The 60470-nt window shown below is 34.8% G+C and overlaps 2 protein-coding genes across 8 annotated transcripts in view; one reads left to right on the top strand and one right to left on the bottom strand.

Moving 5' to 3' along the window:
* Positions 1–5567, top strand: part of LOC144975116 (mitochondrial intermembrane space import and assembly protein 40-B-like) — a 5763-nt gene extending 196 nt beyond the window's left edge. The window contains exons 2-3 of the mRNA XM_078918867.1: positions 1490–1585; positions 2850–5567. Coding sequence (XP_078774993.1) covers positions 1490–1585; positions 2850–3214 — 461 coding nt within the window. The 3' untranslated portion in view covers positions 3215–5567. The remainder of the gene's footprint in view (positions 1–1489; positions 1586–2849) is intronic.
* A 5657-nt stretch (positions 5568–11224) lies between these two features.
* On the bottom strand, positions 11225–57207 carry LOC144975115 (protein polybromo-1-like). 7 transcript variants are annotated; one of them, XM_078918860.1, is made up of 38 exons: positions 57037–57207; positions 54682–54806; positions 53634–53879; positions 52248–52415; positions 50874–51089; positions 49951–50118; positions 49325–49416; positions 48320–48556; positions 47112–47181; positions 46319–46417; positions 45917–45979; positions 45494–45589; positions 43702–43914; positions 43149–43280; positions 41684–41856; positions 40709–40838; positions 39432–39599; positions 38363–38500; positions 37207–37292; positions 36779–36821; positions 36171–36257; positions 35486–35698; positions 34846–34925; positions 32998–33133; positions 32503–32604; positions 32022–32096; positions 31364–31513; positions 30730–30811; positions 29809–29884; positions 28073–28245; positions 27498–27637; positions 26352–26423; positions 24844–24993; positions 23522–23647; positions 22831–22975; positions 21008–21100; positions 17370–17466; positions 11225–16278 (listed from the first exon to the last, which is right to left on the bottom strand). In XM_078918860.1, the coding sequence occupies exons 2-38, from the start codon at positions 54781–54783 to the stop codon at positions 16047–16049; spliced, it is 4869 nt and encodes a 1622-aa protein (XP_078774986.1). In that variant the 5' UTR covers positions 54784–54806; positions 57037–57207; the 3' UTR covers positions 11225–16046. The 7 variants fall into 7 exon arrangements, with proteins under 7 accessions (XP_078774986.1, XP_078774988.1, XP_078774989.1 ...); XM_078918862.1 differs by having other exon boundaries at positions 21008–21097; XM_078918863.1 differs by having other exon boundaries at positions 27543–27637.
* Between the last annotated feature and the right edge of the window lie 3263 nt (positions 57208–60470).

The following is a 60470-nucleotide window of genomic DNA, read 5'->3' as shown; positions in this document are numbered from 1 at the left end:
TTGTGAGTGAAGTGAAGGCGAAGGCTGAGGATCATCATTGCATACATAATCATGTCACGGGAGGCCTTTCGAAAGCTCCTACATCCCCAGTATTAATGTTCTAGTTCTAGAAGGGGGTTTGGGAGGGGGAAAACTTTCTAACTTATTTTTTAAAAGTCTCCCAAACCCCCTATAAGAACATTAATTTTAATACTGGGGCTATAGGAGCTTTCGGAAGGCCTCCCCATGTCACTCGGCACTGCTGTCACAGACTCATTATTGTAATATTACGAAGTGATTATTATGGAGGCTTTCCGAAAGCTCCTACATCCCCAGTATTCTTTTTTATATACATATATAGAATGTTCTAGTAGGGGGGTTTGGGAGGGAGGGGGGGGGGGGTGAAACTGTTTTTTTAATTATTTAAAAAGTCTCCCCCTCCCATACCCCCAACTAGAATATTATAAAAAAAAGTTTTCCCCCTCCCAAACCTCCTACTAAAACATTATATTAAAAAAAAAAAAAGAATACTGGGGATGTAGGAGAAGGAGCCTTTGGAAGGCCTCCCAATTATTCGACATAGGCTGCGATAATGCTGGACATTGTATGATCATATTGTTATTTTTTTTAGAACACAGAATGAGAGAGGATATAGGAGTCAAAATGGCACTGAAGAAGTAGAAGGCACATGACTATGAGTATGATGAGGAGAAGGGACGTTCGTTTTCTTCTCTTGAGGTTGAAGATGTCAATAAGATGGGTTTTATATTTTTTTAAATATTTTTTTTGGGGGGGGGGGGGGTACCGAAAGCTCCTACAAGGGAAACAACTCAAATAATATTCCCTCAACTAACCCTGAGAAAAAATATTACCTAGTACCTTTAACTAACCCTAATAGGAAAACCAAACACCCTAGCACCTAAGACTTATGACTAACCCTAATAGAAAAAAAAATCCTCCGATATCGAGCTAACCCTAATTGAAAAAAAAACAACCTCAGACTGCTTTGCACTACCTTTCATTACTTCACAGATCAAAATGGCGGCCGAGAATCAAAACAATGGTCAAATTAGGAAACTTTAAACTTTCACAAATCTATCAAGGTTTGTTCTAGAGTTTTTTAAATGCTTCTATATGATGACAAATTGAATAAATAAACACATGACAAAAGATCAACGGTGAAAATACAAATTGAAAGAAGACTGGGGATGTATGAGCTTTCGGTAGGCCTACCTTTTTTTCATACGGGGCCAAAAAAAAAGAAAAACTCACTAAACGATGAGTTAACTGAAACGGCCTAAAGGGAAGGTACAAAATAAAGGAAACATTGTTTGTTGGTGTTTATGATCAGAGAGGGGGAGGGGGTGGTGTGTGAAAGAGAGAGAGAGAAAGCTTTATCTGTTTTATTTTTATAACAAAGATTGGAAAAATCCATTAATACTGTCCCTGGTGACGTCATAAACTTTGTATTAATTAATGACATAATTATGTGTACATTACTTCTTTCCAGGGAAAGACACAGTTATATTTGCCACAGAGGAAGATCTTTCCGAGCCCAGCAAAGCCATCATATATGACGAGGAAGACGTTGAAGATCAACCCCCTGGTAAATGTTCAATTATGCCACAATTTCAGTCTTCTGTCAAATTCCTGTGTTAAAGCAGAGTTTCTACGAATTTGTTTAAAGTCAAATATCCCCAGAATCCGACTCATATACTAAGCATCAGCCTAGGAACGTTATTATACTAACTGTTTATTGTGTCCAGATATTTTCCCCTTATTATTCTTTTTTTTAAAGTATATTTTGTTAACTGTAATTACCTTTTTAATTTTAAGCTAAATGTGCCAATTTCAACAAAGTTATTTTAAACCAAATGAATCCAACCAGAGGAAAACAGTCACCTCTACAACTATTTAAAGCTCATCTTTCTTGCCTCTGTCACCAATCTGCACGATCTGTGAAAGATAAGAGACGGACTCACCCTCCATTCATGAAAAATTTACTACAATGGACTGCATTCATGTGTATTAAAAGGACAGAATTTTTTTTTTTTTAAACTTGAGCTTTTAGATTGTGCAATATCCACTAAACATGTTCAAATTCAAAATGCTTTACAAGGGGTTCCTGGCCAACAGCAATGCTTAACATGTAGAACGAGATATGACGCCTGTTAGGCGATATTACAATTTTTTCTGACAAGAGACAATGGTGTTAACGGTCAGGTACTCATTTTACACATGAGTACGGTGAGGGACTGTGAGTAAAGATCCATCTTCAAGACTCAACTATGCACCGAGTGAGGCTCGAACCCAGGACCTTCTGAGTGTCATACGACAAGACCACATAGCCGCACAATCTATTTAGCCGGTCTGATCAAGTGCATGAAATGCATATTGGACTGTGTTGGATTCAAATGAATGATGGATATTTTCAGTAGTAGTGCATTATAATGATTAATATATTATGTTTAATGGATCTTGAAAAGTTTAAAATTATTTCTGATATCTTGAAATATAATTATACTAAATCTGGTCTTTCAAGTTTAACTCACTCAGCCCTAACACCGACTATATCCGTAGTTTACCTGGGTTACTTTTACCCCATGCCTATTTATTACATTTTTCTGAGACAAATTATAGGCGTACTATCAAAGCTAATGTTTTTAGTTTATACATGTTAATGGTAGTTGATTATAACTATCTATGTACATGCTCATTTTAATACATTTTTTTCCAATTTTGAAAAGTAGCAAAAATCTCTAGGATTGAGTGAGTTAATAGATCGCATACAACCTTTACAACGATTTTGTTTCCCCAATTTTATCTCACTGATTTTAATTATTATAACTCCTGTTTTGCCCATCACTAAGGTTTGATTCTACCAAACGGCGACATTAACTGGGATTGTCCTTGCCTTGGTGGAATGGCCACGGGGCCGTGTGGGGTTGAGTTCAGAGAAGCCTTTTCCTGTTTCCATTACAGCGAGGCTGAGCCCAAAGGCTCCGACTGTTACGAGGCTTTCCTGACGATGCAGAACTGTATGGGAAATTATCCAGAAGTTTATCCCCCCTCCAAACCTGACATGGAAGAGGAGTCCAGCATTCCTGCAGAAATGGGCATTGCGGGTGACGAGGACCTCAACAGCAATAACGAGGATAGTCCGGGGTTGATATCAGTGTTGACATCAAACAGCGAGGAGGAAGGAAATGTGGATGGTGTTGAATCTAAGTCTTGAAATTTTTAATGTTTTCTATGTTAGTCTGTAAGAGAATTAGGTTTGATATAGTAAATGATATTATATATGACGTATTTGGAGTGTGTGTGTGTGTGTGTGTGCTTGTGTGGGTTATGATTTTTAAGATTGAAATTTTGAAAGATGTACTTTGAATGAGCGGAGATTGTGAGCATGATTAATTATGTGATTACTGTCAAATCTCAAGTAGATATCTACACACATTGATGACAAAGGTGATGTGTTAATCAAAAGTTCTGATCGCTTGGATTGTCTGGTTGAGAATAACGTTATAGAAGGAATGAAGTTGACATCGCTCAGCTCTTTATTATTTTTAGACAGCCTGTTAGTGATTAGTTTTCACCAGAATATACCATCAGACTATAAACGTTAAAGGTTACACACAGTTTTGTGTGATGGGATATTTAGTATAATTTGGCTAGTAAATGTTATGAGTACCTATTACATCTAAATGCATAGCATCAATAAAGTGATCATTTTAATTTTTTCTAAACTTTCTTTTTGGATATTAAATCATTTTAAATCAACACAAAATGTCACATCAACATTATCCAGATATGGCTCTGTCTCAATAGTCTAAATATTTTACTTTATAGTCATATAGACTATATTAAATAGTAGCAATTTCAACAGTCAGGGAGGGCAGGGAGGTACATACTGTGTCTTCTATCCCCTTATATATCTATTTTCCAACATGCTTTCTGTCTTTGTCTTGGAATGAGATTACTTGGTTTTGTCCTGGCCCTGGCTGGGTGGGAAACAGTCAAATGTATAGTTATTGTTTTGGGAGATGATATTTTTTTCCTTGTAAATCATCTCTCTGTTATGTATTATTATTTTTATTTTTAATGTATAATGTAAGCATTTGAGTGTATTCCTCCTTGTTGGATTTTGTGCTTGTTTCCGGATGAGACTTATAGGTGATCTCAAGCTAAGTACATTGGTGGTGTGCTCTTGGAATCTACATCTGATCCCTATTTGTTCCCAGTTCACCTTTGTCTTACTTTTTCTTGGGTGCTTTAATTGTAATTCTAGAACTTTTTACTATCCCATTTTCTTCCTTTTTACTGGCGCTGATATAACCTAAATGTGTTGCAAGCGCCGTAAAACCCTTAAAAACAAAACAAAAACAATCAACAGTCAGGGAGCATTTGTATCCTTTTGCTTTTAAGTAGTTGATGTCAGTTTAACCTATTATAATGTCACAATCCATGAGGCAAGGAGTATCGAGGAAAATTCAAATTGTTTTGTTTTTTTAAATTTTGTTGTTGGTTTGTTTGTTTTTTCAAGGTTTTATTGTATTTGATCAGCAGGGAAAAGTCTCTATTGTTGTACATATATCATATATATAGAATGTGAGATTAGCTTGAAATGGATTAAGAAGCAAATGAGAAGGGGGCCAATGATGGAGAGTGGTGGTATTGGGGGGGGGGGGTTGCTATGTAAGGGGTGATGTTGTGTGCTTTGTAAAAATGCTGTGTAAATATTTATCAAGACCATTTTGTTCTGTCATCAGATATAATTCATTAATTTACAAGATACAGCAAACCCGAATCTGTAAGAAATGTTTTCTTGTCATAAGACAGATTTTATCATCAGTTTGTTGAAGTCTTACAGACCATATCTTTTTATCTAACACAATGAGAGATACATTTCTGATCACCTGGCTGACATAATTTTCAATGCTGTAGGTTAAAGTTTTTGAAACTGTTTTCTACTAATTCTACAGTGGAAGGAAAAGGAAATGGTTTACAAACAATTAGGGAATGGTGCAAGACTTTTTCTCCTTTTTTGTTTTCTTCTCTCCAAAAAGGTTTTCCATTTCAAGAGTGCTCTTGTACATTAAGACTTTCGTGACATTTTGTTGTTTTTTGGGTTTTTTTTTTTTTTTTGGTTTTAAAAATATTTTTTTAAATTTTAGATATTTACGATAGTTCATGTTCCAGCTAAAAAGAAAGCAGGTGGGGCTTACATTTTCTTCCTTTTTGCTGGCACTGATATAACCTAAATGTGTAGTAAGCGCCATAAAACGCTTAAAAACAAACAAAAACAACAGCAAACACGAAATTTAAGGTCTGTTTTGTTCGAGATCTCCATGTAAGCCTACGATAGTGTTCCAGATTTTTGTGCTTCATTGTATTTTAAAATGGCTGAGTTGTATACGGGTTAATAATGATAATGATAATATACTGTCTTATTATTTGTAATGTGTGTTTAAAAAAAATTAAGCTATTTGCAGTTTATTGTTGCATTATGAAAAAAACCTTTTCTTTTGCTGTTTTTAACTCCTGAAAATAATTACGGCTATTAAAACTTTTATTACATTACAATTAGATATGACGTGTTGAAAGCTCTTGTTACCTCATATCATCATATTTGGCCAATGACTATCACTTCATAAATTTGATCTTCGTTTCAAGTCCTGAATGACAAGTTACTGATGTAGTGAACACAAATAGATGTAGGTATGGGTTTTAATGACAAACAAGTTTTTTGTGACAAAGAATTTCTCAGACTCAGCCTCTTGTCCAGCCGACAACAAAAGTTAATAGTAATAGTGAATGGCTAGGCATTACATTTTAACCGGTTTATGTGGTCTTGTGGTATGACACTCACTTTCAGATCTGAAGGTCCTGGGTTCGAGCCTCGTTCAGCGCATAGTTGAGTCCCTGGAAAAGGCTCTTTACTCACATTCTCTCACCGAACTCAGGTGTAAAATGAGTACAGCGTTTCTGTCCCAAAAAAAATTTTTAATATCGCCTAACAGGCGTCATGTTATGTTCTACATGTTAAGTGTTGCTGTTGGTCAGGGATCCCTTGTAAAGCGCTTTGAGCACTTTTAGTGGATATTGCGCTATATAAAAGCTCAAGTTTTTGGGGTTTTTTTATGGAAATGTGAGCAAAGGTTTTCACTTGTCTTGTCCAAATCGAGGAAGAAGTTGTTCCATTTATCTATTTCATAATCATAGAATATTCCATTCTCTATCAGGGGTTTTTTTTTTTCATTTTTGATTATTCCATACATTCAACCACTTCCTTGCTATAAGTATTGTATAGTCCTTCAGAAGGTGAGGCCCGTGGAGCCGGAGTTTATCCCATTTTCAATAGCGTCAAACAGATAACAATTGCTTGCTACCCTTTGGATAGGATGCTAGTCTACAGCAAAGTACTTTCCACCAGATCTAACAAGCCCATTTCCCCCAATCAACCCTAGGTGGACAGGGTCAATCTCCTCAGTCCCTTTGCATGTGAAGCAAGTGTTCTACCAGACACTCTTTCCTTGATATGGAAATTTATAAGTAAACTGATGGGTTATCTTTTTTTGTTGGAGACAATATTTTTGTTCCCTTTATGAACCATCTCGTTAAAAATGTACTCGTATGTCACGGTGTATTATGTTTTATCCATTTTGATGATCACTCTGTCTAGATGGGATATTTTAGATGGACATACAGATAGATCACTCTCAGATTTGATTTTACTCCCTGTTTTAGCCGGTACCTCTTTGTCTTATTCTTTCTTGGGAATGGGTTGCTGAATTAGTGCTCACTCACCGGGTGGGGTTCTTGTTTTTTTGTTTTTAAGGGGTTTATGGCGCTTGCAACACATTTAGGTCATATCAGCGCCAGTAAAAAGGAAGAAAATTGGATAGTAAAGACATTCTTGATGTACAATGAAAAGGGCTTGAAGAAAAAGTAAGACAAAGGGGAATCGGTTCAAATAGTGAATAGATTTAGATTCCAAGAGCACACTATCAGTGTACTTAGTTTGAGGATACTGTGTGGGGTTCCTGACCTCCCATAGTGGGCAGGGAAGTACTTTCTGGGTCTTTATCCCCCTCATCTATTTTCCAATTGCTTTCTGTCTTAGAACGAGATTACTTAATTTTGTCCTGATCCTGGCCATACTCTTTGACCTGGAGGGAAATAGTCGAATGTATAATTATAGTTTTGAGATTTATTTTTTTTCGTTATGAATCATCTCCCTGTAATGTGTTGTAATTTAATTAAAATTTTTATTTTTGAGCATATGATTTGTAAACAGTTAGTGTATTCCTCTAAGTGGGGACCGGTACTTGTGTCAGGATGAGACTTTTAGGTGCACATTGATAGTATGCTCTTGGAATCTACATCTGTTCCCTACTTGAACCAATTCCCCTTTGTATTACTTTGCTTGTGTGCTTTCAATTGTAAATCTATAACCTTTTTGATTATCCCAGTTTCTTCCTTTTTACTGGCGCTGAAATGACCTAAATTTGTCGCAAGTGTCGTGTAAAACCATTAAAAACAAAACAGAAACAGTGCTCATCACGTTTTTATTCTACTGTAATATTTGTTTTATGTTTTTGTTTTTGTTTTTAAGGATTTTACGGCGCTTGCAACACATTAAGGTCATATCAGCGCCAGTAAAAAGGAAGAAAATGGGATAGTAAAAAGCTCTAGAATTACAATTAAAGTGCCCAAGGAAATGGAAGACAAGGGGGAACTGGTTCAAATAGGGAACAGATGTAGATTCCAAAAATCATTGTACTTAGTTTGAGATCACCTAAAAGTATCATCCAGGCACAAGCACAGGTCCCCACTAAGAGGAATACACTCAAATGTTTACAAATCATATATAATATGTAAACAAATCATAATACAGCGCATAACAGAGAGATGATTTACAAGGAAAAATATATCATCTCCTAAAACAAAAACTATACGTTTGACTGTCTCCCTCTCCCTCCAGAAAGCAAGTTGGAAAACAGATATAAGGGGATAGAAGACACAGTATGTACCTCCCTGCCCATTATGGGAGGTCAGGAACCCCACCCAGTAATATTTGTTTTAAATTTCACTATGAGGCCATATTAATATAATGGGATTGTTTTCTTACTATACCTACTTGTGGCCAGCAATAGCAGGGTGGGATGGTCTTTTACTTTAGTTCATCTTAACGTACACAGAGTCTATCTTATGGTGATTCTCTCTCTTCGAAAGACAAATTTTCACTCTTACTTAGAGCTGGGAGAATTTACAAGAAAAACGATGATAAGATCTTTAGTTTTATGTTAGTGTTAGGCATAATTTTGGAAATCTGTTTTAGGTCTTTAACTTAGTTATTGCATTATTTTACAATTTGCTTTTCATGTTCATTATTCAAATTATTGTTATCATAATGATTTAAATTTATTTGAATGACTTTGGTATTAAATAGTTGAATTGTTGACAGAATTTCGACTCATTTCACAAATTTTTTTTTACAACGATTCTCATGTGCAGATCTAGATCTGCCTGCTGGTATGAGAGAATTATTTACATTCATTGAAACTTGCTTTGATTACAAATTGATCCTTTTCATGCAGGGTTAACTCACTCAATCGTAGAATTTTTTGCTACTTTTCAAAATTGGAAAAACATTATTAAAAATGAGCATGTACATAGTTTTATTCAACTACCATTAACTCACTCAATCCTAGAGATTTTGATACTTTTCAAAATTGAAAAAAATTATTTAAAATGAGCATGTACATAGATAGTTTTATTGAATACCATTGACTATTTATTGACTACCATTAACATGTAAAAACCAAAAACATTAGCTTTGATACTACGCCTATAATTTGTCTCAGAAAAAAAAAAAATATAATAAATAGGCATGGGGTAAAAGTAACCTGGGTAAACTACGGATATAGTCGGTGTTAGGGTTGAGTGAGTTAACATGTAAAAATTAAGAACATTAGCTTTGATACTACGCCTATAATTTTTCTCAGAAAAGTGTAATAAATAGGCACAGGGTAAAAGTAACCCGGGTAAACTACAGATATAGCCGGTGTCAGGTTAAGCGAGTTCATTTTACTCTTTCCCTACTGATCTTCTTACCATTTTCACCCAGAAACCAAACCACACCATGAGGCCCTGGTCACAATCACATCAGATCTTGACTGGGAGTTTTTACATCCCGTAGTGGGCAGATGCGTATCAACTACATTTAAACAAGAATACAGAGATTGTTTGTTTTTAAGGGTTTTACGGCGTTTGCAACACATTTAGATCATATCAGCGCCAGTATAAAGGAAGAAAATTGGATAGTAAAAACATTCTAGGTGTACAATTAAAAGGACTTGAGGAAAAAGTAAGACGAAGGGGGAAATGGTTCAAATAGGGAACAGATGTAGAGTCCAAGAACACACTATCAGTGTACTTCGTTTGAGATCATCTAAAAGTCTCACCCAGACAGCAGCACAAGATCCCACTAAAAGGAATACACTCAAATGTTTACAAATCATGTTAAAAATGAAAAAAATAACACTACATAGAGAGATGATTTATAAAACAAAAGATATTATCTCCCAAAACTATAACTATACATCTGTCTGTTTCTCAGTAAAGGACTCTGGCCAGGGTCAGGACAAAACTTAGTATTCTCATTCCAAGACAAAGACAGAAAGCATATTGGAAAACATATACAGTGCAGTCCTGATAATTCGAATTGGGTAGGAAAAGCAAATGACTTCTATTTATCAGAATTCGATTTGTCACCCACCCTTGGTTATGTATACACACACGTGTGTGTTCGAGACACAACGCGATGTGGTGTGTATGATCACACAGACACATACACACACACAGGCACAGCCAATCAAAACCTCTTGTGGTTATCACTGTGTGTTAGATCTATTTATAGCCAACCCCCTTTGTTAGCCAGCGGCCAGCAGACCACAAGTTAGTCTTAGTGATGAGAGCGCGAGAAGGAGAGAGGGATGACGTGAGACAGCTGGTCAATTTGGAGAAAGAAGAGAGAGGGCGGGTGGGACAGAGAGGGAACAACACGCCATTACATGCCTCAGGGGTCTAATTATTATTATTAGTCAGCTCAGTCATTAAAACGCGTGGGAGGGTGGATACGGAGAACAGGCAGTTCGTTATGACCTTCCAGAGTTTTTTTTTTAGTGATGGGCAAGCACTTGCACTTCGAATAAAGAGAATAACGACTGTTCGAATTCGAATTAACCATGAATATTTTATATAGAAAAAGAAGAAAATAATTCATTACATCGTATTTTCTTCGATTTAAAAGAAATTCGGTTAATCAGATTTCGAATTATCTGGACTGGATTGTAGGGGCGGGGGGATAGAGGACACAGTAAGTGCCTTCCTGCCTACTATGGGAGGTCTAAACTCAGCAAGTGGTTTTTCTGCCACCATAGGAGGTCAGAAGACCACACCAAGGAAAAGGGTGAGGTGGGAATGCAAAATAAAATAAACAAAAAAAGGACATTTATATAATATGTGATTAATGTAAAAAAATGTTTCCATTTATTTTTCATTGGAAATAAATTATGACTGAACTGTTTATAATGAGTGAAGACAACATCCACTGTTTTAAAGTATACACCAAAAATAGAAAGGATAAATCATCAATGACAAGCCATGGCCAAACACCGTGATAATCTACTTCCCCTCCCATCCTACTCCCATCAAAAATATTTTGCACATGCAATCAAGGGGAATTACTCTCCGTTTTAACACCCATTGCATCAGAAGAGAAAATGTTTGGAATCTCATTTTGCCTGCATTGTTTGAAACGACAATTAAGTTTAGAATTAGAACCACAATCTACTGCTACTGATTCATTGATTTATCTACAATCTTGCAACTCTCCCATAATCCTTGAGGACAGGCAACTCAAGCTATGGTTCGTTTTTTGTTTTGCTTCATTTTTTTGTTCCAATTTCTTTCTTTTTTTTTTAATTATTAAGGGGGGGGGGGGGGTGTTTCAATAAGAGACGGGTTGGATTAATTCACTTCCTGGCTGTGCTTAATATAAACAACAAATAGTGTGTGGATATTTTTTATTTTACCTGTGACTCCACTACCCGCTTATTACTTCAAATTAAAAAACATTTGTAGTTCTGAGAGAGAAAAATTAGTAGTCACACAATGGTCAATTTTATAATTAAACAAGTTACCCACAACAAAATTAAATAACACTTCAAAGTCAGTGACATTTGTGTACTGGCACTTTAAGTTTCCATATCCATGATACATACATAGTGAGACATGCCTCGAGCAACAAAGAAAAAAAATCAGTAGATTTATGGGGGTGAAAACCCCCAGTTTAAAGAGGGGGAAAATCGGTACCATCCAAAATGCATAATTTTCACTCTTATTTGTATGAGTTATCAATTTACAATGCTTTATGAGTGATGTAGTGTGGTTATATTTGATCGTATAGACTACCCATCTCTGAACAAAAGTACAATATTAAATATCACTTTTTTTTTTTTAATCCAAATTTTATTCCATTTAGTCAAAAAAAAAATCTGTATCTACCGATTCAATCTCTTTACGTATTTTTCATGGAGGTTGACAGGTCTGTAACAGTGAAAAGTTTGAATGATATACGATGAAAACATGAAGAAAAGAAAGAAAAAAGAGATGTCCAAGTGTTTTTATGTACAACGATATTGTTAAGTTTTACGCAATGGTGTGAAAATTGGATTATTAAATGCTTGGGAATTGGGGGAAAATCTCACAAGAATGGAAGATAAAAAATTATTTTAAAAAACAACATTGCTGCCTTGATTTAGAATTGCGAAGATTCATTTTCATCATTTACGAGTAACCAACTTGTTATCAAGATTTCATCAGAAATCTTATTTCTGGTGATTATCCCAGATCTGCCAACCCTTCATATTCCAAAAGTGGAATCAGAACGTCGGAAAATAGGAATTTGGGACAAAAAAATAGGAATCTTTTAACAATGGATCAAAATTATCACCAACTTTGCCACCACTTCTTACCATTATCATCATTATTGAAAATCGGAATTTTAGAGACAATGACGGAATAGTGGAAAAAGAAGAGTGAAAATAGGAATGATTCCGCCAAAAGCAGAAGAGTTGGCAGGTATGTTATCCCATTATATATTTTTTAAAATATTAATAGTAAAATAAAATAAATCGAAATTCACATTCATATATAAAGATAGATCATTTCCTTTCCATGTAGGTACTATGTTAAGTGAACATCACAAAATAACATTCAAATTTCCCCACAGGGGTACAGATTTCCATTTCATACAATATAAACTGCCTGTAAGCAATATTAAAATTTTTATTTTTAAAAAAACAAACAGTGAACAACAAATAATTGAGGTAATAACAATTATAAATTTTAAAATATGTTTTTTTGTCTTCCTTTTGTCTGACTCGGGATAAACAGATTGTAATATCATTCAAAATTTACAAATGAGGCAAACACTTTTACTCTTAGTTTATAAAATTATTAACCACAGAGGGGACCAATTTTAATAGATAACCTAATTGAAAATTAACTGATCCCGAGTCCACTGTATTCGATCTGAATTATATTATAAAATATTCAATCCATCTTCACCCGATTTAGGGGAAGGCAAGTAACTGTTCATACCTCTGCTCGTTCTACTTTATCAAAATAATGTAATTATGCTAGAGAATCAAGAAATATTTTGTATTCTTCTTTCCATTTTGGTATAATATCGAGCACAACTTTTCTAAATTTTATATAGAAGATCAAATGAATCTACAAAAAATTTAGAAGAGTGACCAATGACTGGTATTTGATCTGTATAATCCGATAGAGGCAACATCATCATTTTAATCCTTAGATAAAATAAATAATTATGCCCTTCCGCCACAACATTATAGGATATCGTTGCCTAGGCATTCCACGAAGGAATATAGATAATTAATCAAACAAAATGTTTGATGTCAACAGAAAAATCACCCATGTTGTCCGAGTGAGCAAATTGGAAGTTAATAAACAAAAATGCCTGAGCTGGGGCTCAAACCCGGGTCATAGTGCAACCACTTGGCCACTTTGCCCACTTAGTCCTTAAGATATAATGCCCTTAATTCAAATTAAATGCAATGTTAAACACATTCATTTGATTCATGCCATGAAGAGATCTTACAACAATATCCAGGATAACCTTTGATCTCCAAATTTAAATAATGGATAATCCTGTCGTGACTTCATTATATCCTTTGTTATGTCAATGATGAAAATACAAATGTACTGCTAAATTATAGACAATGGATTGTTTATCACGATACTATATAAAAACCACTTTATTTAAAAAGAGTACAAAATATCGGACAAATAAGATTACACATATCAATAAATATTCTTTATTTACAACTACGTATACATATTAACCTTTATCCGGCTTATTCTGTAAAAAGACCTTTTCATGATAATGAACTATGGAAAATTTAACACAACTATATACAACGCAGCACAAATATCTCAGAGCACATTGGGACTGATCTATGTGTTGAAATGTCTTTTGACTTGAGATTTTTGTTAAGACCAACTCATTATAACACATCTACCGACACCCCTACACACACAATCACAACAACCCATATTCATTATAGCACATTTACCAACACCCCTAAATATATAAACACGCCAGCATGACTCAATCTACCCTCGTCACCAAGAGAGGTGTGTACCAGTTAACACTAGTTCATTTGCCTGTGAGTTGTGAGTTGAAAAACCATTGTTCAGTATTTGATACAAATGGGTTGAAACCAAACCAGTCACCAAAGTATACCAGTACTTCTAAGCCCATAGACATTATAATATATAATGAATTATACAAGGCAACAACAATAAAAGTATTAAAAACAGGATATCAAAATTTTATAACAGATATATGGAGGGAATTGAATAGGTGTAACCTTCTGGTTAAGATTTTTTTTAAAAACGACAAGTGTTTTTGAAAAAGTTAAAATGGATGATTACATTATTTAAAAATCATTTCACAGACAGAATTTGTTAACTGTAAACTTAAAATCCAAATCATTAATGTGTACAGTACATACATCGATACAGTGGAATCCAGATAAAGCCAACTCACCGCCGGACCAGAAAGATTGGTTGACTTTATCCATTATCAATGGACACACTTAGATAAAGAACAGAACATTTGGGACCAACAAGAGGTGATGACATTAAGCAGAAGTGTTGATTTTATGCACATTCCTTTGTATTTATTTTATACAACAGATCTAAATCAATAGGATACAATATCAGAATACAGAAAACACTTATTGTAGCTTTTTATACCATTGCACATAATCAAAAATAAAAAGCATCTAAGTTTTCAGCTTAATGCGCTTTTCACACAATTTAGAACTGAAAAAAAAAAAAAAAATAATAATCATATTTCCTTTTCTCTCCCCCCGCCTCCCTAAATCAGCATATCAAGCCCTGATTTTAGAGGCAATCTCTGACCAAAATTAATTGGACAGAGCCTAACAATTCAGCAGTCTCAGAAGGAGCAACAAAAAAAAAATTTTTTTAACCCCATAAAACGAGAAAAGCAAACCCTTGTCGCGACTCAGGTTTGTACCCTGTGGAACAAGTGACAGAGTGATTTCAAGAGAGTATGCCATTTATCGGTTCTCAAATATTAAAAAAATATCCTACAACAAACCTGCTACTAACAATTATCAAAATCCGAATTTGATCAAACTTGGCTCAAAAACATATATGAATACACCAAACAAATTTGTATTAAGAGGCAGGTTTGTACAAATCAAAGCCGACATAAATTTTATATATTATCAATTTGTTCAAAGCAGTATATTCATCAGTTTATTTTTGTTGGGTTTATTTTTTAAACCATTAACTTAATCAAAATAAAAGTTGTGAGATGGGAAAATGTACGTACCAGGTCACATGAAAATTTACATAACATAGTAGAAAAAAAATATTATGCAACAAATAGTCATTCTGACTCATAAAGAATAATAACCAAAAAAAAAACCTGAATAACTGTACAAATATTTCCCCACCCTCATTTAATGAGATTCATATATACAACAGCGCTACTGTTTGTATTTCCATAATAAAATGTCTTTATCTTTCCGCAATCCGTATAGAAAAAAAATATATAAGCCCCCTTTTTCTGCCATTCTGTAAACCCAGCAATAACGACATCATTTCCCATTTCATTATTCAGGGATTTCACAGTATACAATATATCAACAAAAATGAATATAACAGCTTCAAAAAAGAACAAAATACCAAAGAGGCAGGTCTTTGGTATTTTGTTGTACCAAAGAGGCAGGTCTTTGGTATTTTGTTGTACCAAAGAGGCAGGTCTTTGGTATTTTGTTGTACCAAAGAGGCAGGTCTTTGGTATTTTGTTGTACCAAAGAGGCAGGTCTTTGGTATTTTGTTGTACCAAAGAGGCAGGTCTTTGGTATTTTGTTGTACCAAAGAGGCAGGTCTTTGGTATTTTGTTGTACCAAAGAGGCAGGTCTTGTTTGGTACGAGCAGGTCTTGTTTTGTTGTACCAAAGAGGCAGGTCTTTGGTATTTTGTTGTACCAAAGAGGCAGGTCTTTGGTATTTTGTTGTACCAAAGAGGCAGGTCTTTGGTATTTTGTTGTACCAAAGAGGCAGGTCTTTGGTATTTTGTTGTACCAAAGAGGCAGGTCTTTGGTATTTTGTTGTACCAAAGAGGCAGGTCTTTGGTATTTTGTTGTACCAAAGAGGCAGGTCTTTGGTATTTTGTTGTACCAAAGAGGCAGGTCTTTGGTATTTTGTTGTACCAAAGAGGCAGGTCTTTGGTATTTTGTTGTACCAAAGAGGCAGGTCTTTGGTATTTTGTTGTACCAAAGAGGCAGGTCTTTGGTATTTTGTTGTACCAAAGAGGCAGGTCTTTGGTATTTTGTTCTTTTTTAAAGCTGTTATATTCAGTTTTGTTTATTACTTTTTACAGTCCATAGCTTCTAGCAGCTTAGTATCACTATAAAATACATCAACAATTCTTTCATCATAATTCTTCAAACGACACAGTACGGGAGATATTGTAAGCATCTTTCATCATAAAGTCCCTTAGAGCCCAGAGGGCATTTGTGACACTGCCGTGGCACCCGGCACCCTGCGATAACCAATGGCCAGGCAGACTGGTCTCCACTGGGACTGGTGTGTTTTCTGGAGTGGCGTTGAATGACTTGTCCCAGTTATAAATTGGTCGATTATCTTCTGTCAGATTCTCAATGTATCTGGGAGGGTAAAAAGAGTAAGAGGGTATAGAATAAAATGGTTCACTTTAATGTATGAGAAATTATCACAGAAACAAAAAAATCATTTTCAGGGGCAAACCTGCCGACTTGAAAATTTCAAAATCAGTAACCCAACATAAAATTCATCATTAATAAATGGTGAAATTCTAGTAATACTAAACTAAAACACAGCGACTATGTGGTCTTGTGGCTCAAAGTGCTTTACAAAGGGTCCCTGACCAACAAAACAAGTAACATGTAGAACAAGACATGACGCCTGATAGGCAATATTACAATTTTTTCCAACACAAGACTATGCTGTTAACAGCCAGGTACTCATTTTACACATTTTGCGCACAACACATTTTCCTCATACTGTCTAAGATGGAATTATAATTCAAAGGTCCCCTTGGACTAAGGCAGTGTTGCCTATCTCAGGAAATTGCACATGCCTAAGGCTGAAAATCTTATTCCATTGATTAAATGTAATAAATAACAATATGAAATTGAATGTAAGCTTCAATTTAATACACGAAAACAGATAAAAAGGACGTTTTGGGTTTCCCCTTTATCAACAAAACAGGATGAATGAAACACTACAGACGAATGAGATAATGTGGTAGTGGTGTTGTTAAGATGAATAAACAAAAAACATTAATGGGCATGAAATAGTAAGCTCTTTTGTAAGGAAGCACAAATTAAAATAGAACAATAGATATTTATAAAAGGTGCGCAATTAATTAAGTCAAAAGAGGGGAGGCCACTACCACATTATCTCATTCGTCTGTAGTGTTTCATTCATCCTGTTTTGTTAATAAAGGGGAAATCCGAAAAGTCCATTTTAACTGTTTTTGTATATTAAATTGAAGTTTACATTCAATTTCACATTGCTATTTATTTCTTCGAGCTTCAAGCAGCAACATTTACATTGATTAAATGTAAGCTGTTTCATCATTAGATTTTTATTTTTAGTTATAAAGCACTGAAAAAATGCCATGGATATTCCTTATATTAAAAAAAAAAACCAAAAAACTGTCCCAAGTGACAAAAAAGTTTTTTGGTATTCTGCTCTGAAGAAATTGAGTACTCACCTCATGTATGCTTCAGAGTGCATGAGCCTCTGTGAATTAGGGGGAAGCGAGACAAACACTGGCGAGGGAGGGCACGGTTGTGGTACGGGAGGATGACCTAGGGAGAAGGAAGATGAAATGAAAAGGAATAGATGAGTTGTCATTGAAGTCATAGTTATACTGGGAAGATAGTGCTAATTTCTTCGTATTTTTTATTTTGCACTGAAGTCTATTCCTTCTAATCCATTGACTGTTCCTCTCTCTTAAATTTTCACAAATATATAGGCACTAAAACTAAAATAAAGCAGGAAATGTGTAGGTAGAGAGAGAGAGTACGATGAAGAGAGAGAGGAGGGATGGAGAGAGAAACAACTTTTAGTCTTTCAGATACTTTTTAATTAATTATGAAGACGCAAGTTATTTAGTATTAAAAGTAGAATGCAAAACCCTGAAAATGAAGAGGTTGCTAAATAAAGGCCCCACTGCTATTTTCTATACAAATAGATCTCTTTTATTTTAAAGTGCAGCTTAAATATGGAAAAAAAAAAAAAAAAGAGTCCTTTCCTAAGAAAACACAAAACAAAACAAACTAGATGTTTCTCCCAGGATTCAAAATGGCCACCTTAAAGGCGAATTAATAGCAGGTGCACCATCGACTCATTTATTATTCCAAAGCTTTCGATTCAGTACAGCACGATACGCTATTCAAAATCTTAGAAAAGATCGGTATAGACAGTAAGGACCTTCGACTTGTGAAAAACTTATATAGGAATCAAACAGCATGTGTTAAACTGGATAATGAAACATCGGACTTCTTTAACATCGAGAAGGGAGTAAGACAAGGCTGCGTCTTATCACCGGACCTATTTAACATATATAGTGAAATAATATTCAAAGAAATTGAAGATATGAAAGACGTCGTCGTTGGAGGGCAGAATATGAATAGCATAAGATACGCAGACGATGGTACTCTGATGGCCTACTCTCCAGAACATGTGCAGAAAATTTTAGATATACTGGTGTGCAAAAGTGAAGAGATGGGCCTAGAACAAATATTAAGAAAACCGAATGCATGGTGGTCTCAAAGAATGACAACAACATGACCTTCCACTTGTCAAGCAAAGGAGAGACCATCAAACAAGTAAAGAAATTTAAATATTTAGGCACTATCATCACCCATGACGCACGTGACATAGAGGATATAAAACAAAGAATAGCAATAGCAAAAAACGTGTTCCATAAAATGCGACCAGTTGTGTCAAACAACAACCTAAACTTGAAGACCAGAATGAAAGTAGTAGAAACATATGTCATAAGTACCCTTTTATACGGTTGTGAAACGTGGACGCTTGACAAAGAATGTACGAGGAGGTTAGAGGCATTTGAGATGTGGGTATATATAAGAATGTTGAGGGTATCATGGACAGACAGGTGTACGAACGAGGAAGTGTTGGAGAAGGTGAGAAAGGGAAGAATATTGATCGATAACATCAGAAAGAGGCAGTTACGGTTTCTGGGACATGTGTGGAGAAGAGACGGAATAGAAAAGTTGGTAAAATCTGGGATGATCGAAGGAAAGAGAGCTAGAGGAAGACAAAGAATGACTTATCTAAATAACCTAAGAATGGCCAAATGTGACTGTAAAGTAACACAGATTTCATGCGCACCGCAGAGGATCGTGAATCGTGGAGACAGTTGACCGGCAACGTGCTCAAGAGAGCAAGCCACGATGGATGATGACCATCGACTCCTCTGTCCACTAAATATACAATGCAAAGTTAAAATCAAATTAACTAGATAGCTTTTTGTTGATCAAAATTAAGTTCTTGGCTACACATCTTTTAATAATGTTGCCTTATATAAATACATTACATTCCCTAGAATTTCATTTTTTTAAATTTTGGATTGTTCTGTTGTTATTTTTTTCTACCATTTAATATATACTTTGTCATCATAAAACGTATTTTACAAATAAGTGGCAATGAATGACAAAGTGTCTGCCATTCATTCACAAAATAGAAAATGTAAAGTAAAGTAAGTAAATTGATCTCTTATATAGCGCAATATCCACTAATAGTGCTCAAATGTATTTCAATATCTATTTCAACAAATGGTAAAAGCTTTCAATAATTGAAAAATCAGTTGGTGAGGATATCATCATTTAAAAACAATGTTTAATAAAACAATAAAGATTTTGAATCAGTTATATTATATATGAAACAGTTCAAAATTACAATAACGAGCAATAATAATTCCATGATGCTAATTAACATCAAAGGACAAAATAGTAGACGCCACTTCAATGCAACAACCATCAAACAAATAAATATCACCACAAAACAATCAACTTTTTAAAAACAAGGTATAATTTAAAATTTTTAAAAATTAATAAAATTCCCACAAAAATCTTTGTTAATATCAAATCAAATTTCAAAGTACATGAATAAAAATAAAAAGTAAAAAGGAGTCGTTTGTAAATTATAAACAACAGCATTCATCATCTTTCTCTTTGCGCATAAAGGTATGTGTGAACATGCATATATGTATGAATGGGTTTGGGTGTGTGTATGTGTGTGTGTGTGTGTTAGAGAGAGAGAGAGAGAGAGAGAGAGAGAGAGAGAGAGAGAGAGAGAAATACAGAGAGAGAGAGAGAGAGAGAGAGAGAGTGAGTCTGTGAATTCAATCTCTATGTGAGATGTATTACTCGTAATTTATACATTACTTTATACATAGAATTTCATATAGCTTGTCAATGAGTACTACAAAATACAGAATAATTCAGTGAAGTTCTACAATGTACCTAAGCAGCAGCCTCTGATCATTGCACTGCTTTGAAAAATAGACACTGGGGCCTGTCACACACACCCAACTTGTACAGTCTAAATGTGAGGGTGGTCTTGTGGTATGACGCTCGTGAGTCACGCTTTGAGCGGCTCATTGAGTCCTTGGAAAAGGCTCTTTACTCACATTTCTTACAATACTCAGGTTTAAAATGAGGACCTGGCCATTAATTAACAGCATTATCTTTGTGAAAATAAAAAAAGAATTGCAATATCGCCAACCAGTATATAACAGGGTTGCCAATTCAGGAGGCAAAAATTTACTGAACTTTTATGCAAACACATTGAGTGACCCCTTTCCAGTAAAAAAAAAATGATGTACTTAATTTTTCCTCATTTAGCAGGTGATTGGAAAATATACTGAAGGTTTACAACATACTGAATTCCGTACAAATACGAAAAATTGGCAACCTTGATATATTGAAATATGAGAAATCATACTGACTGACAAGTCTGGTATTGAGTGGCACAGAGTATTTCCTTGTGATGTGCATTCTGACATGTGGAAGGTCACACATTATACACACCTGCTAGTGCTACGAAAAATTTGTAAAATTACGAATTTTTGTCTCCAGCTAGAGAACTGCATTCGTCTCTTTAACTCAATAAATCTCATTGAAAAGGAGAGTTTGGTTACCTAGAAACTGTATTTAGGACTGTGGAGCATATTTTGATTATGCCGAGGGCAAATAATAGATTTGTAATGCTATTCATAGTGTCTTTTTCATTTTTTTTCCCCTTGGAAACTACGAATTTTCTGACATTTCAAGTAGGCAGCTCTGTATTGTATTGTATGTAAAATCTAAACAAAACACTCACCAGGAGGCGTGGCAGCCATTGGGTAGGCAGGATGACCCATATGGAAAGGGGACATGGGGTGTTGGGGCATGGGGGGTGGGGGGTGCGGTACTACTGACGGGGATACAGGGACAAAATGAGGGGATGGGGGGTGCATTCAGAAACACATGAAATTGTGATATATATAAATATATAAAACAGCCAAACAACAGCATGTTTCATGCAAAAAACAAACAAAAAATGTCTGACAAATGAATCATAAACACAATGGGCGAATATGAGGAGTGCTTTTTGCTCTGCAGTCGAAAAAAAAATTTTTTTTTTTTTTTAAATCTTTAAAAAATTTCAGAATCATTCTTTTCAATCAAAATAGAAATAGACCATCTATATAATTTTGGTTTTCAATTTTCCTTTCTTTTTTTTTTTTTATTTAAATGGGTAGGGGATAAAAAAAAAAAAGAAAAAAGAAAAAGCTTCCCCTCAAATAAATACTAAGTGTGAAATGTAAATAATAAACAACAATAACTAAACTAAATAATAGGATGGGATAGGAAATAAGAATATCAAAGAAATTACATTCTACAACTAAAGCAATTGATAGGGACATATCAAAAGCCTAGAGGAGGAGGAGGGGGGGGGGGGCAATGAAAGGGGAGAGAGAGAGAGAGAGAGAGAGAGAGAGAGAGAGAGAGAGAGAGAGAGAGAGAGAGAGAGAGAGAGAGCGAGCGAGAAGAAGAGAGAGGAGGGACAAGAGAAGAGAGAGAGAGAGAGAGAGAGAGAGAGAGAGAGAGAGAGAGAGAGAGAGAGAGAGAGAGAGAGAGAGAGAGAGAGAGAGAGAGAGAAAGGAATATTTATTATACTCATAACCAATGATTTCACCCTCCATCTAAATTTAAATGTATAAAATAAGTTCATGCTATGTAAGGCATATTAAAAACAGCTTTTTTATATACAGCGATAACTAAATTCAGGTATAAGGTCCTTATTGCGGACAGAAGAATCTCAACATAATATTTTCATCCATTTTCTAAAATCCATATAAAAATATAAAAAATCTGAATCTGATTTTTTTCTTTTTAAAAAATCAACATTTTTACACCTGAAAATTAAATTCAAAATTAATTTATAAAGCATAAAATTCAAATAAAACTCGACCATGCAACTCAAAACAAAAATTGAAATAATGACATACAGAACAGTGCTTGCTAATAATACAAAACAAAAGTGGGATCACATGCTATTCGACAACAAACAATATTTTGCTGTTTTAAAATATGACAAACAGTGCAAAGTAAAAGCAGCAGGCATGGATATCAATTGACAACAGAGCAATGTCCATGGTGGAAGTGGAGCAAAATATTACAACAGTCTTGGACAAATTGCATCTCTGTGATAACTATTTTCTTTTATACTTTTTGGACTAATGAAAACATCTTAAAAATAAACGCCTAGGCATGTCCAGTTATCCTCACCACACTCACAGTCGCGATTATCTTTGATGTACGGAATTGAGACTTAATGACAAGACAAAATGTAAAGTACTAAATTCTTTCCAATTTATTCAATTTATGTAATTTCAATTCTTTTGCCTCTTTTTCCCAAATATAAATACACTTTGTTTCTTAAAAATCTTCAAGAAAAGATATAGAGAAAGTTAAACAATGTTCACTGACAATGTCTTCAAAACCATTTGCATTTGATCAACAAGAAACACATAGAAGAGAGATCTAACATCTAGAGAGCTGGGACAAGCACTGCAACAATAATTATTCCAATCCAACCAGAAAAAAACAACAAAAAAAAACAATATCAAACCAACAGATATACAAAACTTGATTCCTTACCCCCGTTCTCTGACCAGGGACTCTGAGAGCGAATCGACTCATTCATGGCTCGATCTGCCTCTTGTTGTTTTGCTGCCATTTCCTCTGCTATCCTCTTGGCCTTTTCCTCAAACACGTCACGCTCTGGCTTTGTCAGAGCTCTCCACTAAGAATTTTTTTTAAAAACCAAAAAAAAAACAATTAGTCACATTTTATGTACATCATCATCAGTTTCCAGATTGACAGACCAGCAATGCTGTCTGGACAAGAAAAGATAATGTGAGAAATGACTGAAGGTTGACTAAAGTGAAGAATGTATCAATAAAGATGAGAGAAGATAGATTGAAATGGTTCGGACATGTTAAGAGACGAGAGAGGGTGTATGTGGGAAAGAAAGTATTGGATATACAATTAGCGGGAAAGAGGAAAAAGGGATGCCCAAAGACTAGATGGTTGGATAGGGTAAAGGACGAAAAGAAAGATGCTATGAATAGAGATACATGGAGATGTGGTATCCATTATGACAACCCTGCAAAATGTGGGATAAGTTGAAAGAAGAAGATCATTTGCCATATTAAAAAAAAATAATTGATGAAATAAGCTTAGTAGTAGTTATGATAGTAGTCCTTTGGAGCTTAAAATTCCTTTTTCTAATTTTCCCTTTCCATTGAAATTCTTTAAAATAAACCTCTTCTATCCCATTTCTTCGTACCTTTGTGCCAACAATCTTGCTAATGTCACCAAAGGAACAGCTTGGGTTGTCTTGGACGATCTGCTTTCGAATTTCTCCAGCAAAGACGATGTATCCGCTTGGCTGTCTTCTTGGATTTATTGATTTCTGTTGGAAGGAAAAGAAGAAATGATATTATTTCATAGTGACAGAGATCCTCGTGTGATTCCATAAGAGAAAGAAAGTCTCATGGTTTCTATTCAATTGGATAAGAATATTTGCCTTTATCGTCAAAACACTGGATCAAGTTGGATTTTGCTGCATTATGTGCGGCTATGTGGTCTAGTGGTATGGCACTCGCTTTCGGATCGGCAGGTCCTGGGTTCGAGCCTTGCTTGGTGCATAGTTGAGTCCTTGGAGACGGCTCTTTACTCACATTCTCTCACCGTACTCAGATTGCTGTTGGTGGCCAGGCATCCCTTGGAAAGTGCTTTGAGTACATTTAGTGGATATTGCACTGTATAAAAAGCTGGAAAAAAAAGCTAATTTTTGCAGCTTTATATGTGCAAATTTCAGTGCAATGTGAGACCCTTCCCCCCCCCCCTCTCTCTCTCTCTCTCTCTCTCTCTCTCTCTCTCTCTCTCTCTCTCTCTCTCTCTCTCTCTCTCTCTCTCTCTCTCTCTCACACACATACACACAATGTGTGGATTGGTTTTACTGATTTTAAATAGAGCTAAACCACTGATCTATTTTGAAAACGACGAACATACAATAACAACATAATGACTTTTCTATAAATTGGATTTTTAAAATTCAATGCTAAAAATCCATATAAAAAATCTTTTAGACTGTTTCCAAATGATTATGAAAATCCTCCAAAAATAAAATCAGGAGAGGTGATTTTTGTTGATTTCATTCAGCTTTTTATTTTTCTCACTTAATAAATCATTGTATTGAAAAGCTGTAAAACGTTGGTTAAAGTCTGTCAGTAAAACTGAATAGAAAATGAATTGAATCGATAAAAGAAAACCAAAGAAGTGGTAGCAGGAAATAAATCTGCCATAATAATGAAATTCATTACGCTTAGCTTATCAGTAAAGCAATCTACCAATCCATCGGGAAAAATGAATTAATTGTCGATGAGCGTATAGGACCTTGTAAAATACTTTGTATTCAAAGATTGGTTTATATCAATAGAAGAATATCCAAAGGTCTTTTTTATATATTATTCTTAAAAATGATTGCAATGATCATTTTGCATCAACCTTTAAAATTTTTTTACACAGTTCAAATCGTAAATGAACCTGAGAGAGAGAGTGAAGTTACAAGGCCCCTGGATGATTTGGCTATGTTTGAACAAATACCTTTTTGTTGGATCTTGTTGGAGCAGGGCTTGGCGATGATTCATTCGGCATTGACATCCCATCATTGCTGGCCTCTGGCTCCATGTCCTGGGACTCCTCCGTGTCAACAAAAATACTGGGCTCTGCTTTCATTAGGAGTGGGGAAGGCTCCTGGTGGATCAATGAAAAAATAGGTAAAACATTGTGAGTATCACATCTGTAATGGGTCATCGAAGATTTTATTACAGTGCTCTAAGCGCTTCAAGCTATTTATATCCTCTGGTGAATAACGATGAATGGATTATTGTTAGAATGGATGAATGGATAGACAATTGGACAGGTGAATCTAAAGAAAAGATGTCAAAAAATAATAATAGAAATAATAATAATAATAATGATGATGATGATGATGATGATGATGATGATGATGATGATGATGATGATGATGATGATAATAATAAAATAATAATAATAATTAATAATAATAATAATAATAATAATAATAATAATAATAATAATAATAATAATAATAATAATAATAATAATAATAATAATAATAGTAATAATAAATGGCAGGAAGATCTCTGACCTACGATATGCAGACGACACGGCGCTATTGTCGACAACATCAACAGGTCTCAACAAACTAGTAAAATCGGTAAAAAAACATAGTGAAGACAAAGACCTATTATTAAACGCAAAGAAAACGAAAATAATGAGCACAGATAAAAGCAGCACTGCTCAGGTCGAAATAGAAGGAGAACAACTGGAAAATGTTACAAATTTCATTTACCTTGGAGCACAAATAGAAGCCAATGGATTATCGGCACCAGATATCAGGAGAAGACTTGCAATTGCAAGCAACAAACTAAACAAAATGATGGCAATCTGGAAGAGCGAGGAAGTCAGACTGAAAATGAAGATCCTAACATCCTGTATTTTTCCTACTGCAATATATGGATGCGAGACATGGTCCATAACCAAAGAATCAGAAAAGAGAATAACCGCCTTCGAAATGAAATGCTATAGAAAAATTTTACACATCCCGTGGACAAACAAAGAAAGCAATGCAAACATCATGAAAACACTAGGACTAAAAAAGTCCCTGCTAATGAGTAAGATAAAAAAGCTGAAACTCAATTACTTTGGGCACCTGAAAAGACACGACACACTAGAGAGAGATGTACTGGAGGGCATGGCGGAGGGCAAAAGAGGCAGAGGAAGACCACAAAGAAGATGGCAACAGGATATACAGGAATGGCTCAACAACGGCGTGACGGAATGTGGCAGATGGGCACAAGACAGAGACTTCTTCCGAAGGACTGTGTGGGAGGCTACGTCCAAGTGATATGCCACAGAGAGAGAGAGTAATAATAATAATGACAATAATAATAACAACAATAAATAAATTTAATTAGAAAATAACTCTTTTACATGTTGTCTTCTCTCAATTTTATTAATCTCATTTGTGAATCTGTGATGATCGTTGGGGTAATTTTGGTTTAAATACATTAGCATCCAATTGTTACCTTCTCTAGAGCAATCTGTTTCCTGAAGAAATAAATCTCATCATCAACAACTTTGGGGGATAAGGTGTATTTCTGAAATTATAAAAAAAAAAAACCACAAAAAAAAATCAAAGAAATTCATTTTTAATAGTTACTGCTTTCTTTTTCTGTTTTCTCTCTACTATATAAAAAAAAGCTTCTCCTTCTTCTCGTATGCCTTTATATCTAGGGTCCTGTATTGAAGATGGAGGTACAAACAGCACATAATTCCACTACATATATATCCTAAAACAACTTGAAGCTATATTTGAGTAATATGTAAGATTTGTCTATTTTCTTCATAAAGAAAGGACAATATTCTACTCTTTTGCAACGAATGAAAACAGTGAGAAAAGGAAGAAAACATGAGATAATGCTCCATTTTGCATATTTTTATGAAACTACAAAAGTGAAAAATTTGGGAGCATGAGGTGTATGATTGCACAAAAGCCTGGTTTTCATATTTGACATGAATATGGTCTGCTAAATGGTTTCTCTCAAAAGTCTTTATAAATTGATGATATATAACTCTTATATCTAGAGTTTAAGACAGAAAGTATAACAAAGGCCATTTACCTCCTCTTCAAAAGTATATTATAAGAATGTAATTTATGATATCAGATATTTACCATTTATCATTTATTTATGATGATGATAACAAAAAAATGATGATGATGACAATAATGAAGATGATTGTAATGATGATGATGATGACGATGATGAAGATGATTATAATGATGTTTATAGCAATAATGACATTGATGATGATGATGATGATGATGATGATGGCGATGATGATGATCGGGGATGCCAATTCAGCAGGCAAAAATTTATTGATCTTACTCAAAACACATATACCGACCCCTTTCTGAGTGGTGAACTCCAGTAAAAAGACATTATGCACTTACTTTTTCCCGTTTAGCAGGTGATTGGAAAATATACCACGGTTTATAACATACTGAATTCCGTAAATATACGGAATATTGGCAACTTTGGATGATGAAGGTGCTCGATGATGATGGTGGTATGTAAGCAAGCCGAAAAACAGAAACTCTTTCATGAATCTCATAAGATGCCCGGGTTTTCGGACAAGCAAAGCCAGCCTAAAATCCAAATGTGACCAAATACCTTAAAACTGATGTGGTTTCTCTCACCACTTATTCCATTACTCACTTTGAGTAGCTTTTGACGTTTAACTGACTTATCTGTGTCGTGATATTTACATTCTGTGATGTACACCAAGTCTTCAGCAATCTCTGTGGGTCTACCTAAAATTTAAAAGAAGGAGTATTAGATTGCATAAAGTATATCCTACTAAAAAAGAAAATTTTAAATAAATAAATAAAAAATAAAGTCGTTTTTGATGGAATCCAAACTCATCAAATCATCAGCTTTGCCATAATCAACGAACATAAAACCTTTGTTTATTTTGGTGAAAAATACAAATGAATTTCACAAAATGTTTTTTCTTTTCCAATCTCAATGGCAAGATTTGAAGAATCATTTACTTCAATCACTGACATCAAAAAATGTATTATATTTAATAAATACATAATGGTTCAATTTAGGAACAAATACATCTTGATTTTAAAAATCCAACTACAATTTTTCCAATAATATTTCAAATAATCCAATCTTTACATATTTTTAAAATATTCCAATGCAAATTTGAAAATTAAATAACACTAAGAATAATGACTCACTACAGCAATAGTCTTTGATATGCAGCACACAACATTTGCCAACGATGTTCTTGATGAGGGCACAGTCCTCCAGGGGAGCCTGGAACACTTCATGTTTGTAGAACATTCTGGTAGGAGGATGCTCAATTTCTGATGGTCTCAAAAATCCTGTGTAATGGAAGAAGGCCTCTCCTCTGGAAAAAAAATTAAATAAATAAAAAAAAGATTATTTTTCATTTACAGGCAAATGATAAATATTTCTATAAGTAGTATTGGAGCGAAAGAAACATCTGGTAGTTTGAATTTGAAAATGTAAAAAACAATTCACATATTATCATCTTTACTTGTTTGGGCCGTTTTTGTTGTTTTTTTGTTGTTTTTTTTTTCTTGGGGGGGGGGGGGGGGGGGGGGGGGTTGGATCAACTTAAATTCTAAACAACTTCACTTCAGGAGCTGAATCTTTTGTGGATTTATACATAAAAAAAATAAAATAAATAAATAAATAATACTTTAGTAGTGCACTCTGCTTGTAAATTAATGCTCATAGCCAAAACGCCACATTGAGCATAAACGCTTTTACCTTCCATGCGCAAGTACCAAAATTCATAGAAATTCTTAGTTAAGTCAATGGAACACTTGAACGATTTGCTCTTGGAAGAGAATTAAATAAATATTATTCCTGTATTAATAATAAGTAAGGCTATAGTAAACAATAAAAAAGTAGTCCTCTAGAGCCATTGGCCCAAGGAGCTGGATGTATCCCGGTTTCTATAGCATGAAAGGGACAATAGCAATTGCTTGCTATCCTTTAGATAGGATGCTAGTCTATTGCAAAGTACTTTCCACCAAATCTAACAAGACTCGGCTACCCTGCTGGGTGGACAGCGGGTCAGAAAAAATCTTGACTGCACCCAGCCTTGGTCCCTTTGAGTGTGAAGGGAGTGCTCTACCAACTGAAGGCCATACTACTGCCTTTATATTTGAAAAATTATCTCTAGAAGATCTTTATAAACAGATCGTTGTTTCACTTTTACATATTGCACTGGAAAAAAAATTCTACCAATGGCTGTACTATCACACTTTGGAAAAACATGTGTTTAAAATTTTGACCAGGAAACTCGTCCTTCAAATATCAATCAATTGAAATGACCCTCATCTTGGCAAAAACTCTCAGACCTGGGACTTTGCAAACTACCAGGTTTGAGGGTTGTTAACGAGTTGAGGGTCAGTTGAATCGATAAATATTTGAAGTACAAGGTTTCTGGCCAAAAATTTTAATACGTTTTTCTACATTACAGCAGTGTAGTGAATGGCCAAGGTGTTAACATAGTGCTAAATTTTCTCGATAGGAAAACGAATGGCTAACTACATATCGATGACTCCAGTCGCAAACTGTTCACAAATAAAATTGATTAGGTTACTACTAATTTTAGGCCAAGATCAGTCTTCAACATCACGTCTATAAATATTGGTAAAAACAATCCATTGAAAATGCTTTGTTTTAGCACGAGTCAAAAGCCTTCATCATGATTGGACCACTATTGTGCCTGTAGTTTTTTAAAATCTCCTGCATAGTCGAGTTTTTACAGTCTGAACAGTTTGGGACTCAGGTCATCAATATGCACACAAATTCACTCAAATCCTCTTTTCATTTATTTTTACCAACAATACTCTTTGTATTTTCATATGCCATAATCACAGCTTGCTCTCTACTTGACAATTTTCACTCATGACAAAGACTATCATTATTTACTCACAAGTTGTCGGTCCACATTTTATCAATGCGTGCGATGATTGGCTGACCACTTGGATTATTGATGAACACACCGTCACCTGATGAATAAAGATAAACTTGTCAATTCCTCAGGAGAAAGTTCAATGATTAATTGATGTCTTAGCCTTTCATTAGGAAGTTTCAAAATATCTCATTCTCACGATTATCATTTCTTTTTCTCCGTGTTTCAAAAAATCTAAAGATCAGAGGGGCAGAATCTATCTTTGAGACAACACAAGTAAATCAAAAACATGTTTCACAAATGCTTATTTAATCATCAAGAAAAAGAAATTTAGATCTTAATGCATTGAATGCTAGAAAGAAAAACAGTGCAGCGCTGCAAATTGAGCTAGGATCAGGTGACTTGCTCAAGGTCACAAAGCACAGCGGCAGGTGATCGAACCCAGTACCTTTCAGGTAGGAAGCAAAGGCCGTACCACTGAGCCACGCTGCCCCATTAGGTGATTAGGGGATATGTCCAATTAGGACCTAGTGGAAAAAACTTGCGATAGACCAGTTGCCAAAGAAACAATGAAAAAGACCTGAAAATTCCACCCGACTTGGACATGCTACAAATATTCTTACGATTATCATTTTTTTAAAATTATGCTCTTGCGCCACAACATCATAAAATATCTCCGCTTAGGCATTCTATGAAGGAATATTGATAATACATCAAACCCGATGTCTGATGTCAACAGGAATCACCCATGTTGTCTAAAAGAGCAAATTGGGGGTTAATAATCTTGCCCAAGGAAAAAAAAAGGAAGTGCCTGAAGCAGGGCTCAAACCCGGGACAGTGCAATGCTTGGCCACTTGGCCACTTCGCCCCCCTGAAGATATTTTTTTTAATTAGCAAAACTTCAAAATGGACAGAGATAAAACAAAACTAGCACATTCTCACCAAGTTTGTAACAGTCATTAGCTGTGCACAGCTGGTCGTAGTAAGTATTTCCATCATCTGTCTCTGTTTCTGATGGAACAGACTGTGAGGGAATAGTGGTGGTGGTGGTGATGAGATGGGGAAGGGGGAATGGGGTGATGAAACAATCTATAATAAGTGCAATTTACAATATATCCAATTTTTAAAAAGTGAAAATTCCCTTATCTTGCCTCTAGAAGTATGAAAATTGTTGTATACATAGTCAATCTTATTGAAAATAGAGTTTCGATGAAAAATCTTTAAAATTCGTCTCATATTTATAATTATTGCATGGTTTCTGACAACAAAAATGCAATCATCATACAACAGAAATAAGCTGTTATCCAGGTAAAATTCTTGCCTGCTCTGATAATCATTGACCATGACGTGACCTGAAGAGGCGTGTGCTAGCAACTCTGCTGTAGGTATACTAAGTCATCAGGCTTAGTTGCCGTGTGGTCACGGATGCTTTGTAAAGCGCATTGAGCACGTTCAGTAGATATTGCGCTATATAAATGCTTACGTTTAATAATGAGGACTTTGTTGATTTGTCAAGTTATGACTAATTAAACTGACACATATACTAGACCAGAATAGAGAAAAAAAACACTCTTACCACTCTAAGCCTGTCAATGACAGTATCACTCTCATCTAGAGTATTTTCATTGGTCTCCTTGACAGCAAAGACAGATGCTACACGAATCGGTGCCAGAGGGATATCACGGGGAATGTAGTTGTAGTTGTCGGAATCTTGGGGTTGCCAGATCTGATTGTTGGAAAATAATTTTAAAAGGAAACAATGGAAATGGGATTTAAGTTAGTGTTGAAAAAAAAAGTGACAAGTAGATGGTAAAAATAATCATAATTCTTTTTGTCTTTGATTCTCTCTCTCAAATTCGAAAAGCCTTTGTTTAATAAAATCTTAATCTCATTTTAATCCAAACTCTATTTGTCGTCTTTAACTTAATCTCTATGTGTATTAGATGCTTTATATTTACTACTGACAAGCCATAACACAAACCTCTTCATCAAAGCCTGATTTAAAAACCAATGTCTAACAAAAATTTTAATACTGGCATCTTTAGACCCCACATCTGTTGGACAGCTTCATAACTTGTTCATTACAACAGGCTATAATGAAGATTGAGTGGTGAATAGAATGAAACATAACTTATCTTTATTCCATACTCTGAGAGAAAGACAAAATAAAAAAAAACAAAAAAAAAACCCACAGGCATACACAAAACATAGGGGAAAAAAATTCAAATAAACACCTTAATCTTCTTGAAGCTTCTCTGCCTGACACTGTACCTCGACTCACAAACATAAACATCGTCATTTGGAATGCCCTGAAAGGGGAAAAATAGAGATAAATGTATGGTAAAATTGTGATGAAGAATAATAAAATATGTGGGGGATTCCTTTACCCCCAACTGTTCACTTTGTAGTATATAAGATGAGGGTCATTTTATTTGATTGATATTTGAAAAAGGAATGTTCTGACTAAAATTTTAAATACAAGTTTTTCAGGAGTACAGCGCATTGTGAGGCATTATTTTTCATATAAATAACATACGTGTATGGCTTCATGTAAATAAATATCAGAATAAATACATTACAATGGTTTCAATTACCACTGAAATACTAACTCCAAGGCTCTGCAATCTTTCAATCTCAAAAAAACATACAAGCACCTGAATCCATGATGTTTATTCTGAATCAAAGAAATTTTCAAAATGAAAGAAGTTCACTCACCTCAGGCTTGAACTTGAAATAGTTTTTGACAAACATGACACAACACCGACCCAAAATATCAGACATCAGATGGCCATTGCAAGTATCACTTCTAAAAACTTCCTGTAAATACAAACAAAATACATTTTATTACATGCGAAATGATTGTCATAAAACTACACGAATGCCAAAAATTGAGTGGAATAAAACCTGAATTCGAAATTCAAACACTTAATAAAACTGGAGAAAAAATGTGTAAAATACAGAGGAAAAGACAATCTGGTAAACGTTTAGACATACAGCTATAAAGTCCATAAAGAGGAGAAAATGATACATAATAAATGTTTTGACCATTGCTAGAGTCATGTTACTATCTATTTCAGATCTTAAAATGAAGTATTCAAATCTTTCAATATATCTGATTTTTCCCAAGAATGTTGAGGACAGATGGTACATCATGTCCCTATTTTATACAAAGACTTTAAATCAATTAATCAAATTTTTAATTTGTCTAACCTTTTCCAAGAACCTTCTCGTTGCCAGATGGTACGTCTCATTTGGTCGATAGAACCAGTTGCCCTTGATTGTTTTCTGTCCATTTTCATCAGTTCCAAAGGATTCAATCACCATGATGTGAGGCTGAGGGGCATCTCTGATTGATTGAGACATTACAGGTCAAATCATTGGCAATGTTTTTAGAGGGGCAAAATTAAAAGAATCAAGGAGACATTGACTATCCTATTTTTACTTTCAAAAAATGTAAATATTAAATTATTAATTTATTTGTTTTGCAATCTTTTCAATTTTTAATTTATAGTGACAGTTTTGACTGTTTTACAGTGTTGAAATTGTTCATATTATAGGGCGCAGCTCTGGTTATGGAGCTACTCCTTTTTCATATATACATCCTATTTCCATTGTATTTTTATCTTATTATGTAAATTATAACACGTCTGTACAAAAAATTTCCTTTTTGGGATGCAATAAAGTATTATTATTATTATTATTATTATTATTATTATTATTATTACTATCCCACATAAAAATGCTTTGATGTTTTTGTTTTTAAGGGTTTTACAGCGCTTGCAACACATTAAGGTCATATCAGTGCCAGTAAAAAGGAAGAAAATGAGATAAAAGTTCTAGAATTACAATCAAGGTACCCAAGAAAAGGTAAGACAAAAGGGAATTGGTTCAAATAGGAAACAGATGTAGATTCCAAGAGCACACTATCTAGTACCTGGTTTGAGATCACCTAAAAGTCTCATCCAGACACAAGCACAGGTCCCCACTAAGAGGAATACACTCAAATGTTTACAAAACATATATACTATGTAAACAAAATATAATACAGTGCATGACAGAGAGATAATTAACAAGGAAAAAAAAATCATTTCTCAAAACTAACTACCCTTCGACTAAAGCTAAGACTTTTCAACTCAAACGTGAAGTCTGTCCTACTGTATGGATGTGAAACTTGGAACGCATCACATGCATGTATAAAGAGGGTACAGATTTTTGTAAACAGGTGCATGCGTAAGCTACTCATAATAAAATGTATGTATAGAATAAAAAATGAAGAAGTATGGAAAAGAACACAGCAGAAACCAGTGGGAGAGGAAATAAGAAGACGATGGAGGTGGATTGGACACACGCTTAGAAAGAATGACTCCACTATAACAAAGAAAGTATTGGACTGGAACCCTCAGGGCAGAAGATCAAGGGGAAGGCCACGAGGAACATGGAGAAGAATTAAAGAAGCTGATATACAGAGAAGTGGTAAGACCTGGAATGAGATCAAAAAGTTAGCTCGGGATAGAGAAGGATGGAAACTGTTTGTCTGTGGCCTATACCCTGACCCAGGGTGAAAAAGGCAATGATGATGAACTATACATTTGACTGTCTCCCTCTCAGCCAGGGCTAAAGTTAAAACCAGGTATCTCATTCCAAGTCAAGGACAGAAAGCAAGTAAGTACCTCACTGCCCACCTTGACAAAAGTTACTTAGATGCCATTTTAAAAAATTATACCAGACCTCATGAAATTAAAGAATGTTCATTTTTTAAAGATTATAAGGGTTGACATTTTTAAAAACTCTGATATTGTGTACTGAAACAAAAAATGGCTTGGATATTTTCTTTTTTTAAAAGTGAGATAAAGTGAATTTATAAGTCTTAAAAAATTAAAAGGATATACCTTTCATCTTTTAAACCAACAACAACAAACATGATAATTATTCCGGCACGAATAATCTGTGTTTGCTTATTTGTTATTACTTGATTTGCTTTTAATTAACAAATTAATTCTTCAACAAATGTCTCATTTGATTAGACATAGTAATTTCAAATTTAACACCAAAACTTACCTAGCGTGGATATAAACAAAATCCCCTTTGGTGTAGGTCTGATCCTTGAACGTACATTCATCTTCCCCATTGTTGGAATCCTGTGCAAATACAAAACAATGAGACAATTGATAATCCAGAACAGGAATCAAGAAACGATGAATAAGGAAGAAATAAATTAGAATAAGAGAAAGTCACAAACCTGAGACAATGGGAGACTTCACAAGTCCCAGGTCTGAGAGTTTTTGCCAGGATAAAAAATTAAATAAAATTCCCTTTATTCATCCCATACGGGAAATTTGTCTTTAGGGTCTATTCCGAGGGAAGACTGGAATAACCCAGGTGTCAGCTGCAGTGCAGCGCCGCAAATTGAGCTAGGGCGAGATGACTTGCTCACGGCCACACAGGGCAGCGGCAGGTGATCGAACTCGGTACCTTTCGGGTACGAAGCAAAGGCCGTACCGCTGAGCCATGCTGCGCCTCAGATGAGGGTCATTTAAATTGATCGATAATTGAAGGAAAGGTTATCTGGTCAAATTTTTTAATACAAAATTTTCCAGAGTACAGCCGTTAACAGGTTAAATATCAAGGAGATAAGAACAAAGCTCATGTTTACAAGATGGAGAATAATCATTAAACAAAAAAATTAATTAAGACTTGCCTCTCCAGTCTTGTCCTCTAACATTTTCTTCTTCTCCTCATCCTCCTGCTGTTTCTCTAAGGCCTGTTTCTCCTTCTGCTCCTTATCTAGTGCTTGGGACAAGTGGCGTTCTGTGTAGCTGAGAGCTGGGGTCAAAAGCAATTCTCCATTCTTGCACAGTTCATCTCTTGTTTTGATAAAAAATTTCTGCATCTCAATTGCATCTTCATACAGCTGTAAAAGAATTAAATAAAATCATATAAAAAATAATAAATTTATTATCTAAAATCCCCCCAAAAATATTCTTTGAAATGGGTGTAAAGGGTTCATTTTACTTTTAATGCATGATATTAAAAAAACAATTGCAGCAAATCTTTCATTAAAAAAAAAATATTAAAAAGATCTGAAAAAGTGTGTATAAGACAGTGCCAAGTCAAAGCAGAGAGATAAATACAAGAAATGAATTATCCCAAAAAATTAGCTTGATCCGATTATCACCTCTCTCCTAACAAAGCAAACCCTATCAAATGAAGAAAATGGCCAAGAACCAGGTACACTGGAAGAGCATTGTTCATGTTGCCGTCCGATATATTATATCTCTGCCAGGACCAAGTGGAACAAGTCGAGTAAAAGTAACTCTTATGATATCATTCTCACATTGCTTGGATTTCTTTGCATTCCATCAAGGAATCCTTTGTGTCCTTACCTGCGAGTCACTTCGACTCATCTTCCTTGCCCTCTCAAAAACTTTAAACATATCCTCCTGGAATCTATCCACACGGCGATAGCGACGCTGATGGTCAAAAAAAGAAAGAAAGGATATTGAAAACAATATTTAATTACTTCATATATATAAATATCTAAGGGTTATAGGGTTATTATGAGAGTTATTTATATCTTTTATAATCATTATGTCTCCTCTGAGTATCTTTTAAAGGTAGAGAGGGGATGGTGGAAAGATTGTGTGAAAAGAAAATGTACATTAGCACTAAATCAAATTAGTCAATTTTAATCAATTTGAATAAAAAATAATCTTAATGAAACAAATTTAAAAAGGAGATGAATTGAGTAGTACTTAAGTAAATGGAATTGAAATTTTAAACAATAATTTTTGGTTGTCTACATTATACATACAAGTCAATGAAGACACAGCCTGAATGTAGAAAATACTTCATGTAATAAATTATAAAAAAATGATTTGCTTTTATTTGTTTTGTTTTTTTTTTTTTTGTTTTTTTTAATGAAAAGATTTTAAATGTAAAATTTTTGAAAATGATTTTACAAAGAAAACAACATGTCCACCAACAAACTCACTTTGTCTAGGTTTTTCTTGATCTGATCAAAGGTCAAGAGAGGTCTGTGCGGAAAAAAAATATAAATAAATAAATAAATGAAATACAATATTTTTAAATTGTTAAAGGGAAAATAAAAACCACCCTCTTCAAATAATTCATTAAGAGTTTTAAAAATCACTGACTCAAAGCAAGAGAGAAGTGAGACAGTTCCTGCAACATTGTGATTTTGTGCATCCTTTCTGTTCAAATCTTCATCACAATCATTGAAACTTTTGATTCAAAAAATAAATTCTCTAATGTAGAGAGTTTAAAATAAATAGGATCATCAATACAAATATGACTCATTACAATGTCTGCCGCTATGGCATGTCATGTTAATTTCTCTATAATGAAATAAACAAATCAATGGCTAATCTATTAAATTCTAGAATTGAAGAAAGCACTTACTCTGTGACTTCTCCATTCGTCTGCTGCTGACTTTTATCCTCAGCAAGTTCAGCAAATGAGTCGTTGTAACAACGTCCTTCCTCGTCCTGAAATCATGTTGTAAATCAGTCAACAAATGTATGAAAAACAAGCACTGATTTTGACAAAAGTGGAGACCCTCATAGCGGCCAACTTTTCAAAGAGCTAAAACAGGACGTCCTAACAAGTACTACCATCAAAAACCAAAACGGCAGTATGTTTGGAAATATTGTCTATTTGTCTGTTCCTTGCTTTAATTTGCTGGTCAAAAAAATCATAGTCTTGGGACATGAGGGTCATTTCCATACATATAAACAGTCCAATGTAGCATCTAACGCTGCTCCACTGCTTGTTTTATTTTTCAAATTTTCTTCCGGATTGCCAAATCCAAACAGTCCCGATATTATTATTAGTTTAAAATTAAACGGTACAGAGTCTGTGCTTGAACCACCCAAAAAAATGTTAAATAGTAGAGAAAAAGTAAGTAAACTTTGTTAGCTTCCATTTCTTGTCAGGGTTGATAGAAATTCTCGGGAATCCACTTCTAAAAGTCAGCCTACAACTCAGAATTTCCAGCAAAAAGACAGTTTCTCATCTACATGATGCAATTTTAAATCCTGTCTCTCTGCTCTTCTAAGTTCTGCATTATTTTTGTTTCCAAGCACTGTCACTTACTCTTGATAATTGTCTTATTAACAACAAAAACTAAAAAAACTGTATCTTTATTATCTTAATAACATAAAAATAATTAACAGCTGAACACGCCCCGTCTTCAAAAGAAAAATAAATCCTAAAATTCAATGTAACCTACATCTCAATGCAGGATTACAACGGGATGAACTAATTGCTGGAAATTGGATTTATAGCCATCAATATGAAACTTGATGATTAATATTTATTCAGTGTGATGGAGATTAAATACAAATTCGTATGTTGTAAAAAAAAAAAACCCAAAAAAACGTATTTCTGATAATTCCAATTCAAAATTTAATTTTCTACGACTTACCTATCCCCACATAATACTGCTCTGAGGCATTCATACATATCTTTTTTTTTAAAGGCAAAAAAACTACAAATCCATCTTAAAAATTGAATGAAAAATTGTTATCCTAACCCTGCAATGGCTGTGTCATCTCACCTCATAATTATAGGTGGCGATAAAAAGATTCTTCATGAGTTCCTGCACCAGAGCCTTGACATCTGGCACCTCGTTCATGCAGTCAGAGGTCAGATCCACTTTCTTCTGGAAACACACTCTTTGAAGGGTCAGAGCATCCTAAAGGAAATACATCAAAGAATAATAAGTAATTTTACTTTTCACATACAAGTGGAATTTAGGGCTAAAAATGACAAGTCACACACGAAAAAAAGGAATTTTTTTTTTTTTGCCATGATGCTGGAGGGCGAGTGCACTTTTTATGATCAACTATCAACCAATTTGGATATCATATACAACAAATTGTGTGCATTGTGCAATATACAATATTGCCAAATCATGAGGCAAAAATTTACTGAACTTTTACACAAACGCATTGACAGACCCCTTTCTGGGTGCTGAACTCCAGTAAAAAGACATTTATGTCATTACTTTTTTTTTCGTTTAGCAGATGACTGAAAAATATACTGAGAGTTTATAACATACTGATTTCCGTAAATATACGGAAAATTGGCAACCTTGAATATAACTTATTATTTCATAAAACATTTTCTCTTACTGTTATTAACTAAAATGCATAAATAAAGGGACAAATAATAACAGTCAAATTGAATTGAAGCGTTAACAATAATTGGTTTGTTTATTCATCTCTGCAACATCATTCTCTCACCACTCATTCATCTTTAATGTTTCCTTTATTACATTTTTTCAACAAAGGAAAAACCCGAAATGTCTATATCATCTGTTTTCGTTAATTCAATTGAAACTTCCATTCAATTTTAACCATTGTTATTTATTTCTTCAAGCTTCAAACTGCAACAATTTCCATAAATAAAGAGAAATCAGTAGTTACATGAAGAGGATTATTAAATTGACGGTAATGGGAAATAATTTTAGCAATGAATGATGGAATGATGGTGACGATTATGCTTGTAGTGATGCTGAAGATAATGATGATGTGGTGGATGTGGTGGTGGTGGTGGTAGTGGTGGTGGTGGTGGAGGTGGTGATGGTGATGTTATAATTGTAAAAACAACTATTCCAAGCTTACCTTGTAAATGACTGACTCTGGTTCATTGTATTTACAAGCGTTGTCAAACACCTGTACAAAGTCAGCTACCATATCCTCTACACTCTCATACTGGGAGGTTGTCATTTTCTGCTGGATGCGCAGCATGTCGATTGGACGTTTTATCACTTCATAGTAGTCAGGGTAATCCTGTAATGGTGAAATGACAGCAAAAGGTGTAAACTTTAGTAAATAAAAGACACCAGACTAGAACTACCAAAGGCAAATGAAATATCTACATATATCTATAAATCGTAATTTCTGCTGGATGTCGATTGGACGTTTTATCACTTCATAGTAGTCAGCGTAATCCTGTATTGGTTAAATAACATCAAAGGCGTAACCTTTAGCACATATAAGACACCAGACCCAGAACTACCAAAGGTAAATAAAATGATCTACGTAATTTTTCCAGAAAAAAAAACGAAATACAACATAAAACATCTGATTGGAACAAAACTGTTTTCTTTCCGACCGTATTGAAGTAAATTATCAGTAGAAAATATTTTTGAATCGTTGTTCAACTTTGTCACATCTCCATTTCTTAGAAAATAAACAGTATTACGACTGATTTTGCTTTAAGTTATGCTTTAAAAAATCAAAAATCTGAATCTGTCTCAGAGCTGCCAACTTGAAATTTTTAAAAGTTTCCAAGGGGAAAAAGATAAAAAGTCACTATAAATAGCTTTACAAATCAATAATTTGCCATGAATGCTTCAAAGTCCTGAATATAGGATCTAAAGAAATAAATGTTCTTTTTCAACAAGATTTCTTGAGTTAAAGTGGCGAATGCTGTTCTGTAGCTGGAGCCAAAAATTCGTAATTCTACGAATTTTTCTTAGTACTAGGTGGGTCTGCTGTCTCAAATCTTTTAATCTGGACAAATGCAGCTTTATAAGTTCTAAGAAAGTGTTACCACCACATCCCCAGTAGGGCTTATTCAAAATCAAATTCACTTATATGATATGGCATATATAGATAAAATAGTAATTTTCCAACAATTTCAGCAAAAGTCAGGGTTGCCAATTCAGGAGGCAAAAATTTACTGAAATTTTACACAAACACATTGACCGACCCCTTTCTGAGTGCTGAACTCCAGTAAAAAGACAATATGTACTGACTTTTTTCACGTTTAGCAGATGATTGGAAAATATACTGAGGGATTATAATATACTGAATTCCGTAAATATATGAAAAATTGGCAGCCATGAAAAGTACATTTTAAATTAATTAATTAATTAATTAAACTTGATACTTACATTCCTATTAGGAACCTTGATAAAGGGAGTGGACAAAGTACGACCTGCTCTATCCTGATAATCTCGCACACTTTCATATAAATCTTGTAGCTTCTGTGATAGAGGGCTGGGACCTGTAGCTCCTTTAGATCTGTATAAAAGAGAACATATGTTACAGTGAATGACATAATCAGTCGGATGGTGAGAAGGTTTGAATTGAGATATTGCCAAGTTTAGTTAGAAGGTCAATTTTTATTAAAAAATGAGTTGTCATAAATGATTCAATCAACCCTTTTTGTACATCTTCGGGGAATATCAAAGCTTAATTTCACTCCTAGACATTTTTTACAGCTATGCAAGTTGAAAAAGTATGAGGTTTGATAAAAGTTGCTGGATATCTTTCCCATACATCTGATCATAACTTCATGAAAAATCCCCCGATTTACTTCAAATAAAGATTAAAATGCTCTGGGGAGTATATTCTTTCAGAAAATGCAAAAAAATGCAAATCCAAAATTTTCACCATCCGACTAATTATGTCATACACTGACACATACAAGTTCATTGACAATGAAACTGTCATCAGCTAATGCTGAAAAAGAAAAAGAAAATAGAATTCTGGGCAAAAAATATGCAACTGACCAAATTTAAAGAAATTTTTTTATGAAAAAAATTTTTTAAAATCCAGAAAAAGTGGTATGTTTGAAAGCTCAGTTGGTAGAGTACTCGCTTCAAACGCAAAAGGACAGAGATCAATCCCTGGGTGCAGTCGAGATTTTTTCTGACTCCCTCCCATGTCCACACAGCAGTGATTGTCTAGTTGGGTCTGTTAGATCTGGTGGAAAGTACTTTGCGATAGACTAGCGTCCTATTCAAAGGGTAGCAAGCAATTGTTATTATTCACTTCATGCTACAGAAACCGGGATAAACTCCATGGGCCTTATGGCTCAGAAAAACTAATAATAAAACCAATAGAGAGAAAACAAAAAAACTTACTTCCCCTTGCTGGAAGGAGTCTTTATACTCTGAGACATTTGCTTCCACTTTGTCTTGAGGGCACGGTCCAATGTGTTGGCATCCTGGTACACCTGAGAGCCTTCCTCGTTGTAATGGCGGGCATTGTTGAACATCAACTCAAAATCCGACAGTAAAATTTGCTCAGTTGGGTACTGATTAGAAAAGAGGGGAAAATTGGTTAATTTAAGTAATCAGAGACGCCAACTTAAAATTTGGCTCACAGGAATTTCAGACACCACTCAGAGGAATTTCAATGCCGAAAGAGGAATTTCTGCACACAAGAAAAGGGAACTGGGATGGTATTTGGCATTGTGTTTATATATTGTATGGTTCTAAATAGATAACTAATTAGAACTATATTGTGATATATAAACACAATGCCAAATACAATCCAAATGTTTCCTTATTTCAAATGTAGTAAAGCTTCAAAATGTAATTTGCAAACCAACCTCGATTAACCATATTTTTCCCAATATTTATGCTAATTTTCTCTAATTTTCAACACATGCAACATCCAAAATTTCAAATTTAACACTTGCTCAATTTATGGAGACTTATCAAGCTAGTAGAGGGTTGGAAAATCTTGCAATTCTTATGACAATTATCTGTCTAGCTATTCAGATTTTCATCTAGGTGAAGACGATATTTAATAATCTTCAACTCTTCTACTTTTATTCGTTTTCCCTCTTTAGGTTACAAACTCTTGACTTTTTGTATTTAGCATAAATGAGTCAACATTCCCAAATTTCATATTTTGGAACTCAAAGCGTATTAAAATATGGGAAATTATACTCGTTGGCAAGCCTGTTAAATTATTCAGAAATCAAATATGACCAAAAATTATGTGAAATGTGAATTTAATTTTTATAAAACTCAATGCACTTCATTTGCAGTGTTTTCATGAGTAAATGTATATTCTAAATATACCAAAGCATGACTTCAAGAACTTAACAATGTTAAGATTTTGTTTATATATAAGACAATGTAAGAGTGCTCTTAGTCAAATGCCTTGGCAAGTATACAAGCAAACCAAGAATAAACACCTTTTTTCGCTATAAAACTGAAGGGTTTAGTATAGAAGACATTCCAAAAATATTTTCCTGTATATTTCGACTGGCTCACCAAGGCAATTTTAGCCATCAGAATAATCTCTATCATTACCAATTATTTAGCAAGCCTACTTAAATCAGGCTCTTTTCTTTTCTGAAAAGGATTAGGGTTGGTGTGACGGACTGGAAATTTTTAAAAAACCCAATTGGAAGACGATTCAATAATGCAAAACAAAAATTCCCTTTTAAAATCAGATCGTATTCATAACACATGCTTTGTGCCAATTCTATAAAGCTCAATTCTGTAAAGTCTTGAATTGAGCCTAAGAAGTGAAGACGGTACCAACAATAAAATAGAAATTAAGAAAGTTCTTTTATCAAAATTCACCACTCACCTTGTCTGCTTTGATTTTGTTGTCTATCATGGTGAGATCAATGGGTTCCATGATCACCTTGTAGTAATCAGGGTAATCCTTTCGAGAAGGAAGGCCCAAGAAGATTGGACGTAGGAAACGGCCATTCACATCCTGGTCAGGATACAGAAACGAAAGAAAATCAATGTAACACTAAGGGACAGATATCCTCACAATAAAATTTATGATCAATGCAAATAAAGTGAGTTCCAATTTTGATTTAATCCTAAAAATTTCCACCTACGTAAGCAGTCCTTCAGAGTTATAAGGCCCATTGGATCTATAGCGTTAAATGAACAGTAACAATTGAATGCTACCCTTTGGATAGGCCACTAGTCTATTAGAAAGTACTTTCCACTTGATCTTGTAGACTCAGCTACCCAATCACTGCTGGATGGTCATGGATGTCAGAAAAAAATCTTGACAACACCTGAGATCAGTACCGGTCCTTTGCTTGTGAGGCACGTACTCTACCAACTGAGCTATCTGAACCCTTTCCTACTGACATAAGAATCTTACATAAGCAGCAACTTACACTGTAGTCAAAGACAGTGGAGTAAAGAGTTCTCAGACGTTTCTTGAGTGAGTCCTCCACTGGTCTGCCTGGAGGTCTTCCTGGCTTCTTCTTGTCACTCTCTGGTGTGCCCGTAGTCGGGGTGTTTGTGGCAGCGGTGCTGATTGACTTCCTGCCCCGATTTCTAAACACCGGGGTAGACGCAGCTGTATCCTCTTCCATGTCCTCTTCCTCCTTGGGAAAATAAGGTAAACAAAATGGTAAAGAGGATCTACACCTCCCTTTTCTAACATTAGCATATTTCACGTCTTTTCAAATGTTATAAGAGAGAAAAGTTCTAGAATTACAATTAAAGAAAGGGTAAGACGAAGCGGAATTGGTTCAAATAGGAAACAGATGTAGATTCCAAGAGCACACTATCAAAGAGCTTAGTTTGAAATCACATAAAAGTCTCACCCGGACACCAGCACAAGATCCCACTAAGATGAATACACTCAAATGTTTACAAATGATATGTTAAAAATTTTTAAAATAACAATACATAACAGAGAGAAGACTTACAAAACAAAAAATATTATCTCCCAAAACTATAACTATACATTCAACTGTTTCCCTCTCAGCCAAGGAACTCTGGCCAGGGTCAGTACAAAACTAAGTAATCTCATTCCAAGACAAAGACAGAAAGCAATTTGGAAAACAGATATAGGGGGATAGAAGCACAGTAAGTGCCTCCCTGCCCACTATGGGAGGTCAGGAACCCCACCCAGAAATTAATTCTAGATTTGCAATAGGGAATGCTGTAGATTCCAATAGCACTCGTCCCATCCCGACATAAGCGCAGGATTTCACTGAGAGGAATACATTTAATTGTTTACAAACTATTATATATTATTTAAAAGAAAAAATATCATCTCTCACATGGGTCAAAGTTGGCAACGGTCACTTCCTGAAAGTGTTGAGTGACATAGACAAAAAACCTGAAACAATCCAGTGACCCACCAAGCTGGTAATCAAACAAAATTATGCGACACCTACAAAATCACTAAATATAAAAGTGACTGTAATAGTAGTGTCTCCTTGAAATAGATTCCATAAAAAGAGAGAGAGAGAGAGAGAGAGAGAGAGAGAGAGAGAGAGAGAGAGAGAGAGAGAGAGAGAGAGAGAGAGAGAGAGAGAGAGAGAGAGAGAGAGAGAGAGAGAAAATTAAAAAAGCAACAGGCACCTACGACAGAGAGAGAATATAGACCCATTTGTCCCTCCCCTTTAACCTTCAACTAATCAAAGACCACTGGTCTTCTGTGTCAACTGTGACATCTGGGGCCATTCTGTCTGGCCCGACGTCATACAAACGGGACCACCGTCACCAAATTTCAAGAGACTGAGCACAGGTGTCAAAACATGACATATGACATAATGGTGATTTTGTGGTTTTGAGGAAAATGTTTGACACTGTAATTTCCCAGAATTCCGCTGAAGATTATCACCACTGAGTAATAGTGGTAGTAATGGTGGCATATGCAGGTAAACTATCAACTCCCTCAACCGGCAAGACCTGCCTAGAAATTCTCATTCGCCGGCATTTCCGGCGTACACCAGCAAACTTTGACCCATGATCTCTCATCTCAAAACTAAAACTATACATTTGACTGTGTAAAATAACGTCACCCATAAAGTTAAACTCAATTTCTCATGTAAAAGTCAAAAATTTCCCAGCCTGTTGGACACACTGAACCATTTGACACAAAGTAAAGACTTTGATCATAACAAGCTAAAATAAAAATTGTATCATTTAAATAACAATCTTTCATCATACCTTGTCAACAGCGGATTCATCATCATCCTCGTCTTCATCATCATCATCGTCCTCCTCCATGTCAGCCTCATTCTCAATTATCTCCATGAACGTATCCTGTATTGAAATATAGAAAACAATGATAATATTCCTCATAAAGAATATACACGCCCAGAACCAGCAAGTCATAAAATCTTTTTTTTTTTTTAATATCTCAGTTTATCATATGAAAGGAATAACAGAAAGGAATAATTCATTGAACTCTCATTTAAAAATAATAACTAAAAGCTAATATATGACTGTCTCTGCTATATCTCACAATTAACTCATTCAAATCTAAAAACCAAAAAACCCAACAAGGTTTGTATTTTTAATACCTTATTGACAACCAGGCAACAACCAATTCTATCTACTAGTGTTATTTCAATGAAACCAAAAACTTACAGCAGACTCTGGCTCCAATTCCTTGAATTTTTCCATCATGATTTTATCCAACAGCTTTGCATCCTGTTTCAAAATAAATAAATAAAAACACATATGCATCATAAGTCACTTAATATTGCCCATTCCCTAAATAATATAATTGAGGAAGCAAGTGAAAATATTGATCAATACATGTTTTCAAAAAAGGTGAAAAAAATTTTTTTAATTATTATTTACCTCGTAAATCCTATTACTTTTACTCTCATTTTTTAATGTACGTAAATTTAGCAATTTTCATTGTTGCAAAAATGGGTAAGAATAACGCATTTTTTGAGTAAGGTTGACACCACTGCTGAAATCAGTACATAGATTCCTATGAGAGTAAAAAAAAAAAAGGTGGGGAGAAAAGAATGTATCAACTACTTTATAAAGCTGAGATTCCGTCTTGTTGTATTTCTTGGCATTTTCAAATGTCTGGTGAATGTCCTGAGCCAGATCCATCAAAGTGTTGTAATTGTTCATCTGGAATCAAAATATTACATGATGTCAAAACTCAAAATTTGCTCTTCATGCCTGACGAAACACTTATACCACAACATCCCAAACAAGTGCACAAATATCAAATGCCTTTATATAAACACATGTCAATGATGAAACAGTGGTGTTTAAGTGCAGGGTAAAAAATGTTAAGAAAAATTACTATCAATCTTGAAGAAAATTCAATATTTTGAAACTTTAAAAAAAAAAAGTTTTATATTCAATTTATCTGTTGAGGCACCAATAGCTCAGTTAGTAGAGCATTCACTTCGGGACCGTGATCAATCCCGGGTGCAGTCGAGATTTTTTCTGAGATCCTCCCACCCCCCCCCCCCCCTGTCCACCCAGCAGTAATTGGGTCTGTTAGATTTGGTGGAAAGTACTTTGCAATAGACTAGCGTCCTATCCAAAGGATAGCAAGCAACTGCTATTGTCCATTTCGTGCAATAGAAACCGAGACAAACTCCGGCTCCATTGGCTCTGAAGGATTACTTTAAACTTTTTCAATATAAATGTTAGACACCCTACATAAATGGAAAGCATTTAATGGGAATGTTCCCTTAATAAAAGATTATATACTGTACCACTAATTAATCTACAATCTATAAAACAAAACAACTATTCACTAGGATTATACAACTACTGTCAAATACAATCCTCAGCATCGTGAGTAACCCACCTCGATTTTGTGTTGAATTTTATGAAGGGACATGGGTTTTTTAATCTCCTTGTAATAGTCTGGATAAAACCTGTAGACAGTTAACAAGAAAAAAAAAAATTATACTATAAGTATAAGAAAAAAAATCAATCAATTTCCCTCATTTAACACTGTATACAATATCAAGGATCCAATTCCAGGTTTTAAAAAATAAATAAATAACGTATTCAAAACGATTTACAAGGGGTCCCAAGCCAACAGCAACACTTAACATGTAAGACAAGGTATGACCCCTACTCTACTAGGCAATATTAACATTTTTTGTCGGACAGAGAAAAAGCTTTTTACAGCCAGCCAGGTACTCATTTTATACCCGAGTACGGTGAGATGAGAGAATGTCAGTAAAGAGCCTATTCCAAGGTCTCAACTATGCACCGCTCACAGCAAGACTCAAACCCTGGACCTTCTGATCCAAAGGCGATTTACCACTAGACGACATAGCCACACTTGTAGATTGTCAACATCTTGCTACATGAGACGTCTGTATATTCATAGTATTTAACATCCTACAGAAAATTAAACAAAGACAGAATAAAAAATCCACACAATGTTTAATATACAAATCAAAGAGAAATGATTCTGCTTATGACTGGGAGCTGAAACAAGCATTCAATACAGACCTGCCTACTTGAAAATGTAAAAAATTCGTAATTTTTAGGAGATAAAAATTGTAATTGCTGTATAGTTAACTTTAAAAATGAACAATTTACTCTCACACGGATTAAATAACACTTCAAAATCCTTAAAATTATATAGTCTGGCATCCACTTTCATTTTCAATATGTTTTAATGACTTAGAGATGCTCATGAAGTTTTGACATTGGAACCAAAATTTCGTAATTCTACAAATTTTTCGTAATAGTAGCAGGTCTGACATTTTCACCTCTTTTTTTTTCTCTTAATCTAACAAACCCAAAAACAAAAATTCTTGCTTGTTCAACAACAACAAAAAACTCAGCCAATTGAAGAAGCAAAAATTTACTGAACTTTTGCGCAAACACATCGACCGGCCCCTTTCTGAGTGCTGATCCCCAGTAAAAAGACAACCTGTACTTACTTTTTTCCCATTTAGCATGTGATTTGAAAATATACCTAAGGTTTATAACATTCTGAATTCCGTAAATATACGGAAAATTGGCAACCTTGAAAACTATAAATGAGCCCCTTACTTTTTACTGGGCATGCGCAAAAATGGATCCGACAACGTGTCTCCGTCAGAGCCGCAGAAGTTCTTGACGTGGTTGAACAAGATCCACTGAGGGTCGTCCTCCACCAAATCATTTCCATCCCCCTGGATATCTGAGTCCATGTCAAACTCGGCAGATGCTCCATCTTCAGACCCGTCCTGATACTTCAAGGCTGCGCACACTGCTGACATTTTCTGCATGACCGTCCTGTCTTTTGTTCTGAAATAAGCCAGACACATATATGATGAGACCGTGTCATAAGGTCGTTTTGTTTCTTTTTATTTATTTTTTAGTCCTTCAGAGCCATTGGGCCCGTAGAGATGGAGTTTATCCTGGTTTGTATAGTGTGAAACGGACAATAGCAATTGCTTGCTACTTTTTAGACAGGACGCTAGTCTATCACAAAGTACTTTCCACCAAATCTAACAGACTCAGCTAACCATTCACTGCTGGGTGGACAGAGTTTGGGAGTCGGAAAAAATCTCAACTACACCCTGGATCGATCACAGTCCCTTTGCGTGTGAAGCAAGTGCTCAACCAACTGAGATATCATGACCCCCATTTTGTAATATTCGCCACAAAAACACTCCTATAATTATTTTGAAAAACTGAGGAAAGAATTTGTTTTCAATGAGTCCTCCCAGTTGAATAATGAAAAATAAACCAAAGACTGACAATCAAGCACCAATAGAATAACAGAAATAGTTTGAATAGCTATAACATAACTATTGCAATTTTTATGTTAGATACCAAATTTTTATGATACCAGAAATAGTTTGAATAGCTATAACTATTGTAAATTAATAATTTTTATGTTAGATCATCACATTTTTATGTATTTTCCATTATACATTCAACCCACAGAAAAGGGTGAAAATGATACAACAATTCTAATTTCCAACAATAAACAAAAAAGGAAAAAAAAAGAAAAGAAAAAGAAGGAGAAAGAAAGAAAGAAAAATGTCTCGAACACTTATAAAGCTTTACCTTAATCTCTCACTTGTCTTGCACTGGCCACTTTTTTTGTACTCAAGCTCCCGCTTACGTTCACTGATTATTTTCTTCAGCGTTACTGCATCCTGAGAAAGAGAAACAAGTGAATTAGGTAAATAAACAAATCAACCAATCAATTCTCAGACAAACTATCCATAGGCCACTTACTTGAGCTTTTATATAACGCAATATCCACTAAATGTGCTCAAAGTGCTTTACAAAGGGTCCCGTCCCCGACCACAGCAACATGCAGAACGAGACATGACGCATGTTAGGTGATATTGCAATTTTTTCCGAACAGAGACAATGCTGTTAACGGCCAGGTACTCATCTTACACCTGAGTATGGTGATACAATGTGAGTAAAGAGCCTTTTCCAATGACTCAACTATGCGCAGAGTGAGGCTCGAACTCAGGACCTTCGGATTTGAAAGCGAGTGTCATACCACTAGACCACATAGCCGCACACTACAAGACTTACTATAAGCAACAACAGATTAACATTCCCTTCTTTCCAAAAAACACAAATTTCAATCCAAGATTGGTATCAACCTGAAAATGCAAAATAATTCATTTAATTGTACAACACCTGCAGTCATTGGGAACATTAGAATAACTTACCCTATAGATCAATGATTTGGGTTCATTAAACGTCTTGGCATTCTTGACCATGAGGAGTAAATCTTTCTCAAGGTCGTCCAGATTCTTATAGCTACTGTTTTGAATTTTTGTTGCAATCATCTTAAGATCTATCGGGTTTTTGATAACTTCATAGTATTGAGGATATTTCTGTGGAAGGGAAAATTAAGATAAAAGCATATCATAAGTAAGTAATCCATGGAAAGGAGAAATCGCATACTGATTTTTCAATAATATTTTCCCTTTTTGGTTGAGTATAGTTACAAAAAGGCAAAAATATACAATAAATATAATTTTGGTCAGGAAACAACATGAAAAGTGAAATTTAAAAAATTCACTTATCAAGGACATTCACCTAACACTGTCTATTGCACACTTGCAAACTAACAAGTCTTTATCTCCCCCCCCCCCCTCCCTTTATTTTTAAATATTTTGAACCAGAATTTATCGTATTTTTTTAATCAAGAGAAGGGCATCATCAATGATGATTCATTCATGGATATCATTTGCACAAAATTCAAGACCCGTCCTGAGATTCTAAATACATTATTCCTTACCCCTTGACTGTGTTAAAATACAAAGTAAACAAACTATTCCAATAGATGTCATTCCTTTTACTTATTTTTTTTCATATTCTTTAAAAGTTTCTAATAATAGAGTATTTTCGATGACATTATTTGCTATAATATGCACGTTCATACAAATCGGCTGGATTGCTATTGCCACTAAAAATATTGGATTAATGAATGTGTATATCTTGAATCTGTAAATTTGTGAATTCACAGAAAAGAAAAAAAAAAAAAAAAGTCTTAAAACTGGATAATTACAAAATAATTAAAAGAAAAAAAAAAGAACTTTCCTAAAATTATAAAAAAAGCTCGGAGAAGTTGATGGTCAAAACTTACAGCTTTAGGAGGCAGCAGCTGAAAGGCCTGACTGAGATCTCTATCCCCATCTTTGGTGGTGACCACTGCTGCAAACAATTGCTCCAAATCCTCAGCCACTTCATCGGACAAATCCTGAGCTTGATTATATTTCCTAGATCCTTCTTCTCCATTGTGATCATCATCATCGTTTTCATCTTCATCTTCTTCTTCATCCTCATCAGCTAAGTCTTCAGCCTGGAACAATAGAGTTAAGAAGTGTAATTCTTTTTTGTTAATGCATTAAAAAATTTGTTGACATTTTTTTCCTCAGCATTAACTACTGAAGAAAAGTCGTCTTCTATATTCAACACAATATCTTCTTCTTCAACATTGTTAGCCTGTAACTTCAACAATTAATAAATTTAATAAGCTTCTTCTAAATCTGTTGGCTTAAATCATGTCCTCAATACAGCAAAAAGAGTTTGATTCTAAAACTTCTAAGCAGAGAGTAAAAATGTTAAAACATGACTATTTTCTTCTTCAAGCTGAAAGGTCTATAGCAAAAACTAAAATCATCACTGAAATAGAATGTATGCATCCAATTCCAATCAAGATTTATTATGTATGGACAGAGTAATATCCACAAGAATCCAAATGAAAGTCAAAACCCATCATATTTTAGTTAGGCAGAAAATAAAAATATGATCATAGACAATTGCGAACTTGCAGGCAACAAGTCATTTCCTAAGCTTTATCATAAATGTAGTCAAGCACGATAAAGTTGTCAACAAAACTATGTCAAATTTTTGTATCATTATGCCTTTATTTTTATCAAGACTATAAATCAAAAACTCATGTTATTGTTTTTTGTTTTTAAGGGTTTTATGGCGCTTGCAACACATATCAGCGCCAGTAAAAAGGAAGAAAATTGGATAGGAAAAACATTCTAGATGTAAAATTAAAAGGACTTGAGGAAAAAGTAAGAAAAAGGGGTATAGTTCAAATCGGAAACAGATGTAGATTCCAAGAGCGCACTATCAGTGTACTTAGTTTGAGATCACCAAAAAGTCACCCAGACACCAGCACAAGATCTCACTTAGAAAAACACACTCAAATGTTTACAAATCATGTTAAAAATGAAATAATAACAGTACATAACAGAGAGATGATTTACAAGGAAAAAATATAATCTCAAAAAACTCTACATTTGACTGTTTCCTCCCAGCCAAGATCTCCGGCCAGGGTCAGGACAAAACCAAGTAATCTCATTCCAAGACAGACAGAAAGTAATTGGAAAACAGATACAGGGGGATAGAAGACACAGCAAGTACCTCCCTGCCCACTGTGGGAGGTCGGGAACCCCACCCAGAAAAACTCATGTTATTCTTTGAATCAATTGAGTATTGACATTACCTCTCCTTCCTCTTGGGAAGCTGCTGATGTTTTCCTGAAAGCCAAGCTTCTCTGAGCTGAAGTCCTTTCACTTTTATTTCCTCCAAACACTGCCTCAACCAGGTCTGCCCGAGTCACCTCGTACAATTCAAGGAGGTCACAGGCATCTTTGTATTCTTGAGATGATTTCTGACGTGATGGAAATAATAATAATAATTATAATAATAATAATAATAATAATTAATAATAAATAATAATAAATAATAATAATAATCACCATCATCATCATCATCATAATATAATAATAATAATAATAAATAATAATAATAATAATAATAATAATAATAATAATAATAATAATAATAATAATAATAATAATAACAGTAGAGCCCATAGTCCATAACCGTTAAATCTCTCATGGTGAAAACAACATGATATTGATATGACAGGTAGAAAAGAGAAATTCCAGCCTGTAAAAGATTCAGCACTAAAATGCAGGACAGTGTTTGTCAAATGAAGCATTCAAGCCCAAAACATTCCCATTACGGAATTCCAGTTTACCATGATGCGACAGTAAATGAATGTTTATGTTTTTATGTTTCCAAGGGTTTTACAGCGCCAGTAAAAAGGAATAAAATGGGATAGTAAAATTCTAGAATTAAAATTAAAGCACCCAATAAAAGCTAAGACACGGGGAAACTGGGAACAAATAGGGATCAGATGCAGATTCCAAGAGCACACCATCAATGTGCTTAGTTCGAGATCACCAAAATGTCTCACCAAGACACCAGCACAAGATCCCACTAAGAGGAATACACTCAAATGCTTACATTAAAGATTCAAAATAACAATACATAACAGAGTGATGATTTACAAGGAAAAAAATATAATATCCCAAAACAATAACTATGCATTTGACTGTTTCCTTCCCAGCCAAGCACTACGGCCAGGGCCAGGGCAAAAGCAAGTAATCTCATTCCAAGATATAAGACAGAAAGTGAGAAAGCAAATTGGAAAACAGATATAAGGCATAATAAGGGGATAGAAGACACAGTAAGTGCCACTCTGCATGGGAGGCCAGGAACCCCACCCAAACAGTAAATGAATAACAAACGTACAATCTAGATAGCAGTGAAACAAACGTACAATCTAGATAGCAGTGAAACAAACGTACAATCTAGATAGCAGTGAAACAAACGTACAATCTAGATAGCAGTGAAACAAACGTACAATCTAGATAGCAGTGAAACAAACGTACAATCTAGATAGCAGTGAAACAAACGTACAATCTAGATAGCAGTGAAACAAACGTACAATCTAGATAGCAGTGAAACAAACGTACAATCTAGATAGCAGTGAAACAAATGTACAATCTAGATAGCAGTGATAAAAGTTAAAATGTCCTACCTTGTAATAAGCCTTGGCATTGTTCAGCATTAAGACAACATCGGCCGTCAGCTGATCAACATAATCATAACCATCGGTTTTAACCTTTTGCTGGATCTTCAAAAGGTCAATTGGAGTGGTGACTACCTCATAGTAATCCGCTGCTGTTCGTCGCTTTGGTACCCGAATGAATGCTTCACACAGTAGTCGTCCATCATCAGACTTATGATTTCTGATGGTTTCATAGAGTTCGCTGATGATAGCATGCTGCAAGGATTCAAATACAATAAGAAAGCCGTAACAACCACTGTACATGAGATTTTTCAATTCATACAACCAAACAACTGGAAAAATAATTCATCTAGTTTTATAGTTTATAGCCCCAAAATTTGAAGGATATCACAAAATTTGAGATGTAACAGTTTCTTTTACTTTTATCTAAAAGAAATTTAAAAATTGAGGTTTTATATAATGCAATATCCACTATACATGCTCAAAGCGCTTTACAAGGGGTTCCTGGCCAACAGCAACACGTAAACAAAACATGACACCAGTTAGGTGATACTACAATGTTTTTCTGACATAGACAACGCTGTTAACAGCCAGGTCCTCATTTTACACCTGAGGACAGTGAGAGAATGTGATTAAAGAGCCTTTTCCATGGACTCAACTATGTGCCTAGCGAAGCTCAAAACCCAGATCCGAAAGCAAGTGTCATACCACTAGACTAAATAGACTGACAACAAATTTTTCTTCAGTTAGCTTTTAATTTGAAAACGACTGCTAATATTAACAGTACAGTTTACCAAAATAACATTGAAGGAAAAAAATGTAAAATTTATATTTTTAAAAATAAAACACAATTTCCTTCAACATGAGCAATTTGATAAATCAAAATATGAAAAGTGTCATGAGTAATTTCTAAAAACTATTATAATAAAGTTAAACCTGAGAGTTACAAATTATGATAAGATAAGATATACTTTATTCATCCAAAAAAATGGAAATTCATTTACAGACGTGGCATGCATGAAAATAAGATAAGAGCAGAGATGAAATTAAATCTCACAGGATCATAATTGAGAATTTTCCTTTTCTTCTTCGACTGCGCTGGACCAGGCGAATCTTCCCTGTCCTCTTTTCCATCCACGCGCCGACGTTTAGGAGGCATGTTTAACCAATTGTTAATTCAGCCTGGAAAAAAAAAAAGAATATTTCAAAATTGTCACCATATGAATAATCACAATGTGTGATCAACATCTCAATATTAAATATTAAATATAGGACCAAATAACAGAAGAAAAAAAAATCAATGATTGTGGTGACAGAATTCAATGAATAATGGTGCTGGTAATTGATAATGAGGACGATGAGGTGGTGGCAATGTTTTCATTCAAATCAAAATTTACTCAAAGGATATCTGCATCCATATTAGACCACTTTAAAAATTCAGATAAAAAGGTCACTGTAGCAATTTCTGGCCTCAAAATCCATTTATAAATAACAAAGGTAAGGAAAATAAAAGTGCATTTTTAGGCCTTCATTTTATTTAAATTTAAAGTTAAAGTAACATAACTTTTCTCCCAATTGAACAACTACTGATTACTGAAATGTTGGTACTATTGCTATCATTACTATTGAACTCAAATTAATCAATCATCCAGCCCTCCTTTAAAAAATCAAAATAATTTCAATTGTTCACTTCAGACTACAGAGCCTAAAAATATGGTAGTAGTAGTAGTCATAGTAATAGCAGTAGTGATAGTGATAAAAATAAAGTGTTGAATATTAGGTATTAGTAGTATTAGTAATACTAATACTACTAATTTATTAGTAAATTAGTATTGGTTGATATTGATGGCATGGTGGTGGTACTCTAACTCTAGTCTGGTAGTTAATGTAATGATTAATGATTATATGTTGTTAGTCGTGGTGATGGTGATACAGTGATACAACTTGGTCTAGACCCAAGGCTTGTCATCATAGTTATTATTTTATAGTCTGCTAGTTAAGTAGACTACTACTACTACTAGTACTATCACTATCACTGTCGATTTGCCTTGCGACGTCATGTTCGTGATATTGATATCAATCAACACTATCACTAGGCACTTTGCTAAAATTTTCAAACTCAAAATATCTTGATTTTACTGTCAGGGGGATGGAACTTGAAAAAACAAAATTTGATACCTTATTTGTTTCTCTACGACCTACGGTTCCAGAGTTATTTATATTTTTCTACTGAAATTTTTTGTCAACTTTACAGAGAGAATCTGTGATTTCACTGCTGCCTCAAAACCAGCATCTCGCAGCGATCGGGAAATTTTGAGTCTTGCAGTCAACATGGCCCACTTATTGTTTTCAGTAATTTTGTTTCAATTAAAAAATAAATGGCAAGTGTTCGATATCATTTTAAAGGTCAGAAAATAAGCTTTATTTTCATATAAATCATTTTCATGTATGGAAAGTATGGAAAAAATTAAGGATAAATGAAAATGGAAAAAAATATGAGGTTTTTGTCCTAAAAAGTGGGGTTGGTGGCGGGAAAAATAAAATAATGAGCGAGTGTCTCAATTTTGATGAAATTTGGCAGAGATATTCTTCAATTAATTGTCTATCGATGTATGAAGTATAATTAAAATGTATCCATAATTTAAAAAGTTCTTATAATTCAAAAATTTATAAATTTTTATTACATAAGTTTTCTGAGAAATACAATCAGGAATTGAGAATGAAATAAACCGTTAGAAAGCTTGTTTTGTGCCCTTTATAATGATACCAAAATTAGTCACAAAGGTTCACAAATAACGCAATGGTGACCAACACAGTAAAGGGTCAAAAATAAAGTTCCAAAAAACGAGCTTCACCTTACAGTGAGCCTATCGGCGGCCACTGGACTGGAGTTATCAAAATCAACAAAGTGTTACTAAATAAAGTGCCTACTATCATCACAATCAATCACACAAAAGGTGATTTGCAAAAAGTTAGTGAGGTGGGCGAATTGGTAAAAAAAATAAATAGCAACTTCCAAGTCAGTAACGAATAACTTTACAAAAACATTTTATCAGCAAAGCCTCGATTTATTGAATTGTCTGCAGCTCCGGTCAGAGTCAGGTTTTAGTTTTAGCCTTTGCCAAAGTCTTCGGCCCTACTTTCGCTTTCTCTCTTCGTTGAATTGCAACCTCTTACAGTTGATTTATCCTCGTAAATAATTATGTATATTTTAAAAAAACAACATAAATACAAGTTTAATTTGTTTCTTAATCAAGTAAATATCGTGGGTATGTTGGATGATGTGAAATGTGTGGACAAAGTGACAAAGAAGAATTTTATTGACGAGAATGGCAACAGCTGAGCCACAACAACAAAGACAAAGAGAAGTCTGACAGTAGAAAACAAATGCATTTGAGTGAGCATCGTTTACCTTTGGGTGGATAAGATAAACGTATACTTTTGAGTATTGCTCCAAAAGCGCAATAATATACAAAACTATTAAATAAGGCCTATAAAGTCAAAATATTCAACAAATAATCTAGGGGCCGAGAAACCGGGTCAAAAAGGCCGCCATGTTAGCATTATTTTCAGTGAAAAAGTCAAAAGCAAACAAATTTTCGTATAATAATATATTTAGTCAACCTCTCAATGCTTGAATTTCTATTTGAATATACCAATTACTCTTTTATACACCAACTAGTAAAGTATGACAAAATCAAATTAACTTTTGCTAACACATATATTCGAAAATAAACAAAATGTGCCCGCTCATTGTGTGAATAATGAACAATAACCATGAGTTATGAATCAGTCCCCGCAGTAAATATTCCAATTTTTTTTAAATTACATAATTCATGATAATGATAATACGGTAAATAGTTTTATGAACATGCCATGAAAAGGGCTAAGTACACGCCTTACAAGAGCATACGATGGTTTTATACCAACGCCCCTCGCTCAAGGGTATCCAAGCACGTGACTTTGCAATGTAACGCCAAAGGTTCAACGCCGACTGGCTCTCCTTCGAAATGTGGGCGAATACATTTATTCCCACTTGTTTAAAAAATGCCTCCAATGGGATTCTGAACCCCAATCTATTGATTATCATTCAGTGTCCCCTCTTCTCATTTTACAATCTAGGAACATCCCTCCGTAACTTGAACTATGTTTTTTAATTAGAATTTAAATTAAAATTTCCGTAAAACGATCAATAAATACCCATATCTATCTTATCTTTTCTTACCTTATCATTAGACTATACGCTTTAGACCCATCAGCATTGCAACCGACCGTCATGAACAGGAAAAATTGTGATTAGAATTTCATTCTTCTGGGCAAGGGTCTATGTGGTCTGGTGGTATGACACTCGCTTTCGGATTGGAAGGTCCTGGGTTCGAGCCTCACTCGGCGCATAGTTGAGTCCTTTGAAAAGGCTCTTTACTCACATTCTCTCCCCCTACTCAGGTGTAAAATGAGTACCTCGCTGTTAACAGCATTGTATCTGTCCAGGGAAAAAATGTAATATCGCCTAACAGGCGTTATGTCCCAGCCTACATGTTGTGTTGCTGTTGGCCAGGGAACCCTTATAAAGTGCTTTGATCACGTTTAGTGGATATTGCTCTATATAAAAGCTCAATCTTTTATAAAAGAAAGAAGATGGAGGTCGCCAGAGGTTGCGAGCGATTGGTGAAATGAAGAAGAGTACACATGGAAATAAACGGAGAAGATAGCCTTCGTTGACTTATAGCCTGATACTTCCCGAAATATTAGGTCACAATACAAGAAGGTCCAAATTAGTTGTTAAAATTGTTCAAGGAAGCATGAGCCACACATCACAGGTAGTCCTTCAGAGCCAATAAGTCCGTGGAGCCGGAGCTTATCCCGGTCAAACGGACTATAGCAATTGCTTGCTACCCTTTTGATAGGACGCTAGTCTATCGCAAATCACTTTCCGCCAGATCTAACTCAGCTGAGCTACCAACGCTGCTGGGTTGACAGTGAGGTCAGAAAAAAAAATCCCGAATGCACCCGGGATTGATCTTGATGGTCTCATTAGCGTGAGAGGCGAGTGCTCTACCAACTGAGCTATTGGGACCCACAGGAAGCATATTAGTGAATACAACTCACTTTCCACTTTATTATGGTTGTCGTCGCCTTATATTCTAACGCGATGGTCTAGTCAGAAACGAGAGAAAAAAACCTTTTAGAGCTGTCTATTCACGGAACATGGGCGCAATAAAATGATTTATTATTATTATTATTATTATTATTATTATTATTATTATTATTATTATTATTATTGTTAGTGTTGTTGTTGTTGTTCTTCTTCTTCTTCTTCTTACTATTATTATCATTACTGTTTGTTGTTTGTTTTTAAGGGTTTTACGGCGCTTGCAACACAATTAGGTCATATCAGCGCCAGTAAAAAGGAAGAAAATTGGATAGTAAAAGCATTCTAGATGTACAATTAAAAGGACTTGATGGAAAAGTAACACAAAGGGGAAAAGGTTCAAATAGGGAACAGATGTAGATTCCACTATCAGTGTACTTAGTTTTAGATCACCTAAAAGTCTCACCCAGACAAAAGCACAAAATCCAACAAAGAGGAATACACTCAAATACTTACATTATACATTCAAAATAACAAATATAATAATACACAACAGAGAGATGATTTACAGGGAAAAAAATATCATCTCCCAAAAACATAACTATACATTTGACCGTTTCCCTCTCAGTCAAGGACTCCGGCCAGGGTCAGGACAAAACCAAGTAATCTCATTCCAAGACAAAGACAGAAAGCAATTGGAAAACAGATACAGGGTGATAGAAGACACCTCCCTGACCGCTATGGGAGGTCAGGATCTCCTCCAGACAATTACAATAAACGTAAATTATAAGTCAACGAAGGTAACACTCTCATCTTTTCTTTATTCGTTTATTTTCAAATGTTTCAATTCATCAACATGACTAATTACTACTATCACATTCAGAAATCATAACAAAATAACTTCACTACCTCCCACCCTCCGTCCCTCCCTCACACATACACAAACACCCCTCCTGCTTCTCTCTCTTTCTTGACCCCTAGCTCAGTTGCATCCCAGCTACAACCTGGCCACTCATTTTTTGTAATGAAAATAATCTATATATTATATCTAATTACGTCGATGATAATGTGATCTCAGGGTAAATTTTATAAATACATTGTAACACGTGTTCGACATGTTCGTCAAACCGTAGCCATTGTAAAGTTATAGCCTCACACTGAAACCCAAAAAGATTGGCATTTTGACGTCATTATTTGGTTTTTGCACCGCCTAGTTAGTTGTCGTTAGTAGTGCTCATGGAAATGTTTTGTTTTTGTTTTTAAGGGTTTTACGGCGCTTGGAACACATTTAGGTTATATCAGCGCTAGTAAAAAGGAAGAAAATGGGATAGTAAAAAAGTTATAGAATTACAATTAAAGCACCCAAGAAAAAGTAAGACATAGGGGAACTGGGAACAAATAGGGATCAGATGTAGATTCCAAGAGCATACCACCAATGTACTTAGTTTGAGATCACCTAAAAGTCTCATCCAGACACAAGCACAGGTCCCAACTAAGAGGAATATACTCAAATGTTTACCAATCATATAATATAATATGTAAACTAAACATAGTACAATGCATAACAGAGAGATGATTTACAAGGAAAAAAATATCATCTCCCAAAACTATAACTATACATTCGACTGTTTCCCTCCCAGCCAAGGAACTCCGGCAAGGATCAGGACAAAACTAAGTAATCTCATTCCAAGACAACGACAGGAAACAATTGGGAAACAGGTATGGTGGAATAGAAGACACAGTGCTCATGGGAA

Source organism: Berghia stephanieae, chromosome 6 (genome assembly GCF_034508935.2).
Source record: "Berghia stephanieae isolate SIO BIC M18660-M18661 chromosome 6, UCSD_Bste_1.3, whole genome shotgun sequence".
Lineage (NCBI taxonomy): Eukaryota > Metazoa > Mollusca > Gastropoda > Nudibranchia > Aeolidiidae > Berghia > Berghia stephanieae.
The sequence above is the reverse complement of the archived record's forward strand: the minus strand, read 5'-3'. Positions and strand labels throughout refer to the sequence as shown.

What these genes read in the sequence shown, in the direction of transcription:
- LOC144975115 (XM_078918860.1), bottom strand. Translation starts at nt 54,783, where the DNA reads ATGCCTCCTAAACGTCGGCGCGTGGATGGAAAAGAGGACAGGGAAGAT. An exon ending in CCAAATCATTGATCTATAGG is followed by an intron (nt 49,417 to 49,950) that starts GTAAGTTATTCT and finishes TCTCTTTCTCAG; the next exon opens with GATGCAGTAACGCTGAAGAA. An exon ending in TCGCCACCTATAATTATGAG is followed by an intron (nt 37,293 to 38,362) that starts GTGAGATGACAC and finishes ACATGATTTCAG; the next exon opens with GACGAGGAAGGACGTTGTTA.